Here is a 72,089-nt window from a genome sequence, read left to right as displayed (position 1 = left end):
CCAATGCCTACTTACTATTTTGGGGGAGTAATTGGACCCCTGATGTATTCATGAATGACTAGAATAAAAATTACATTTTCTTCTTTATCTCAGATCTAGAGGTAACCATGAGATGAAATGAAATTCTATTCAATGGAATGGAATCAAAGTATCTTAACTTTCTGGGACATAACTTTTTAGATAGAGGTATTTTCTTTGCTCCTTTGTATTTTATGGTTGTTGAAATACAGAGTTGATGACTGGAGCTCATTCAGCCATTTCAGTCCCTGAGGCAGAAGTCATAGTCTGAGTATGATTGAACAGCAAGAGAGAGGGGCTTAAGTCCCTGACAATTTTTTGAGTTTGAACAGGATGCCTACATCTTGATGTCTTTATATCAAAGTGAATGAATCTTTATCTTTTCTGGAAAGAGACAGAGAGAGAGGGAGGGGGGGAGAGAGAGAGAGAATATATTTTTATATATATTCTATATGTGTATATATTACATATATTACATATATTTAATATATGTTATGTATGTTATATATGTAATATATGTATGCAATATATATGTTATATACATTTTTATATATGTTATAGATATATATATTCTAGTGCTTCTGTTTACATTACATTAAATAGAATTTAATCTTATGGCTAACTCTAGCTCTGAGATAAAGTAGAAAACGTAGTTTTTATTGTAGTCATTTGTGAATACATCAGGGGTGCAATTTCCTAAAAAGAATAGTAACTATGCATTGGAGGAATATGAGTAGACTCCAACATAAGAAGCCATTGGGTGGTGTTGAGCACAGGCGTGACACAGACTGATTTAGATTATGAAAGGATCCCTTGGACTGCTGTGTGAAGAATGGAGGAGTCCAGAGTCGAAGCAGGGAGACCAGCTAGAAGTCTATGATAGTAATCTAAATTCTATCAAGGTCATCTTAGTAATGGCTTAATAGATATGTAGTTATAAGATATATAAGTTATAAGGTTTACTTTGGAACTGGCCAGATATCAGTTACTGACCCTACTTCCTCAGGTTTTTATTTCATTGATTATTCACTTAATATTTACTTCAAAAAACACAGTCAATAAAAAATGTAGAAATATTTTTCTGTACCCCTACTCTAACGAGATACTCATTGAAAGACAGATTCATTCACTTCCACATATATATACGTGTGTGTGTGCGCGCGTGCGCACGCGCGTTTGTATACATATATATTTCATTGCTGCCTAATTCTAACTTTTCCCAAAATTGAGAGGGAAATTTAAAATCTTCTTCATGGCTTGTATGTTCCTATATGACTCAGTCCTTGGCTTTCTCTGTTATTTCCTAACATTCATCCTCATTCATTCTAGTACAGCTATGCTAAACTTCTTGCTGCTCCTTAGAGCACACCACACCATAAAGTTGTCCTTTCTGCCCTTCAGGCTCCTGTACTCTTTCCCCAGATACTCACATAACTTTAATCTGATCTCCACTTGGATCTTTTCCAGAAATGCCTTCTAATCACCATATATTAAATAAAAGCACAAGTTAGTCTTTCTTTGTCTGCTACTTCTTTTGTAGTACTTACTAATCTCAGCTTATATATTATATATTTTATTTGTCTTTTACTTTATCAGTCTTCTCTGTTAGAAGGTAAGTTCCATGAGGGTAGGCACTTCAATTTGTTTACCATGCTATTTCCTAGACCAATAACTGTTCCAGGTACAGTTGTCCAATATATATTTATTGGTTGTGTAAATGCATAAATAATTGATTATACATTAACTTACCCACAAAATATTCTTATACTATACTTATACTATCATAAAGGGATATATCCTATGTATTATACCCAGGACATCCAGGATACAGTTAGGCTGGTAAACTGATGAGACACTGATCATCATTTGGATGGTCAGTTTATTAAAGGACCCCTGAAGAATCTTCAGAGAGTTATTTGGTGAATTCTTATGTTGTTCTGTGAGTTTTACATACAGAAAACAGGAAGAAATTTGCTGATATTAGACCCTAAGTTCAGTTTTTTAAAACCGGAAAAAAGTAGAAAATAAATGCAGTGACTGTTACACCACAACCTGACCTGGACAATTTTTGACTCAACATGATACTATCTAACATTATATAATTCAAAATTCTGAAAATATACTGATTTCACAATACTGGGATTGTTTGGATATGTGTGTTATGGATGGGAGTAGAAGTTTCCCTCATGAATATTTCCACAGTCAATTATACTGGATAAATTGTCAATCCTGGGGAAGAAATTTCCTCAAGAGCCTCAAGAGGTGCACCACAGCTGAGAAGTATGAACATCTTCCATTTTTTCTAAATGTTTTGGACATTTGGCGTAGATTCAGTGAGACATGGGTTCTCACATTGGTGGAGGCAACCTAGATGTAAACAGGAAGAAGTGGGGCTGATAAAAACTCTGCAGTATAGGGCTGCAACTATGTAATAATTGTGAATTCTTTTCTATGCTCTATTTTCTTCTAGCGTGGTCAAGCCTTCAGTAAAATCTTGATAAATATTCTCTATGTCATGAAGAATTAAGGAAAAGGGACTTTTCTACATATTAGGATAAAGCAGTCAGAGAGAAAGTAGCGTCTCTTTCCAAAATTCAGAGAGGTGGTCTCTGGGTATGGATGTGCCCAAAATAGTGGCAATTAACCCAGGTGATATAGCTGAGACAGCAGTGCCATAGAATAATAACAAAATTGGAGGGGCAAATCAGAAGGACCTGACACAAGAGCCAGAACTCTGAAAAAAATTTAGAAATTGTTAAGCTTGAGAATTTGAGAAAGTGTTCATTTCTGCACTAAAGCGTGTGAGAGGTCATTCCATTTTAAAGAAGGCTACTTCGGTAAGATCTCCTTTATATGTTCTTTTCTATTTATATACCAGAGAGCATTCATTTAAAATAAAAACATTTTATTTTAGTATAATTTTTCACATTATACTGAAAATTGTTGCTTATCTTTTTACCCAGGACTAGCCCATACATTCTTTAAAGACAGGAGCTGCCTCATTTATCCATGTATTCCCAGTAACTAGCACACTCCTAAGCAAAGTGAACCCTCCATAAATATTTGTGGAAGGCAGAAACAAATCTTTTAAATAGCATTTACAGTCATTCCCATGATTTGAATGAAATAACATATACAAAATATGTGTCTTAATAATGCTAATTGAATTTTGAGTTGTGCCAAGGGCCTTGTACAAACAAAAACTAAAACAAACAAACAAAAAAAATCAGCAAGGAATATTTTAGAATACCTTTATTACAAAAACACTTGTGCATTGTTATAGAATAAGAGGTTAAATGATATGAAAATAATGCTCTACATCATTGAAATTCAATCATTTTCTTCTTCACATTTTTACAATTCTTACCCTGTCTTTCAAAATTACAAAATGAGAATTTAGAATAGAAAAAAGCCTAGAGAAGAAACATGAGAATAAAAAGGTATTTTTCTCTCAATCCAACTGTGACCTAATTCTAAGAAAACATACTAGCTCTAAATTATGATCTCTCTAAATATTAACTTCCTTCCTCAAGTGTAAGTTCTTGGGTTTCTTTCGTTTTTTTTGTTTGCTTGTTTGTTTTTCGAGATGGAGTCTCTCTTTGTCAACCAGGCTGGAGTGCTCACTGCAACCTCCGCCTCCAGGGCTCAAGCGATTCTCCTGGCTCAAGCTTCCTGAGTAGCTGGGATTACAGGCACATGCCTCTGTGCCCAGCTAATTTTTGTATTTTTAGTAGAGATGTGGTTTCACCATGTTGCCCAGGCTGGTCTTGAACTCCTGACCTCAGATGATCCACCCACCTTGGCCTCCCAAAGTGCTGGGATTACAGGTGTGAGCCACCACACCAGGCCAGTTCTTGGTATTTCTAAGGCTAAAGCAAATGAACATGGTGGCTGATGCCCGATCCCTCACTAATACTGGTTAGCAACAGTTCTGGCAGATATAATGTACCAATTGCTACCACATTCTATTGTGTGTAGTGTAAAAGGAAAATTGGTAAAAAAACAAACATCTAAGTTCTTATTTATGATCTTAGCTGTTCAAAGGTTATGAAAGGAAAACATTTTGCCACAGTTCTCAGGAATTTGCAAAAATTCAACTGTGTTATATAGTTCATTTGTTTGGCATCCTTCTTTCTTAAGTCAGCCAAATGCAAGGACATTCAGCTCCTGTCTTCTTTTAACAGCAATCATTTGGACGGATAAGCTTCCAGCCTAAGCTCAATCTTATGGATACTGATAGCTTTTCTGAAACATATTATTACATTAATTGGAGGCCATTTATTCTGTATACACAGGGATACACAGACATAAACATTTAGTACTTTGGCAAATTGATATGATTAAAGCAGAAAAGTAAGAATGACAGATGAATTTCATGTTTTAGAGTCAGATTAATAGCCAAAAATGAAATAATGCCTGTTCCCATTATATAAGGGAACATCATTGTCTTTTATACAACCGATTTTAATGAACAAGTTTTGGGATCTGAGCTCGAACTGTACTTCACCGGGAATTATTAAGCTCAGAATAACAGAAAATAGTAAGGCACTACTTAATAAGTGTAAGAACAGAAATTGATGTTTCATTGCTGAGGATTAATTTTCTTAACTGTGGTTTCCTCTGTATAAATAGATTTATAGTTTCTGTCATCTCTGTGTACTTTCATAACATTAAAAAACACACTTTGAAAGAGTGATGCCCACAAGATGGAAGAATAGGAAGTCCGAGAGTTTATTTCCCCCAGAGAAATAGCAAACAATAATATATGCACCAAAATACCATTATGAGAAGTCTAGAGTGTAGGTAAAGAGTTGCAGCACACCACATGAGCACAAAACCAAGAACAGACACACTGAAATGGATATGAATAATTTCACTTTATCCACATCAGCCTTTCCCCCAAACTGGCATAGCTCAGCACAGAGAGAGATCGTCCGGACCCATGACTTCTACAAAGGGGGAGGTGAGGGTGAACCATAAGCCTAGCTTCCCAGCTTTTCAATATGCTCCACAAGAGGCTAGTTTCAGTGTTACCTTCTATAAAGTGCTGAAGGAACCAGCATAGCTCAGATTACTGGAACAGCCTGGAACAAAGAAAAATGGGTGGGCATCCTCCTACAGCTAGCACAGATCTGCAAGATTGGAAACAGTACAGAATTGAGACTTCTCCCTCAGGAAAGAAGATGAGTGGAACATGACTCCAATGTCCCATGACTCCAATGTCCCTGGCCTTTCAGCACACTATTCAAGGAGTCAGTGCCTGTCTTGACTTACAATGAGCACTAAAGGAACTGACATAGTCTAACACCAGCAGGAGCAAGAAACTATGGGCTTTAAAAATAAAAAGACTGGATGCCTGGGCAGCTAGGAACACAGGCCTGGAATCCCTAGCCAGGCTGGTCAGGAAATTTTTTCTATCAAAGCCAGTCTATGGAGAATTGCCAGAAGTGTTAGTTGTTTCTTCAAATATGTAGACATCAATACAAAGCTACAAAAAAAAAAAAAAATAGGAAAAGATCAGGAAATCATGCATAATCAAATAAAGAAAACAAATCTCTAGTAATGGATCCTAAAGAAAAGGAGATATAAAAACTATCTGACAAAGAATTCAAGATAGTCATCTTCAAGAGGCTCAGGAGTTGCAAGAGAACACAGACAACTAAACAAATTATGAAAAATAATACATAAGCAAAATAAGAATATAAACAAAGAAATAGAAATATTTTTTAAAAAAGAATCAAACAAAAATTCTGGAACTGAAGAATATAACTGAACTAAAATATTCAATGTAAGTGTTCAGGAGCATACTTAATCAAGCAGAAGAAAGAATTTGTGAACTCAAATATAAGAAAAGAACAGACTTGAACAATGCTACAGGCCAAATGAACCTAACAGATGTGTAATAAACATTCCACTCACTAGTGGCAGAATATACATTCTTCTCAAGTCAACAGGAAATATTCTACAGGATATGTCACACATTAGGTCACAAAACAAGTTTTAATAAACTTAAGAAGGTTGAAATTAAACCAAGTATCTTTTCTGAGCACCATGAAATCAAACTACAAAATATAAATGGCAATAAAATAAATGGGACACACACAAAAAAATGAAGTTATCTAATACTCATGAGTTGGAAGAATTAATAGTGTTAACTTGTCCATACTACCCAAAGTGTTCAACAGATTCAATGCAATCCCCATCAAAATTCCAACTGAATTAATTATATTTCTTTACTGAAGTTAAAACAGAAATATAGATCAATGGAACAGAATAGAGAGCCCAGAAATAAAATCATGCATATACCACTAACTAGTCTTCAAAAAGGGTGCCAAGAATACACAATGGGGTAAAACAGTCTCTTCCACAAATAGTGTTAGGAAAACTAGATACTTACATGCAGAAGAATAAAAATGGACTCTCGTCTTACACCACATATAAAAATCACCTCAAAATAAAGACTTATATGTAAGACCCCAGACTGTAAAACTCTTAGTACACACAGGGGGAAAGCTTCTGGATGTTGGTCTTGACAATGATTTCCTATATATGACAAAAGCCCAGGAAATAACAACAAAAATGAACAAGTGAAACTCCTTTAGACTAAATAGCTTCTGTATAGCAAAGGAACCAATCAACAGAGTGAAAAGACAGCCTATAGAATGGGTTAAAATATTTGCAAACCACATATCCATAATGGGTTAATCTCCAAATGTATAAGGAACTTCTACAACTCATTATCAAAAAATAATTTTTAATGGGCAAAGGATTTGAATAGACATTTCTCCAAAGGTGACATACAAATGGCCAACAGATAAATAAAAAAGCATTCAAATTGGCTCAGTGGCTCACGTCTATAATCCAACAATTTGCAAAGCTGAGGTGAGAGGGTCACTTGAGCCCAGGAGTTTGAGACCAATCTGGACAACATAGTGACACCTTATCTCTACAAAACACTTAAAAATTAGCCAAGCATGGTGGTACATGCCTGTAGTCCAAGTTACCCAGGAGGCTGAGGGAGGAGGATCACTCGAGTCCAGGAGATTGAGGCTGCAGCAAGCTGAGTTTGCACCACTATACTTCAGCTGGGTGGCACAGTGAGACCCTGTCTCAAAAAAAAAAAAAAAAAAAAATTCAACATCACTAGTCATCAGGGAAATGTCAATCACCTCACACCCTTAGGATGATTCTTAAAAAACAAGTGCTGTTGAGGATGTGGAAAAGTTGGACCTCTTATACACTGTTGATGGGAATAGTTGATGCAGCCACTATGGAATGCAATATGGAGGTTCCTCACAAAAGTAAAAATAGAACAACTATATGATCCAGCAGTCCCCCTTCTGGGTATATATCCAATAGAATTGAAATGAGGAACTCAAAGGAATTTCTGCATTCTCATGTTCACTGCAGCATTATTAGCAACAGCCAAGATTTCAAAACAATCTAAATCTCCCTCAATAGATGAATGAATAAAGAAAATGTGATGTATACATACAATGAAATATTATTTAGCTCTTAAAAAACTTCTACCATATGTAAGAACATGGATAAACCTGAAGGATATTGTGCTAAGTGAGATAGCCAGAACAAATGCCGTATGATGCCACTTATCTGAGGTATCTAACGTAAGTCAATCTCATAGAAAGAAAATGGTGGTGGCTAGGAGCTGGGGGAAGGGGAAATGGGAGGTTGTTTACCAAAGGGTATAAAGTTTCAGTTATGTAAGACAAATAAAGTGAGACTCTGTCTCTACAAAATATTGTAAAAATTAGCCAGATGTGGTGGCATGCAGCTGTGGTCCAAACTACTCAGGAGGCTGAAGTGGGAGGCTTGCTTGAGCCCAGGAGACTGAACCTACAGCAAAATGTGTTCACTCCACTGTACTCCAGCCTGGGCAACAGAGCAAGACCCTGTCTCAAAAAAAAAAAAAAAAAAAAAAAAAAAAAAAAAGAATAAATCCTAAAAATCTGGTGTACAACATTGTGCCTATACTTGAAAATACTATATCATGCACTTTAAAATTTGTTAATAAGGTAAATCTCAAGTTCAGCATTTCTGCCACAATTAAAAATAACTGAAAATTAAAAACAAACTTTGGTTTCTCTTTAGATAAACACACTTATGTTTATGTTTTAAATTATCATATTTTATATTTAGGCTAAAGGTTTTTGTTTGCCCCAATTCAGGAGACTTCAGAACATAAAGCAGAATTAGAGTATCATTTGATAATTGTTTTCAGAATCTCAAAAGTTTTAGAAGCATAACATTTTTTCACTCCACAGAATTTTAATGCTTTCAGCACTACCTGCCTCAGCAAAGCACACAGGCCGGCTCAAGGTACTATCAGACAGGTGTCCCTCTCACTCATAAACATGTGCTGCTGAATGCTATCTCCTGCCACAAACTGTCTCCTGCCACTGCAAATCATTGCGAACCTTGATTAAACATTATTATCTCATGCACCACTTTTTAGCTACTATAATGGCTCCAGAAATCCTATTCACAGAAAGAAATACATGAGTAAATGTAGTTATCATAGGGAGGTGACATGAATATGAATATTTACTCTGGTGTTTTGTGTGTACAGATATATTTTAGTAAGTGTGAAAGGTTTTGATTCAAACTTGAAAATGTACTTATTTCCAAAATAAAATAACCTTTTTTTTCCCCCACTATAAAGCGGCTATTGTAGCTATGGCTAGATACAATGAGAGATTTAATACATATAATTTCTTTCTCTTCTGTAGCTACAGTAACACAAAACAAAGATTCTTCTCAAATGATCTTTATCAAGTTTATACATAAATGTTGTCAATCATTCAATGATGAAAGAACATTTTAAAACCTGTATTGTATTTAAACAGAAATAAGAAATAGATGGGTTTTGTTGTTGTTGTTGTTGCTGTTGTTATTGTTTTTTGCAAGGACTATCTGGTAAGACATTATAATCTGAGCACATGGACTTGTAACTGACTCTGTACTTTGCTTTTATGCCAATAGTTTCACCTGATAGTTTAGGTTGATTTTCTACCTAAACCAATAATAAAGAAGTAAAAAAAAAAATCCATATTCTTTTCTAACACTAATCATTTAATGCTTAGACTAATGAATTGATTCAAACATTTTAAAATATTCTGGTTTGAAAAAAATTAGATTCATAGAAAGTTGCAAAGATATTACAGAGAGGTCTCATCTTCACCTAATTCAGTTTCTCCCCATGCTTATATCTTAATTATAGTACAATATCAAAAGAAGGAAATTGACATTGTTATAATGTATATGTATTAGTTCTACGTCTTTTATCATATATGCAGATTCACACAACCACCAAGATACAAAACTAACCCATTCCCACAAAGATCTCCCTATTATTACCTCTTTATAGTCACATCTACTCCCACTTCCCTGCCCCCCAGCATTCCTAACCCATGGTAACCACTAATTTGTTTTACATCTCAGTAATTTTGTCCTTTCAAGGACATCATATCAATGGACTCAGATCTTTTGAAATGGGCTTTTTTTTTTCACTTAGCATAACATCCTTGAAATCCATCCAAATTGTTGCATGTATCAACAATTCATTCCTCTTTATTACGGAGCAGTATTCCATGATATGGATGTACCAGAGTTTGTTTAAATATCCTCCTACTTTAAGACATTTTGTTTACTTATAGCTTTAAGCTTTTATAACTAAAGCCGTTATGAACAATCATGTACAATTCTTTGTGTGGACATAAGTTTTCATTCCTCTGAGATAAATTCCCAGGAATTAGATTCATTGGCCACATAAGTATATGTTTATTTCTTTAAGAAACTGCTGAGGCCAGGCGCGGTGGCTCATGCCTGTAATCTCAGTACTTTGGGAGGCCGAGGCAGGTGGATCACCTGAGATCAGGAGTTCGAGACCAGCCTGGCCAACATGGTGAAATCCATCTCTACTAAAAATGCAAAAATTAGTCGGGCATGGTGGCAGGCGCCTGTAATCCCTGCTACTCGGGAGGCTGAAGTAGAAGAATCGCTTGAACCAGGGAGGCGGAGGTTGCGGTGAGCCAAGATCGTGCCCCTGTACTTCAGCCTGGGTGACAAGGCAAGACTCTGCCTCAAAAATAAATTAAGAAAAAAGAAGAAAAGAAAAAGAAACTGCTGCACTACTTTTCAGTGTGTCTGTACATTTTCACAAAAAATGTATGAGAGAGAAAATTTCTGTGTATGCTTACCAACATTTGATATTGTCAGGATTTTTATGCTATTTTAAGCTATTGTCATATATATGTAGTGATACTCATTGTGGTCTTCATTTGCAGTTTTTAATCGCTAGTGATGAACATCTTTGCATGTGCTTATTTGCCATCTATATATCCTCTTTGGCCTGTTCATGTCTTTTGCTCATTTTCTAGCTAGAATTTTTGTTTTGTTGTTATTGTTGGGTTTTGAGAGTTCTTTAAATATTCTAAATGAATCATCTTTAAGATATAGGGTTCCCAAATATTTTCTCCCAGTGTGTAGATTGTCTTTTCATCCTCTTAACAAGGTCCTTCAGAGTAAAAGTTTTAAATTTTGATGAAGTGTAATTTATCAATTTTATTTTTATGGTTCTTTTGATGTCAAGCACTCTTTATCAAGCTCTAGATCTTAAAGATTTTCTTTTATTTTTCTTCTGAAAGATTTATAGGATTTTTTATCCTATCACTTTTTAAATTATAATTTTAAAAACCACAAAACTTGCCATGGTTAAGACGAACTATTTTTAAGTGTACTGTTTAGTAATGTTAAGTATATTTGCATTGTTGTGAAACAGATCTCCAGAACATTATCTTGCAGAACTTAAACTCTATACCCATTAACCAATTACTCTTCTTCCCTCCCCTGTCCCCTGGTAACCATTATTCTACTTTATATTTCTATAAATTTGATGACTTTAGATACCTCATATAAGTGGAACCATACAGATTTTTTTTTTTTTTTTGTGATTGGCTTATTTCACCAAGCACAGTGTCCTTCAGTTCATCCATATTGTAGCATGTGACAGGATTCCCTCCACTTTAAGACTGAATAATGTTCCATTGTATGAATATACCACATTTCGCTTATCCACTCATCTGTCAATGACATTTGGACATTTGCATTGCTTCCACTTCTTGGCTTTGTGAGAAGTGCTTCTATAAACATGGGTGGTACAGGTTTGTAGTATGCTTTATAATTAAATCTAAAATCCAGTTTGAGATGATTTTTGGCTAATGTGTGAGATTTAAGGTGAGGTCATCTTTCTGGATATGCAATTTTTCCAGCAACATTTGTTGAAAAGACTCCTTGGCAATACTTGCGTGGAACTATTTCTGGTTTGTTTTTCTATTACATTGTACTGTTTTTCTATTCTTCAGCTAGTACCACACAGTGTTGATTAAGGTACTTATATAATAACATTAAAATAAGATGAAGTGGTTACTCCAACTTCATTTCTATTTTTCAAAAATTGTTTCAGCTCTTCTATTTCCTTTTCCTTTTCTAATAAACTTTAAAATAACTTTACTTTTTCTTTAAAAAATCTTGCTAAGATTTTTATTATTGTGCAAAATACGTATATTACCTTGGAGACAAATGACATTTTTACTCTGTTGAGTGGTCCAATACATGAACACTGGATGTCTATTTCTTTAAACCTTCTTTCTTTCATCACTGTTTTGTAGTTTACATCATAGTAGTCCTGTACATATTCTGTTAGATTTCTAAGTAATTCAGTTTTTTAAAAACATTATACATAGTATTGTATTCTTAATTTTAGTTTCTACAGGGCTATTGCTTTCATGTAGGAATACAATTAATTTTACATGTTTTACTTGGAATTTTTGGCATCGCTGAACTCATCAGTTCTAGGAGTATTTTAACAGATCCCTTATTTTTTACGTAGACCATTGTGTCATCTGCAAGTAGGAACAGCTTTATATTTTCCTTTCTAATTTATGTCTTTTATTTCCTTTTCTTACCTTATTGAGCTTCCTAGAACTTCCTGTAAAATGTTGACTAGCAGTGGGACTGGGAGACACCATTGCATTGTTCTCATCTTAAGAGGAAAGCATTCTACTTTCACCACTAAGATGTTAGCAATAAGATTTTTGTAAATTTTCTTCATCAAGTTGAGGGTGTTTCTTTTCCTTATTTTCTGGGCTTTTATCATAAATGAGTGTCAAATTTTGTCAAACGCTTATTTTGCCTCAATTGATATGACAATGTGATTTATCTCCTTTACATTGGTAATATGGTGAATTACAATGATTGTTCTGAAATATTGGACCAATTTTACATCTCTAGGATGAACTCCAAATGGGCTTTATGTATAACTCTGTTTATATATTGCTGAATGCTATTTTCTAATAATTCATAAAAGATTTTTGCTCTATATTCATGAGAGATATTGGTTTCTAGTTTTCTTCATTTTGTACTATCTTTTATTTGGGTGTAAAAGTAATATTGGTTTCATAAAATGATTTGGAAAATGCTCCCCCCTTTCATTTTCCAAAAGAAATTGTGCAGATCTTGTGTTATTTCATTTTTAAATGTTTAATGGTATTCTCCTGTGAACCGATCCGGACTTAGCTATTTCTTTTTCAGTAGTTTTTAAATGATGAATTTAATTTCCTTAATAGTTGTAGAGCTATGCAATTATCTTTTGCATACTGAATAATCCTTGGTAGTTTATGTGGTAGTTGTAGAGTCCATTTCATCTAAATTGTCAAATTTATGTGTGTAGAGTTGTTCATACCATTTCTTTATTACCTTTTGATATCTATAGGGTCTATAATTATATTGCCTGTTTCATTTCTGGTATTGGTAATTTGTCTCTCTTTCTCTCTCTTTTTGCTCTGTCAGTTTTGTTGGAGCTTTGTCAATTTTACCATTTTTCCAAAGAACCATCTTTTTGTTTCATTGATTTTCCCTGTTGTTTATGTATTTAATTTCATTGACTTCTGCTCTTACATTCATAATTATCTTCCTTTAGCTTGCTTTGGATTTTTGTTCTTCATTTTCTAGTTTCTTGGTGTGGGAGCTTAGGTAGATTTGAGGCTCTTTCTCTTTTTTAACATAAGAATTTAACACTATAGATGTCACCATTGCTTTAGCTGCATGCCCAAATTTTTGATGTGTTAAATTTTCATTTTTTTTCTGTCTCATTTACTTTTAAAAATTCCCCTAAGACTTCCTCCTTGACTCAAGAGTTATTTACAGGGGTGTCTTTTAACACCCAGGTGTGGATATATTTCTGTCATCTCTATTACCAATGTCTAGTTTGATTCCATTTTTGTCAGAAAACATACTCTATGATTTCAATTATTTTATATTTTTTGTATTAGTTTTAAAGTCCAGGATACAGTCTATCTTGGTAAATGTTCTATATGTATGTGTGTATTCTGCTGTTTTTAATATTCTAAACACATAAATCAGATGATGATCATTGATGGTGTTATTTTATATATACTTGCTGTGTTCCTGTCTAGTCGTTCTAACAGTTGTTGGAAGAGGCTTGTTGATGTCTCCAAACATAATTGTAAATTTGTCTATTTATTATTTCAGTTCTATCAGTTTTTGCTGATGGTCTACCACATATCTTGCAATTCTATTGTTTAGTTTATATTTTCTTGGTGGGTTGATTCTTTTATTATTATGTAACGTCCCTTTTTGTTCCTGGTAATTTTCTTTGCTCTAACATCCATTTTATCAGGTATCAATATATCACTCTTGCTTGCTTTTGATTAATGTTTATATGGCAAATACATTTGCATCCTTTTACATTCAACCTACCTATATTGTTCTATTTGAATTGAGTTTCTTGTAGGCAGCATATAGTGAGGTTCTTTTTCATCCACTCTACCAATCTCTGTCTTATTGGTATAAGAAGCCTATTTAGATTTATGATAATTATTAATTTATTAGAACCTAAGTCCACCATTATTTTTATTTTCCATTTCTTCTGTTTTTCCTTACTGATTTTCCTTTCATTCCTGTGAGTTACTAGAACTTTTTTAGAATTCCATTTTGATGTATCCCTAGTAATTTCATTATGTTTCTTTTATAGCTTTATTAGTGGTTGTTCTAGGTATTATACAACTGAATGTGTAACTTTAAATATAAGTTGTCACAATTTGATATTGAAATTTTACCAATTTGAATGAAGTTTAAAAACCTTACCTACTTTTACATCCCTTTATCTTGCTCCTTTGTAAGCATCTTCAGTATATCCTTTACATTTACATTACATTGAGAACCAGATCAGTGTTGTATTTTTGCTTTAATAGTTAAAAATTATAGAGAAAAATCAAGAAGGGAAGAATCAAGAAGGGAAGAATGTCTATTATATTTGATGCTTCTACTCCCTCAAGAAAGTGTTATTTTTCCCTTCCTGATGTTCCCCAAATCCTTCTTTTATGATTCCCTACCTCTTTGAAGAACTTTCTTTAACCATTCTTTTAAGATAGGTCTGCCAGTTTCTTAGTTGTTTTCATTAAGGATATCCTGACTTCTATTTCATTATTCAGAGATTCTTTCATCAGATATAGAACTTTGGACTGCCTACTCTACTTTTCTAGGAGCATTTGGAAAACGTGACACTTCATTTGTCTTCCATAGTTTCTGATGTGAAATGCACTGTCATTCATTTGGTCTTCCCCAGTAGGTGAGGTGTTGTTTCTTTATCTCTGCTTTTAAGGTTCTCTGTCTTTAGCTTCTGTAATTTTGATTATGATGTGTTTTGACCTGGATTTCATTCAGTTTATTCTGTTTGGGGTTTGCTCAGTTTCTTGAATGTGTAGGTTAATGGCATTTGTTAAAGTTGGGGAAATTTTCAATCGTTATTACTTTGAATATCTTTTCAGCCCAACATTTTATCCTCTCCTTCTGCAATACCAATAATACAAATATCATTTGTTACAAGTCTCACAGGGCCTAAGGTTCTGGGCACTTTGCATTTTTTTTTTTCCAGCCTATATTACCTCTATTATTCAGAGTGGATAATCTTTATTTTCTTCATCTCTTATATCATCTATTTATTTTCTGTCGCTTTCTATTTGCTGAGGTTATTTTTCATTTGTTCCTAGTTGCTCATGCAGCATTTTGATGATGGCTGCTTTAAATAATTGTTAGATAATTCTAACATTTGATTCATTTTGGTTTTGGCATCTATTGGTTTTTTCTTAATCGAGTTGAGAATTGCATGACTCTTGGTATGTTTTTTATTGAAACCTAATATTTTAGATATTATGGGATTCAGATCTTATCTAAATCGGTTTAGTAGACCTCCTCTGACACCACATTACTGGGGAAAGAGATACTCATTTCACCTTATTACTGTCAGGTAGAGTTAGAAATCTAAGTTCCTCATTCTGCCTCCGTTAAAAATTCAGGGTAAGAGGGGTACCTGGTTCCTCCACATCTAGAGTGGGAGTTCAGGCTTCTTACTAGGAATGAAAGGGTTTCCTTATTACCAGTTCAAGTGACAGTCTTGGCTCCCAGCTCCCTAGTTGGGGAGCCTTTGCTGCTGGAGGAGGAGGTGGGGCCACAGTAGCTGTGTTGGCTAAAGTCAGAATCTTTTACTGTTTGTTTTATAAGACCTAATGTTGTTAGCTGTACTTACCAGGAGGAATGGGGGAAAGCATACCTACTCAATCTTTCCAGAAGTTGATCTCCCAATAATTGTTTTTTAATGCAGTCACCAAAAAAATACAATTACTCATTTCCTTTAAACTGGTCTCACATGCTTTAGAACACAAACAATTATTTACCAGTCATTAATCATTTTAGCATATAATTATTTCAAATAAGAGTCAAATAAAATACATAGTGAAATACTGTATATTCCCCCTAATATTTTTTCATGTTTTTAATGTTAGAAACATTAAAATGCCTTAATTGGAATGTTGATGTTCTTTTGTAATAGTCGACATTTTCATAGAATATAAATTGTGAAATATTTTGCAAGCATTTGTGCTGAATCAACCTAAACTAACATGGTAAAAAAAAAAAAAAAAAAATTTACCCAGAACAATGGGAGCCTGGCAATATGGTCAAATAGGAACAGCTTTGGTCTGCAGCTCCCAATGAGATCGATGCAGAAGGTGGGTGATTTCTGCATTTCCAACTGAGTTACACAGTTCACTTCATTGGGACTGGTTGGACTGTGGGTGTAGCCCAAGGAGGGCGAGGTGGAGCAGGGTGTGGCATGACCTCACCTGGGAAGTGCAAGGTGTTGAGGAACTCCCTGTTGGCCAAGGGAAGCCACTTGGGACTGTACCGTGCACTCTGGCCCAGATACTGCGCTATTCCCACAGTCTTTGCAACCTGCAGACCAGGAGATTCCCTCCAGTGCCTACACCACCAGGGCCCCTGGGTTTCCAGCACAAAACTAGGTGGTCATTTGGGCAGACACTGAGCTAGTCGCAGGAACCTGGAAAGCCAGAGACAGAACTGTTCACTCCCCTGGAAAGGGGGCTGAAGCCAGGGAGCCAAGTGCTGTGGCTCGGCGAGTCCCACTCCCACGGAGCCCAGCAAGCTAAGATACACTGGCTTGAAGTCTCGCGGCCAGCACAACACTACAATCTGAGCTCAACCTGGGACACTCGAGCTTGGTGGGTGGAGGGGCATCTGCCATTGCTGAGGTTTGAATAGGCAGTTTTCCCCTCACCAGTGTAAACAAAGCCACCAGGATGTTCAAACTGGGTGAAGCCCACCACAGCTAAGCACGGCCTCTGAGACCAGACTGCCTCCTCTAGATTCCCTCTCTGAAAAAAAGGCAGCAGCCCCAGTCAGTGACTTATAGATAAAACCCCCACCTCCCTGGGACAGAGCAACTCTGGGAAGTGGCGGTTGTAGGTGCAGCTTCAGCTGACTTAAATGTCCCTGCCTGGTAGCTCTGAAGAGAGCAGCAGATCTACCAACACAGTGTTCAACCTCTGATAAGGGACAGACTGCCTCCTCAAGTGGATCCCTGACCCCTGTGTATCCTGAATGAGAGAAATTTCCCAGTAGGGCCGACAGACACCTCATACAGGAGAGCTCTGGCTAGCATCTGGTGGGTGACCCTCTGGGAAAAAGCTTCCAGAGGAAGGAACAGTTAGCAATCTTTGCTGTTCTGCAGCCTCCACCGGTGATACCCAGGCAAACAGGGTCTGGATTGGACCTTGAGCAGATTCAGCAGACCTGCAAAAGAGAGGCCTGACTGTTAGAAGGAAAACTAAGAAACAGAAAGGAATAGTATTAACATCAACAAAAGGGACGTCCACTCAGAAGACACCATCCGACTTCAAAGACTAAAGGTAGATAAATCCGGGAAGCAAAAAAAGACTGAAAATTCCAAAAATCTTAATGCCTCTTCTCCTCCAAAAGATCACAACTCCTCACCAGCAAAAGAACAAAACTGGATGAAGAATGAGTTTGACAAATTAACAGAAGTAGGTTTCAGAAGGTGAGTGATAACAAACTCCTCTAAGCTAAAGGAGCATGTTCTAACCCAATGCAAGGAAGCTAAGAACGTTGAAAAAAGGTTAGATGAATTGTTAACTAAAATAAACAGTTTAGAGAAGAACATAAATGACCTGAAAGAGATGAGAAACACAGCATGAGAACTTCGTGGAGCATACACAAGTATCAATAGCTGAATCGATCAAGTGGAAGAAAGGATACCAGAGATTGAAGATCAATTAAATGAAATAAAGTGAGAAGAGAAGATTAAACATGGTAAAAAGAAACGAACGAAGCCTCCATGAAATATGGGACTATGTGAAAAGACCAAATCTACGTTTGATTGTTGTACCTGAAAGTGATGGGGAGAATGAAACCAAGCTGGAAAACACTCTACGGGATATTATCCAGGAGAACTTCCCCAACTTAGCAAGACGGGTCAACATTAAAATTCAGGAAATACAGAAACCACCACAAAGATAATCCTCAAGAAGAGCAACCCCAAGACCCATAATCATCAGATTTACCAAGGTTGAAATGAAGGAAAAACTATTAAGGCCAGCAGAGAGAAAGGTTGGGTTACCCACAAAGGGAAGTCCATCACAGTAACAGCAGATCTCTCATCAGAAACCCCACAAGCCAGAAGAGAGTGAGGGCCAATATTCAACATTATTAAAGAAAAGAATTTTCAAATCAGAATTTCATATCCAGCCAAACTAAGCTTCGTAAGTGAAGGAGAAATAAAATCCTTTACAGACAAGCAAATGCTGACAGATTTTGTCACCACCAGGCCTGCTTTACAAGAGCTCCTGAAGGAAGCACTAAACATGGAAAGGAACAACTGACACGAGCCACTGGAAAAATATACCAAATTGTAAAGACCACCAATGCTATGAAGAAACTGCATCAACTAACAGGCAAAATAACCAGCTAGCATCATAATGGCAGGATCAAATTCACACATAACAATATTAATCTTAAATGTAAATGGGCTAAATGCCCCAATTAAAAGACACAGACTGGCAAAGTGGATAAAGAGTCAAGACCCATTTAGTATGCTGTATTCAGGAGAATCATCTCACATGCAGAGACACACATAAGCTCAAAATAAAGGGATGGAGGAATCTTTACCAAACAAATGGAAAGAAAAAAAAAAAAAAAGAAAAGCAGGGGTTGCAATCCTAGTCTCTGATAAAACAGACTTTAAACCAACAAAGATCAAAAGAGACAAAGAAGGCCATTACATAATGGCAAAGGGTTCAATGCAACAAGAAAAGCTAACTATCCTAAATATATATGCACCCAATACAGGGGTACTCAGATTCATAAAGCAAGTTCTTAGAGACCTACAAAGAGACTTAGACTCCCAAACAATAATAGTAGGAAACTTTAACACCCCATGAGAACAAAGATATAACATACCAGAATCCCTGGGACACATTTAAAGCAGTGTGTAGAGAGAGATTTATAGCACTAAATGCCCATAAGAGAAGGCAGGAAAGATCTAAAATCAACACCCTAACACCACAATGAAAAGAACTAGAGAACCAAGAGCAAACAAAATCAAAAGCTAGCAGAAGACAGAGTAGAACTGAAGGAGACAGAGACACAAAAAACCATTAAAAAAAAAAATCAATGAATCCAGCAGCTGTTTTTTTGAAAATATCAAATAGATGCAATAAAAAATAATAAAGGGGATACCACCACCAATCCCAAAGAAATACAAGCTACCATCAGAGAATACTACACACACCTCTATGCAAATAAAGTAGAAAATCTAGAAGAAATGGATAAATTCCTGGACACATACACCCTGCCAAGACTAAACCAAGAAGAAGTTGAATCCCTGAATAGACCAATAACAAGTTCTGAAATTAAGGCATCAATTAATAGCCTACAAACCAAAAAAAAGCCCAGGACCAGACAGATTCACAGCCAAATTCTACCAGAGGTACAAAGAGGAACTGGTACCATTCCTTCAGAAACTATTTCCAAACAACAGAAAAAGAGGGAACCCTCCCTAACTCATTTTATGAGGCCAGCATAATCCTGATACCAAAATCTGGCAGAGACACACAAAAAAGAAAATTTCAGGCCAATATTGCCAATGAAGATCTATGCAAAAATCCTTGATAAAATACTGACAAACCGAATCCAGCAGCACATCAAAAAGCTTATCCACCATGATCAAGTCGGCTTCATCCCTGAGATGCAAGGATAGTTCAACATCACAAATCAATAAACACAGTCCATCACATAAACAGAATCAATGAAAACAACCACATGATTATCTTAATAGATGCAGAAAAGGTCTTCAACAAAATTGTACTATAAAGACACATGCACACGTATGTTTACTGTGCCACTGTTCAGAATAACAAAGACTTGGAACCAACCCAAATGCCCATCAATGACAGACAGGATGAAGAAAATGTGGCACATATACACCATAGAATATTATGCAGCCATAAAAATGGATGAGTTTATATCCTTTGCAGGGACATGGATGACACTGGAAACCATTCTCAGCAAACTATCATAAGAACAGAAAACCAAACACTGCATGTTCTCACTCATAAGTGGGAATTGAACAATGACAACATATGGACACAGGGAGGGGAACATCACACACTGGGTCCTGTTGCAGGGTGGAAGCTAGGGGATGGATAGCAGTAGGAGAAATACCTAATGTAGATGATGGGTTGATGGGTACAGCAAACCACCAGGGCATGTGTATACTTATGTAACAAACCTGCATGTTCTGCACATGTACCCCAGAACTTAAAATACAATGAAAAAATTTATCCAGAACAACAAGAAAATTTGTTCTCTGCATCATTTTGACTTAAAATATCTATTTTGGGGGCACGCCCAAGATGGCCAAATAGGAACAGCTCCAGCCTCCAGCTCCCAGTGTGAGTGACACAGAAGATGGGTGATTTCTGCATTTTCAACTAGGTACTGGGTTCATCTCACTGGGGTGTGTCTTGTCGGACAGTTGGCGCTGGTCTGAGGGTGCAGCCCAACCAGCGAGAGGTGAAGCAGGGTGAGGCATCGCCACACCTGGGAAGCACAAGGGGGAAGGGAATTCCTTTTCCTAGCCAAAGGAAAGTGAGACACACAACACCTGGAAAATCGGGTAACTCCCACCCTAATACTGCGCTTTACCAAGGGTCGTAGCAAACGGCACACCAGGAGATTATATCCCATACCTGGCCCAGAGGGTCCCACACCCACTGAGCCTCCCTCATTGCTAGCACGGCAGTCTGAGATCTAACTGCAAGGCGGCAGTGAGGCGGGTGTGGGCGGGGGGGGGGGGGGTGCCTGCAATTGCTGAGGCTTAAGTAGGTAAACAAAGCCTCCAGGAAGCTCGAATTGGGTGGAGCCCACCACAGCTCAAGGAGGATGGCCTGCCTCTGTAGACTTCTCCTCTGGGGACAGGGCATAGCTAAACAGAAAGCAGCAGAAACCTCAGTAGAGGTAAATGTCCCTGTCTGACAGCTTTGAAAAGAGCAATGGATCTCCCAGCACGAAGGTTGAGATCTGAGAACGGACAGACTGTCTGCTCAAGTGGGTCCCTGTCCCCTGAGTAGCCTAACTGGGAAACATGCCCGACTAGGTGCAGACCGACACCTCACACATCACACGGTAGACACCCCTGAGACGAAGCTTCCAGAGCAAGAATCAGAGAGCAATACTCGCTGTTCAGCAACATTCTATCTTCTGCAGTCTCCGCTGCTGATACCCAGGCAAACAGTCTGGAGTGGACCTCAATCAAACTCCAACAGACCTACTGCTGAGGGTCCTGAATGTTAGAAGGAAAACTAACAAACAGAAAGGACACCCACACCAAAACCCCATCAGTATATCACCATCATCAAAGACCAAAGGCAGATAAAACCACAAAGATGGGGGAAAAGCAGTGCAGAAAAGCTGGAAATTCAAAAAATCAGAGCGCATCTCCCGCTCCAAATGAACGCGGCTCATTGACAGCAACGGGACAAAGCTGGATGGACAATGACTTCGACGAGTCAAGAGAAGAAGGCTTCAGTTGATCAAACTTCTCAGAGCTAAAGGAGGAACTACATAACCAGCGCAAAGAAACTAAAAACCTTGAAAAAAGATTTGATGAATGGCTAACCAGAATAAACAACATAGAGAATTCCTCAAAAGAACTGATAGAGATGAAAACCATAACATGAGAACTACGTGACAAATGCACAAGCTTCAGTAACCGACTCGATCAACTGGAAGAAAGAGTATCAGCGATTGAAGATCAAATGAATGAAATGAAGTGAGAAAAGAAGTGTGGAGAAAAAAGAGTAAAAAGAAAAACAAAGCCTCCAAGAAGTATGGGATTCTGTGAAAAGACAAAATCTATGTCTGATTGGAGTGCCTAAAAGTGACAGGGAAAATGGAACAAGTTGGAAAACACTCTGCAGGATATCATCCAGGAGAACTTCCCCGCCTAGTAGGGCAGGCCAACATTCAAATTCAGGAAATACAGAGAATGCCACAACGATACTCCTCGAGAAGAGCAACTCCAAGACACATAATTGTCAGATTCACCAAAGTTGAAATGAAGGAAACAATGTTAAGGGCAACCAGAGAGAAAGGTCGGGTTACACACAAAGGGAAGCCCATCAGACTAACAGCAGATCTCTTGGCAGAAACTCTCCAAGCCAGAAGAGAGTGGGGGCCAATATTCAACATTCTAAAAGAAAAGAATTTTCAACCCAGAATTTCATATCCAGCCAAACTAAGTTTCATAAGTGAAGGAGAAGTAAAATCCTTTACAGACAAGTAAATGCTGAGAGATTTTGTCACTACCAGGCCTGCCCTACAAGAGATGCTGAAGGAAGCACTAACCATGGAAAGGAATAGCAGGTATCAGCCATTGTAAAAACATGTCAAAATGTAAAGTCCATCAATGCTAGGAAGAAACTGCATCAAGTAGCGAGCAAAATAACCAGCTAATATCATAATGACAGGATCAAGTTCACACATAACAATATTAACCTTAAATGTAAATGGACTAAATGCTCCAATTAAAAGACACAAAATGGCAAAGTGGATAAAGATTCAAGACCCATCAGTTTGCTGGATTCAGGAGACTCATCTCACTTGCAGAGACACACATAGGCTCACAATAAAGGGATGGAGGAAGATCTACCAAGCAAATGGAGAACAAAAAAAAATGCAGGTGTTGCAATCCTAGTCTCTGATAAAACAGACTTTAAACCATCAAAGATCAAAAGACAAAGAAGGCCAACATAATGGTAAAGGGATCAATTCATCAGAAGAGCTAACTATCCTAAATATATATGCACCCATACAGGTGTACCCAGATTCATAAAGCAAGTCCTTAGAGACTTACAAAGAGACTCAGACTCCCAAACAATAATAATGGGAGACTTTAACGCCCCACTGTCAACATTAGACAGATCAACGAGACAGAAAGTTAACAAAGATATCCAGGAATTGAACTCAACTCTGCACCAAGCAGACCTAATAGACATCTACAGAACTCTCCACCCCAAATCAACAGACTATACATTCTTCTCAGCACCACATCGCACTTATTCCAAAATTGACCACATAATTGGAAGTAAAGGACTCCTCAGCAAATGTACAAGAACAGATATTATAACAAACTGTCTCTCAGAACACAGTGCAATCAAACTAGAACTCAGGACTAAGACACTCAATCAAAACCGCTCAACTACATGGAAACTGAACAACCTGCTCCTGAATGACTACTGGGTACATAACGAAATGAAGGCAGAAATAAAGATGTTCTTTGAAACCAATAAGAACAAAGACACACCACACCAGAATCTCTGGGACACATTTAAAGCAGTGTGTAGAGGGAAATTTATAGCACTAAATGCCCACAAGAGAAAGCTGGATACCCTAACAGCACAATTAAAAGAACTAGAGAAGCAAGAGAAAACACATTCAAAAGCTAGCAGAAGGCAAGAAACAACTAAGATCAGAGCAGAACTGAAGGAGATAGAGACACAAAAAACCCTCCAAAAAATCAACGAATCCAGGAGCTGGTTTTTTGAAAAGATCAACAAAATTGATAGACCGCTAGCAAGACTAAAAAAGAAGAAAAGAGAGAAGAATCAAATAGAAGCAATAAAAAATGATAAAAGGGATATCACCACCGACCCCACAGAAATACAAACTACCTGCCATCACAGAATACTATAAAAACCTCTACGCAAATAACCTAGAAAACCTAGAAGAAATGGATAATTCCCTGGACACTTACACTCTCCCAAGACTAAACCAGGAAGAAGCGGAATTCCTGAATAGACCAATAGCAGGCTCTGAAATTGAGGCAATAATTAATAGCTTACCAACCAAAAAAAGTCCAGGACCAGACATATTCACATCCGAATTCTACCAGAGGTACAAGGAGGAGTTGGTATCATTCCTTCTGAAACTATTCCAATCAATAGAAAAAGTGGGAATCCTCCCTAACGCACTTTACGAGGCCAACATCATCCTGATACCAAAGCCTGACAGAGAAACAACAAAAAAAGAGAATGTTAGACCATATCCCTGATGAACATCAATGCAAAAATCCTCAATAAAATACCGGCAAACCGAATCCAACAGTGCATCAAAAAGGTTATCCACCATGATCAAGTGGGCTTCATCCCTGGGATGCAAGGCAGATCAACATATGCAAATCAATAAACGTAATCCAGCATATAAACAGAAACAAAGACAAAAACCACATGATTAACTCAATAGATGCAGAAAAGGCCTTTGACAAAACTCAACAGCCCTTCATGCTAAAAACTCTCAATAAATTCCGTATTGATGGAACATATCTCAAAATAATAAGAGCTATTTATGACAAACCCACAGCCAATATCACACTGAATGGGCAGAAACTGGAAGCATTCCCTTTGAAAACTGGCACAAGACAGGGATGCCCTCTCTCACCACTCCTATTCAACATAGTGTTGGAAGTTCTGGCTAGGGCAATCAGGCAAGAGAAAGAAATCAAGGGTATTCAGTTAGGAAAAGAAGAAGTCAAATTGTCCCTCTTTGCAGATGACATGATTGTATATTTACAAATCCCCATCATCTCAGCCCAAAATCTCCTTAAGCTGATAAGCAACTTCAGCAAAGTCTCAGGATACAAAATCAATGTGCAAAAATCACAAGCATTCTTATACACCAATAACAGACAAACAGTGAGTCCAATCATGAATGAACTTCCATTCACAATTGCTTCAAAGAGAATAAAGTACCTAAAATCCAACTTACAAGGGATGTGAAGGACCTCTTCAAGGAGAGCTACAAACCACTGCTCAGTGAAATAAAAGAGGACGCAAAAAAATGGAAGAACATACCATGCTCATGGATAGGAAGAATCAATATTGTGAAAATGGCCATACTGCCCAAGGTATTTATTATAGAGTCATTGCCATCCCCATTAGCTACCAATGACTTTCTTCACAGAATCGGAAAAAACTGCTTTAAAGTTCATATGGAACCAAAGAAGAGCCCACATTGCCAAGACAATCCTAAGCCAAAAGAACAAAGCTGGAGGCATCACTCTACCTGACTTCAAACTATACCACAAGGCTACAGTAACCAAAACAGCATGGTACTGGTACTAAAACAGAGATATAGACCAATGGAACAGAACAGAGCCCTCAGAAATAATACCACACATCTACAGCCATATGACCTTTGACCAACCTGACAAAAACAAGAAATGGGGAAAGGATTTCCTATTTAATAAATGGTGCTGGGAAAATTGGCTAGCCATAAGTAGAAAGCTGAAACTGGATCCTTTCCTTACTCCTTATATGAAAATTAATTCAAGATGGATTAGAGACTTAAATGTTAGACCTAAGACCGTAAAAGCACTAGAAGAAAACTTAGGCAATACCATTCAGGACATAGGCATGGGCAAGAACTTCATGTCTAAAACATCAAAAGCAATGGCAACAAAAGCCAACATTGATAAATGGGATCTAATTAAACTAAAGAGTTTCTGCATAGCAAAAGAAACTACCATCAGAGTGAACAGGCAACCTACAGAATGGGAGAAAATTTTTGCAATCTACTCATCTGACAAAGGGCTAATATCCAGAACCTATAAAGAACTCAATCAAATTTACAAGAAAAAAACAAACAACCCCATCAAAAAGTGGGCAAAGGATATGAATAGACACTTCTCAAAAGAAGACATTCATACAGCCAACAGACACATGAAAAAATGCTCATCATCACTGGCCATCAGAGAAATGCAAATCAAAACCACAATGAGATACCATCTCACACCAGTTAGAATAGCAATCATTACAAAATCAGGAAACAACAGGTGCTGGAGAGGATGTGGAGAAATAGGAACACTTTTACACTGTTGGTGGGATTGTAAAGTAGTTCAACCATTGTGGAAAACAGTGTGGCGATTCCTCAAGGATCTAGAACTAGAAATACCATTTGACCCAGCCATCCCATTACTAGGGATATACCCAAAGGATTATAAGTCATGCTGCTATAAAGACACCTGCACACGTATGTTTATTGCGACACTATTCACAATAGCAAAGACTTGGAATCAACCCAAATGCCCCTCAGTGACAGACTGGATTAAGAAAATGTGGCACATATACACCATGGAATACTATGCAGCCATAAAAAAGGATGAGTTTGTGTCCTTTGTAGGGACATGGATACAGCTGGAAACCATCATTCTCAGCAAACTATTGCAAGAACAGAAAACCAAATACTGCATGTTCTCACTTATAGGTGGGAACTGAACAATGAGATCACTTGGACAAAGGAAGGGGAACATCACACACTGGGTCCTATTGTGGGTAGGTGGAGGGGGGAAGGATAGCATTAGGTGATATACCTAATGTAAATGACGAGTTAATGGGTACAGCACCCCAACATGGCACATGTATACATATGTAACAAAGCTGCACGTTGTGCACATGTAGCCTAGAACTTAAGTTATAATAATAAATAAATAAATAAATAAATAAATAAATTACAGTGAAACATTTAAAAAGTTATTTTCTTTATAGTAATAAAAACTATTTCTTATATGCAAAAAAACTATATCTATTTTTATGAAGTTCATTACTGCCTTTTAAACTGTTCAAATATATTTTGGGATACTTTGAAAATTCCTTTCTGAAAGACTTCTGACTTCTAGTTTGATGTGTTAAACTAGAATCCCAGCTCTAGGTGCACTTTTTCACTGTGCTTGAGAAGGACATATTGTTCAACATGATTTAAATTACTTGTGAGTATACACAAAGAAAAAAAAAAAACTAATGTTTTCTGTTTAGTGCCTTTATATTCTCTTTTAAACTATTAAAAAATAAAAAGTATGACAATGTTTTCCAATACTTAAATTTTTAATTCACAAAGTATCATTTTATTCAATTTAATTGCATATTAGATGTATCTTTTGAGTTACATGAAATAGAAAATGTTTTTTAAACATTCCTATATAGACATTTTGTGCTATTTACACAGTACAGAAAGCCCTCGATGAGAATTTAGGCACATATGCTTACAAAGGAAAACATTATAATTATTAGAAAGTATGACAAAATAAATCCATGATCCTTGATTTAAATAAAACTAAAGATTATGATCATATTTCTTTCTTTAAAGGTACAAAGACAGTTAATAAAATGCTAAAGTTATAAACATTACGTGCTATGATTTTGCAGCATTAAATAGTATTACAGTTACATATGTAATAAATCTAACATTGTGCTACATTATTTTCTAAATTAAAAATTAAATAGCAAAATCAGTTTTTACAAACAAAGTTTTTAAATGTAATAAGCCAACACATAAAAATAATAAACATAGTGTTGCAGGTTAATCATGTGACTAAAAGTAATTTTGACAATGTTATTCATGAATTATTTTCACTGACTTCATAAACAAATTTTATTGTAAAAGCACAATCACGCATTGATGATTCACTGAGAATCACACAGACATTATTATGATACATGAATCAGAAGATATGCAAGTCCAAAGAATTCTCCAGTACATTCCATAGGCCAGCAAAAACATGACTTTGACAGCTTCTCTTACAATTTGTGAATGATACTTTTGCATACCAATAAATCCCAACCTGTTAGATGCTTTTGGAGATTATAGAACTTTAAGCTTACTAAACTGTTTCATTATAGGCAGTTTATATAGTGAGACTCACCTGACATTTACTTAAAATGGCTATTTCCCTATGTTTACTAAAAATAGCTATTTCTCTGAAAGTTGATTTTTGTTTATCATTTACTTGTTGCAGATGCCACTGTTGTGTCTAGGGCAGACGATCCATAACATACTTAAATGCTCTCTGCAGGCTAAATGTGTGACCAGAGAGTATTTTCTGCCTGTTATCCTGGTGAAATCATAAAAAGCACCTTCTTTCACTTTCAGTGGTTGGATGATAAATTTTAAGGCCACCCTCCCAATTTATACGTAAAATTACAAAAAAAAAAGAAAAAAGAAAGAAAGAGTGCTAAGGCAAATAAATGTGTCCTGATTCCCCAGCACCACTATAGGGATATAAGAGTGGCAAAGCATGGGTTCCATAAAAATTTCATGGAATTTATGATATAACTGACCAGTTGAAAGGAATAAAATTGATATTAAAAAATACAGATTACAGATAATAGCCTTGTTTTCTAAGAAGCATGTAATTTGCAGGCCAAAGCTGTTCAACATGGCGGTTAATCCTAGGTTCTTCAGGAGGACTCCGTGAATGTGAATCTCAGCTCTAAACACTTAACAGACAGAGTGACTTTAGGCAGCTTACCTAATCTCTCTAAGCTAGAGTTTCCTCATTTATAAAAAAGTAGATATTAACTGTTTTTACAGCATAGGACCATTGTGTGGATTAAATGAACAAAACATGTCAAAGCATTTTGTACAGTGCCCATCATATGCCATGTACTAAATGTCAGTTATTATTATTCTTAGTGAAGCAGAATTCAATTGGTAAACAGGGCATGTAACTGACCTTCTGGATACAGTGCAGATACATTCCTAAGTATCATATGAAAGAAGGATCCATAATTCCATTTCCTTTTTCTCAATACTAGAGTAGGATAAATTCATGGTTAATTAATAAAAATCAAAATAGACATTACATAAATCTGTATAACTTAAGATTCTAAAATAATTGAGTCATACTTCTATTTTTCATTCATTTAATGAGTATTTATTCAGAATGTAGTACAAATAGGTCACTTTGCCTTTAATTAATACTGCGACACATACTTGATTTCCACCTATAGATGAACAATGCTAATGAGGAATAGGTCCCCAATTCCTTGCATAAATTTGTTCAATTAGACAAAACGAAAGAAACGCTTTCAGTGATCAAAACTAAACTATGAAACTGTGAAAATAATTATACGTTTTAGGATTAAATTTTAAATTGGATCTGAGATACTCTGAAGTATACTGGCAGGGGAAAGTGGAAGGAGGTTAGGGAGTGAACACAAACATCAACTCTCTACAGTACGATGTAAAGGAATACAATCGCTAAATTTCGGAGGGAACAGATACAGGGTCTTCCTCTGTCTCCCGGGCTGAAGTGCAGTGGCAATCACAGCTCAGTGCAGCCTCAAACTCCTGGGCTCAAGTAATCCTCCCGCCTCAGCTTAGTTGGAACTACAGGCAAGTACCATGCCTGGTTAATTTCTTTTTTATTTTTTGTAGAGACAGGGTCTTCTTACTCTGTTGCCCAGGCTAGTCTCAAGTTCCTATCCTCATGTGATCTATCCTCCTTGGCCTCCCAAAGTTCTGAGATTATAGGTGTGAGCCACCATCCCTGGCCTAAAATTCTTTATATTTAAAATCAATGCATTATTAGAATAAAGGATAAAAATAAGGTTTGCATTTGTACTGTCCATGAAACACGAAGAACAAGGGAAATTTAAGTAAGTTGAATGCAACATAATCTGTGTAATAGTTTAGGAATTAGACTCCTTTTGCTCAGAAGACACTAATTCATTATTAAAGAAAATATGACTGGACCTTTATACTATTCTATGTTTTTTTCAAAGTAAAAGAAGCAAATACTGAAGTTATAAAAGCTTGTTTTTCTTTATAATTTTTTTTCAATTATGATTTGTCACAATTTAGATTGTTTTTCTAAGAATAAGTAGAAATTTACAAAATTTAATTTTTATTTATACATTCATCCATTCAATACACATTTTAAGACATCTCTATTGCACCCTTGCACTGGTAGTTACAGGACAAAGAAAGAAAATAATCCAAGAGAGAGAACAACAAATGTGTATTTATAACACAGAGTAATAAACACAAATAAATGTGGAGTTATTTAAGCATGTAAGATGGTAATTGCTCTACTAGGTATGGGGGCTTCTCTAAGACACAAGATCAGATTAAAGTCTTGAAAGATAACCTGGGGTTAGTCAAGCAGGTGGAAGTGTGAAGAGCACTTTCTGAGCGGAATCTCCATGTGCCAAGTCTAGTTCAAGAGACTGGATAGAGATTAGCAATTTGGAGAATGCAATATTAAGAAATGGCAAAGGTGAGCCTACAGAGATTCCAAAGTTGCATAGTGAGGTTTGTGTTTGAGAAAGTGGACTCAGGCAGCCATGTAAAAGAGGGATTAATAGAAAAGGAGACTGAGGTAGCAAAATCAAGGCATTAGCTGTTGCAGCTGGTGAGGGCAGAGTTGGGAAGGCAATGGGGTGGATTCATGAACTATTAAAAAGGTCAAAGGAGCAGGGATTCATGACCTATAAGTGTTAATTAACACAGAAGAAGAAAATATCACAATGAGTTCTAGATCGGGGTCTGAGAAGCTAGATGTTGGGATAATAACAAAAAGACTGCAAAAGGAGATTTACACTTTGGCAAAAAAATGTGTATGAAAGTATCTGAGAATTTTATGCCATCATTAAATCTACTTATTATGCTGAAAATCCTTGTTAGCTGGAAAGACTAAGAGAATTACCCAAGGTGCCTAATATATAAACTTGAGTAGTTTTCCTACTTCAGCTTTTATGTGGCTTATTATTTGCAGTCAATTTACAGTTGGTCAGTATTAGTTAATCCATTTATCATCACTATAAGATTGGTTAATGGAAGCAGATTAAAATCCAACAGTGGTAATTTTCTAGAAGTCCTCTAGAAAGACTATAAAAAGCCAAACATCAACTTTAATTTTTGAGTACTTTTCCTATTTAAGGTTACTGAAATAAAGTATTTTTGCAAAAAAAAACAAAAAACAAAAAACAAAACAAACAAACAAAAAAACACAGTATTGCCAATTAAAAATTCAATTTACTCTTGAAATATTTCTGATTATTTTACCTTCAGGAAGCAATGCTTCTTGCTTGAAAATTGTATCAGCCTTGAAGGTTAGTGGTGGCAAAATGGAAGAATGCATACTGCAGATGGGCTACACATTTGTTGGCCTACACATTTGTTTCCTTGTGTTCTATATTCCCAGTCACAAATATACTGCTTTGAATTGTATTTAGTCAAACAGCAGATTTGACTAATATTTCCCCGAATTCAAATAGTTTAGATTAATTAAGCTGATTGGTTATCTACCATTATATAGATATCACCCAAATAATGTCAAAATAATAATTAATTAAATTAAAATAAATGCATGGACCTGAGACCAGAATAAAATGAAAACCAAGAATAAAATGAAGTTTGCCATTACTGGGATGTATTCAAGTTCAGCAAACTTACATGTGTAGTTAGGATGCTTTACAACAGAATATTGCATTTTGTTATACCAACAAAGAATTCACCAGCTTCCAAGTCACTACCTTATGTGTATTATTCATACTAGTAATAATGGTAAACATTAGTGATATAATTTTCACTACCAAAATTTTATTACATTTTTCTTAGCCAATATATGGAGTAAATTTTTATAAAGTATTTCTTTTCAAATCATTGAATTACTCCTCCCCAACCTTTAAATCCCCTAGTCGCCAAGAATCTTGGGTTCCACACCACCACTCTTCTGTTCTTAAAGTTGTTGCCCTGCGAGCAGTGCCAACACTGCACCCACCAGTTCCAAGGACACATCATGGTCATTTACCTTATCTAGCATCCTGTGGCATGATTTTAGTATTTCATTCAAGCACTGACAACTTTTCATGTCGATTCAGATTTTATAAGATTTGATTACAGTGAGTTTATAAAATATTTCAGTTATATACGCAATAGAAACAACGCATCCTATTTTTGAAGATAAGTCTAAGGCATTCACAGCAATAAAAAAGAAGTACTTTAGTACTTCTGGACTTCAGTCGAGGGAATTATTATTGTAAAGCACTAATAATACAAGTTTAGATATCTAACCAGCCATAGATACCAGGAAGCCAGGTGTTAAATCAAAGACACCAGGAAACCATGAGCCACAAAAGCATCAGTGTAGGAGTGTTTTAGGTATTACAACTATATGGACCTGTACTCTAAAACATAAACAATGGTATACCTTATGAAGTTCAAAACCCTAATTAAAGACTAATAAGCACTTTAGCCTGGTGGGGAGAGTAGTGGTTATGAGTGGAATAAAGACTGGAAAATTTGCTTTTGTAGTGACAGAGCTTTAGAGTAAGCACAGTTTTATTTATCTGCCTTAAGCCAATATTTCTGGATAAAAGGTATGTTTTTCTTGTGGAGATTGTAGAATAACTATCATTAGCAAAGGCAGAAAGTATTCAACTTAGTAAAGACATATTTTTTCACTATCCCAGAAAGATGACCTTTATATAAAAACTGTTACATATACTTCCATAGATACTAATAATAAGCATGATTTTGTAAAAAAATAACTTTCTAAGACAAATGGCAAAGGCTTTCTTTTTCATGAATTCTTTGGTTATAAACAGGTTTTGAGTGATTTTTATTCTATGAAGTATTAAGTGATTCTGCTGATATCTGTTCCGTGTGTACTCTGAAGACCAGAATATAATTAATTTTATTCTGGTCTACCACATTTATTCTGATTTACATTGCTTTTATGTAACATAATTACAGAATGAAAATATACCCTTAGATCTGAGATAGCATGTATTATTGATGAAGCTCCTCTCCTGCTGAGCATGCTGCATAAGCTTTTCATCCTTTTAAAACTAAAAACTCAGAGGTTCTTAACAGGAAGGATAAAGAAAGCTGAAATACGAACTCTGTATATCTTCCAATGATTCTCGACATGAGGTTTTGCATTCACTGGTCCAGAGATTCCTGAGTTAAATAAAGTATAATCAAATATAATTAGTGTGTTCTGGTTACTTTATAGTAACTTACTATCACTTTAGCAAAGCAAAAAATACTGGGAAGTGAGGGATCCAATCTACTGCCAAAACAAAGATCTCCTATTCTAATGTTGATGAACTAAAAATTTTGAATCTAATCAGCAAAGAAAGTTAGCATATTATATGCATAAGTTTACACCCCCAAATATATGGGAATAGATGAAACTAAAGTAACAGAAAATCCAGAAAATTTGAGAGGAAAACAAATACAGCTACATGAAAAACTGTAAAAGAAACTAGCCCATGGTGATAAAATAAAATATGTAGCCAGTGCAAAAGATTTACTTCTAGATTGGTTGCTATGTGTCCTCTGGTGGAAAAGGAAAGTATTTATTTTTGTACAACTATACTGTACATATTCCCCTATAATAGTGTAAATAAGCATATTTGAGCACATCATAAATGACCAGATCTTTTACGGAACTAAAAAAAAAGTAACTAATAGGTAGCCTATGTATATTGAATTTTACCTTTTATTTGGAATATCATTCAGAAGTAACTTACATTTTTTCTATGCCTGGGGACATTATTTTCTATACCATTGCTATCATCTGATTTCCTGTACAGAAAACAAAAAAGAAAATTACTAAATGTTTGTATTATATAAAATTAAGTAAGTACATCACTGATATGGCTATCAGGTTAAAATGTAAAATGTCAATACAGACAGAATTCTTTCTTCCTAAAAATATTTTACTTACAATGTTGAATTTATTTTTATGGCATTGCTTGAAGAGGAGCCGTAACCACAAATGATAGTGATAAAGGCTTGTTGATTTTGTGCACAGGGAGAATTGCTTCTGCCTAAGCATGAGTGAGGACTTGGGCATAAAGACCATAACTTATGTGTGGTTTTGGAAACATGCAAGGTAATAGCCAATTAGGAGGTCAGCCAACATGTGTGATATTGGTGCTATACATTTGTGTGCTTATTACACTGAATTAGAGGTTAAAAATGGTTCTTTTTCCACCCAAAGTTTATCACAGCAGGAGTACAAATGTGGGCCTCAGATTCTAAAGATTGACTAAAACTAAATAACCAGTATGCATAATGAATACATTGCCCTTCAAGGTCTTGGGGGCAGGCTTCAATTATCAAATCATAATGCATATCATAAGACAGTGTTACTTATAATTAACAGATAATATTTTCTAAAAAAAAGAAATCCCACCTGAGTGCTTCTTTTTCTTTTGTGTGTACTCTTCAGAAGCAGAATAATGGCCACTAAGAAAACACCTCAGCAACTATTGCAAGAAATGGTTTGAGGGGCACCAAAAAGCTCATTGTTCTGAATGAGTTCAAGTGCCCTTGATATTTGTATGCAATCTAAAGATAGTGAAATAACCTAAAGATAAGAAAAACTAAACACCTTCAGTGATCCTTATGGTGCTGTATAAGATGAGCAAAATGAAGTATATTAACCCAATTTTCAGAAAAAAAAAATTCATCTTTTACACTACAGATTGAATCCATTTTACATTGTTCAGAAGTGATGGTCCATTCCACACTGTTCTGGCACCATCCTTTCAGAGTGTGTTTTAAATCAGAATGCAACCTCCAAATGTGAGCTCAGAGGAATGGTTAGAGACAGTGGGAGGCAGAGCTCAGAGAATAAAGGAACCCGAGCAAGGTTCTGTCTTCAAATATGTCAATGACTGTCACGTTTGTTATATGATGCTAAGAACAAGAAAAAGGCCAACACATGGAAATAGGAAAGATTAAAAGTTCAAATCAACATAAATGTCGACGCTCTCCAGAAAGAGAAGGGATTCCTTTGGGAGAGATACAATTCCCTTCCAACTATAGGTGTCTATGATTCTAAGACAATGCTGCTTTTCTCTATCTGGTGTTATAGGATTTCTGATGTAGTTATTTTGTGCCCTTAACGTGGAAGCTCATATCATATTGGTTTATTTTACCAGCCTATGTGAACTGAGTGAACATGATTATTTGAATAATGTCTACAAACATCTAAATGACAACTGTCTACTCCACTCCTGCTATTTGTGCCTGTAACACTCTCTCCATAGAGCTCCTGTTGGCTGATAAACTCTAAGTGCCATTTTGTGTTGGTAATAGTTGCTCGGGCCTTCCACTTCTCAAGTTTCTTGCGGCAACTTTAATCTAGCCTCGTTTTCCTGGCCCCCAGCCCTTGGCTCTATTGTTCAGGCGTTAATCCCAGTGTTAGACACCTCTGTCACTGGCCTCCGTACTCAGTTCTCCGGCTTGGAGGAATTCGGAACTCCCATCTTTGCCAAACTAAATTACATCCGTGGTGATTTTATTTCCAGATCTCCTCATGCTTAACTCTAAACAAAGGCTGTGTAAGAGAACCTGTGGCACAATTTGTGTTCTCTGAATAACTAAGAGAATTCTAGGCCAGTGATTTTCAACAGACAGAAGATCAAAACCATTCGTAGATGTTTTCAAGAAATACAGATGCCGTAGCCCCAACCCAAGAGATTCTGATCCAGGAGATTCAGCAAGGTCTGAGCAACTGTATCTTTAAAGAGACTCTTAAGTGATCAAAAATAGCCAGGCTTGAGAACCATTGCTTTAAAAAAATAATATTAAATACTTCTGATGGTTACTGTACACCTTCTGTGCACCAAAACCTATGCTACGCATTTACACATATATAATATTCATTCCATCCAACAAGCTCATATGGTAAGTACTATTATTAAATCCATTTTGTAGAGAAGACAGCTGAAGTACAGAGAAGTGCAGGTAGTAAGTGATGAAGAAGAATTCTCACGGAGGCAGGCAGACTTGGAATGCCACTTTTCACCACCACATGGACATATACAGAAAATACTCCTCTGCTTTTTTTCCCCCAACTGCAAACATTTCATTCAATTTTATATTTCCCTATATTTTACTCAAGTGAAAATTAATCTGTAAAAAATAATACTTACAGCTGTTCAGTCTGCTCAAATTCTTTCCCCTCATCTGTGTAACAAAAGAAGAATTTGACTATGAAGTTGGTTTGTCATTTTTATGGAACATATATGCTCAATTAAACCTCCTTCCTATGTAAGAAAGTACTATGCTGTTTCTCCTGTTTGGAATGAAGGAGAGACATGCTACCTTAGACACCTATACCTCCTTCATCTGCACTACAGACCTTATCTGCATTTCTGATCAAACATAGTTTAGTGGCTTGGTATTTTCAAAAACATGACTGCTTAGTTTGTCATTACTTAAATCATTAAAATTTAGTACAAAATCAGGAAAGAAAACAGGATGTAAGGTCAATTTTCTCGAGGATTATTGCTTTATCAACCTGTAACCCATCAGGCACAGGCTGCAAAAATAGGAAATGACAGGACAGTCTCTCTTCAATGAGAACTCTGGAATGGTTAATAAAATATTTTTTTTAAATGATAATCTAAGTGAAAGAAAAACTGTTTCTTTGAGACTTTTTATATTAAAATCATAGATTTTTCTAATAATCCAGGGCCAGAATACATATCACCTAACTGGTACTTAGGTACCAGTAGCACCAAAAAAAGGCGGGGGGGTTAGGGGTGAGGTGGGGAAGAGAAAGAAAAAAGGCACTTTTATTTTCAGGAATTGAAACAGGAAGACCATTGATACATGTTTCTACCTCACTGTCACCATTGTTGTAAACCTAAATACTGCTCCAAATAAGAAAATGAAGATTTTCCCCAAAAATCCTAAAGTCATTGCAATGTATCAAATCATAATCCATATAAGTAAATGATACTTATAATTAACTGATAATACTTTCTAAAAAAAACAAAAAACAAAAAGTAATCCCACCTGAGTGCTTCTTTTTCTTTTGTGTGTACTTTTCACAAAGCAGAATGGCGGCCACTAAAAGAACCACTTCAGCTACTATTGCAAGAAATGGTTTGAGGGGCACCAAATAGCTCAGCACCACAAGCTCAATGTGTTCTTCACTCTCGCCTACTTGGAATAGTGCATGGCACCAGTAAGATCCCCCATCTTCCTCCAAAAGTTGTGTTATCTTCAGCTTTGTTTCATTAGCATATGTTCCATTGATCACATATTTATTCATTTGAACACCAACAGGAACCTAATATAAGGAGACATTAAAATCCATTCCTATCATAGTACATAAAAGATACATGATGTAGTTTCTGAGTGAAAGCTATAAGATAATGCCAACAATATTGCTTACTAGAGAAAAGCATATTAAAATGTATGAGAGGTTATCTATAACAGACTTAAGTCTTATCAGAGTTTGATCTCCCAGGGAACAAACAAAGAAAACATGTATACATTGCTATAAGGATTTAGCGGTGAATGTTTAAAACTACAAAGAAGCAAGTAGGTCATCATGGCTAAATATTATAGAAGAACTAAAAACAGAAAAATCCCAAACATCTGAGTCTCACATTCCTATCCTTGCCTAGTGCTTTAGTCAAAGTACTTTTTCCTTCACAAGCACAGGCACATATTTAAACAACTACCACCCTGAAAGCTACTATTTCTGATAATTCCTATAAAGGAAAATTGCTCACTCCGACAATGTGATTTCCCCAGGCTAGAAATGAAGATGAAACTTTCAGGCCTTTGGAGGTGATGTAGATAGAATGGAGGGGACCCCCTGTGAGCCTGGGATCCAAAGTGAACTGTACACCTTCTGCCTTTTCATATCCGAATTTCTTTCTCTCTCAGGTAAGCTGGCTTCTAAGAGTTGCTGGGTTTTCCACAGCCTCACAAGGTGACATACTAAGCTATTTCGGGCTGTTTTATTTAATCTATTTAAATTAAATTTTATTCCCAAGCCATTTGATGCTTTCCCTGCTCCATCACTCAACCGCACTGTTCAATAAGTGGTAATCTGCATACAAATATTCTCAGAGCTTATCAAAGGAAGAACTGTCTATGAATATATTATTTGTGCAAAAAAAATTACAGCAACCTGGCACCATGTGCACAGCACTGCCTGGGATGTTTGGTACAGATTGGTCAGAGCTAATCAATCAAAATACCATATTTTTAATAAGTACCCAGCTGATTCTGACGCACATGGTTGGTCTACATTTTGAAAAGGCATTTGTGCTCAAGTTTTGACCTGCCCCCTGTTCCCCACACTTTTCTCACACCCTAATATGACTCATGCTTAGAGTCAAATTAAGAGGATAATGACTAGTATAGCATTATAGACGGAAGCACCAGTACGTCTAAAATGACATTTTCAACATCGGATATAATTAGATGAAGGGTAATGTTTTTCACGTATTGTCGTACCACGTACAGATCAATAAATAAAGCTGTGTATTTCAAATACCACAGTTGACATTTGTTTTTACAAAATTACACTTTTTAAAAAAAATTACATATACACAATGATTGCCTTTCCTCATCATCCATCAGAAGACAAGCAGCAGTAGGAATGGCTTTAGTCTGCATCTACGGGATTTTGTTGGAGCTATTTCATTGAAAAACTGAACCTGTTAGCACAGAATAAGTCACACTCCCTTCTGAGTCATTTATCTGTCATCCTTCAATAGTCTATAATAACACCAATTTTGTCTAAGAAAGAATTTAATATTTCATTGTAACATCTACACTGTCTCACATGTTCCTTCTACAATTATAGCTTGCCTTTAACGGGACTTCAAATTGTAATGTTTATTAGTGCCAGGGCAAAGGAAGGGTGTCTCCTAAAGGACAATGTCCTACATTTTCCTGCCATTAGAGGCTATTTGGGGAGAAGAAAGGAAACCAGAAATTATTTACAAAATACTCATGTTTTTCTTAATATCAGCTCTCTGAATAGTGATTTCTCTTAGTAAAAAGGGAATTAAAAGTATTTGGCTTCTCTCAGGTATCTTGAAAAGGCCAATGACAATTACTGATAGAACTCAAGATGTAATATTAAGTTACAAAGTTTTCATAATTTTCTCAAATAGTGCCATTATTTTCCATTCTATCACAGATGTTTCAGGAGACAGAATCCCAAAAAGGTGGCTAGCGTTTTTTCTAGTTACTTTCACGGAATGATTTTTAAAAAGAATCTTTTCTAATGGAGTTATTTCTAAACTAGGCAACTATTCACAAAATGTAATTTCTTTTCAAAGAATGTAATTAAATTGTTAAACTTAAAAAACAAAGTACCAGCTAATGAAACGTTAAGAGTATCTTCATATGTATAATGTAAACATGCCAAAAACCATCAAATGAAAACTCCGTTTGTCACTGCTCTTTCTTTATGAACATAAGCTAAAGAACAATATAACAAAAGTATAAATCATCTTAGGAATGTTGAGTCTGTTACAATCTTGTTATTAAATAAATGTTTTTTGTTTTTGTTGTTTTCTTCAAATCAAGGAACCATCTTACCTTTATACTCCCATTAGTACTGTACCAGGTCCAATTTAAAGGAAAACAATTTTGACATTTACATGTCAAGACAGTAGAATCCCCTACGTAAGAGATCAATGGCTTGTTTTTCCCATGAAGTTCAGGGACTGAGAATAAAATAGAGAAATGTATGTTACTGAAAGAGTTTAGGTAAAGGAAATGCATTAAATGTGCAGATACTGTCACCTTTCATTTTTTCATTACATTATTTTACATACTTTCAGTTATATATAAATGAAACTAATTTATACTAGTTAGGGTGTAGTTAGCAGTAATAATAATAGTAGACAGATTCAATATAATTGTCTCCAATGTATAGAAATGGAAGGTCTTCTATTACTGAGCCTAACAACAAAAGTATTGTTCCTTTTTGGATAAGTTACATGTTTTGGATAAAAAAAGAGGCTTCACGTTTTCAAAGCCCTGTTCTTTCTTCCCACTTACTAAGCTACCTTAGAGTAATTATTTTCTTCAAAGTTTTAACCTCAGGTAGCCTTTGAGTGAGAAGATAAAATTTCCAGGATAGGAAATCTTTAGTTGATACTAATTTATTAAAAGCCAGCAAAGAGTTAGAGAAGGTGGGAACAAGGAACAAAGGAAAATTGACAAAAAGAGAACAGTGTAAAACAGAAAATAAGATTTAAAAATGATTTCATGTGATTTTGTAAAAAATATATATACACTAATATCCATTATGATAAATTTCCTAGTCAAGGAAGTTTGAAGTAGATTCCATTAGAAACAGAATACAAATGAGCACTGAATTTAGAAAAAAAATAAGTTTTAAGGATGTAAATAACTTGGTAAAGAATAGTAAAACGTAAGAGCATAAACAGTACAATGAAAAGCCTACATGGTGCAATCAGTTCCTTCTGATTGACCTAGAAGGATGCATTATAGAAGGTACACTTACATTGAAGATATAGACTCATCAACTAAGATTATTTTAATTTTTTTCTTTTACTTCTTCAAATTTTAGCAGGATTTTGCTTTTTTTGGTTTTGTATGTCTGTGTGTGTGCCATATGCGTGTGTCTGTGTGTTTACTTTTTTCATTTATATGTTTAGTTTGCCAGTAGGGAAAGAATGGATGAAATTATGTCAACTAAAGACCTGCAGATAAGCAGAGATTGGAGCTTTGCTAAAATAGGGATTCTTTGCTGAAGTCACAAGGTTCCCTATAACCTGAAAGGAAGAGCAGCCACACTTCTTGACTTCCACGTGAAGAGGCACAAGATGCATTAGTGCATTACAAGGGCAACGACCTCTACGGCCCTGTTAGGCTCACCTTAAAACAAATGCTGCTTTGGAGTGCAGGCTTTGTATTAGACACTAAAGAGTTAAGGACACAGTTTCCTCTTTCTCAGGTTGTTTATCTCCCAGATATCCTATTTCTCAATCTCCACGTTTCTTTCTGGCAATTGAGTCATGCTTTAGCAGGAAAATATGTGTTGAAATAGGTTCAAAATACCAAAATTTACCCACAGGCTAAAAATAAAATGTGGAAGAAAGGTAATTCTTGGGGAAAAAATCGGCAGAATATACACTGTTTTTCAGTATTCCTCGAAGAGCCACCTGCTTGGGAAGCATACTGGAATCTGCAAGGGGCTTTTCAAGAAAGTTGAGTATTCTATGAGATTTGATAAGGAACATATGATTATGTTATTAAACCATCCCAACTAAATATTAAGATCAGGCTGTAAATTGCAGGAAACTGACAATGACTGAGTGACAACATGGAAAAGCTGAAACCAAAATTCTGTTTTCTTGCCATCTCTTCAGTTTTCTTGATTAACCCCTAGACTAATGACTAAAATACCATAAACCATGCTTTTGTTCTGCTATATATGGCTAATAACAGCAGTGTGGATTTAAATTACAAAATACACTATGTTTAGGGAACATGACATTTGTTTGGACTATTCTGGGATTTGGGGCCATAGCTTATGTTTGGAAATATTTATTAATATAAGGACAGTGAGACAGTATTCGAATGTGCCCTGTTGACCTTTTAAGAGTTTGCATAAAGTAGGATGCATAAGAGTGCTGGGGTTGGAATAAACCAGGTTTGAAGGTGGTGAAATTGCTGATTCAGGCTAGTGTCTAGGAAGACGGGGTTTGGATATACCCAGTGAAAGTAACAGCTCTCTGGAGTTGTAAAATTGGAAACTATATTCATATATTCATGAACTAGAACAAACTGGCCTAAATGTCATATTGGTTCAAAGACTTTTAGGTATCACCAAATTAGGAAAAAAGATTACTTCATGTAGTAAAAAAATGCTAACTATACTTCAACATTGGGATCCAGAGCTGAAGTCCCAGCTGATTCTATTATGCTACCTTTTCATACTTTGAATGTTTAGATACTTCCAGGGAAAGACATATAGTTGAGCTATGACAGGCTTCACTGCATTTGGTACTATCAAAATCTCATCATGACTTCCAAAAAGTTCTTGTTCTTTACCAATTATATTTCTGCATACTTTCTACTAAGAGACTGTAACACTGATAAATATTATGGAAGCTTTCAACAACCACTCAGAATATTTGACCCACTACTGAGAAACACTATAGACCATCACTCATCTTTCTCTTTCTTGGGTGGCAAGTAATCAGCAACATATTAGCAGTCACAAACTCCCAGTGTACACTTTTGCTGTCTCCTCTGTCCTGGCATCAACAGTGAAACACAAAGTCAGCAGGTTTTTGTGCACTGAGCTAATCATAATCTTGAGGGACGTTTACAACCTTGTAGTAGTAAATCAACCAGCACCCATAAAGACAGCAGCAGGGTCTTTGCTGATGAATTGTTCTGAAGACTCAGGCTCATGCACTATAGGTGGCTCATGTAGTCAATGGCAGAAAAATTTATCTTTGGCTCAATTTAAAATAGAGAATAAAACAGGCTTTTCGTCTACATGCAGTTGTAAGGCTTCTAAGAAAAGATTATTCTTCTTAGGAAAAAACATTAAGTAAACCATATGGAGAAATAATAGGACATTTATAAAAATATATACCATTTTATAAGCCTTTCAGACCTATTAAATAACTATAATATGAATAATGTACAGATGTCTTTAAATACTACTCAAGTAAAATTATTTCTCTAAGCAATATTCAATTTAGATGAATTATAGAGAATTTTTATTTTACCAAGGAAGATTTGAAAGGACCCAATTTATTAATTTTATAAATATCTTCAAGATATAATACATACTTAAAAGTTACATTAATGTTAAATGGGCATTAAAATAAATTAGCTAACCTAAACTGCTTCAAGACAACTAGAAAACGAAAAAAAGTAAATATTCAGTGATTCTTTGCTTTCCTTAAAGCCTTGATTTAAATCCTAGGCCTTGGGTCAACGCTGCTGACACCAGCCAAAATCAGCTTAGTTATGTCAAAACAGTTGGAGGATCAAGAGACCTTCCGTGTGAATACTTGCAATTCAACGTATTGGTATGTTGGAAAGTAAAATGCTTGTTAATCTTCACATTAGACACAAGAATGATCAATTCCACATAATAATTTAAGTAACCATCAAAACTAATGAGAAAAATGTGTTATCTTCAATAATGAAAGCAGGTATGACTAGTATATATTTCCAGAGTACAATGTCTTAGAAAAAAAAAAGGAAAACAGTGTTTAAAGTTGAGTATCTTGGGAGCACATTAAGTCACAAGATTCTGTGAGCATTTCCTCAGAATTTGTAAGCCTTCTTTACATATTTATTAAAAACTCAATAAAACATGTTCACTGAAATTTTGTGTGTTCAACATTATTTTAGCTCATTGGGAAGAAAAAGAAAGAAAGCAAAAAGAAAGAGAAAGGGAGGAAAAAAGGAAGGAAGGAGGAAGGAAGGGAGGGAAGGAAATGAACCTAAAAGGTGGGAGGGAAGAAAGGACAGAAAAAGACAGGGAAAGGAAAAGAGAGATAAGGAAAGAGGAGGGGAAGGGAAGATGGGGCAGAGGAGGGAAAAATGAAACACAGAAGGAAAAGGAAACTGAAAGGAAATGTATATGGTGTTATCTAGTCCTTCACTAAGTTAAAGGCAAATGGAGGGGAAAAAGTTAAGAAAAGAATATACATGACTAAAATAATCAAAGAATGATACTAGTTTCTGCTTTTGGAGAGATCAAGATATATAAATACAATAATTTATTATATTCACCACATTGGAACAATTACAAAGCCATAAAATTAAAATGACTCTGTGAGTGGAGAAGGGACACAGTGAGGGACACAGGAATGAACCACTAGATCACGACAATGGTGAAGCATGCTATTATGCTATTGATGGAGCCTTCAGAATAGCATCCACATTCTGTCACAGCAGACAGTCGGGCTTTAGGAGTTTTAGGAAAAGTTACAACAATTTTCATGTTTCCTGGGAAATTAGTGCAAAGCAGAGTCCAAGGTAGTTAATATGGCAACAGATTGCATTTCCCAAATACCAGCACGATACTATGGTTCATTAATCACCACAAAATACTGGGTTTTTCATAATGATAATTATATAACTCAAACAATCAGTCTTTATTATGAGATTGAGACCTTCTTGAGTTTTGGTTTAATAATGGTAACAATAAAATATTTTAATTTGTTTGTTTCCAAGGAAGAGAAATGATATTCTGGGGCTTGTATATATCTGTAAACATCCTTACTTGCTGAGATAAAAAGTAGGCAACCCTTTATGCATCTCCGTATTATTTTTCAAGTTTTATGGATCCTAAAATCCCATGTCAAGGGCACCCAAGATGGCCAAATAGGAACAGCTCCAGCCTCCAGCTCCCATTGTGAGCAACACAGAAGATGGGTGATTTCTGCATTTTCAACTGAGGTACCGGGTTCATCTCACTGGGGCATGTCCAACAGTCGGTGCTGATTAGTGGATGCAGCCCAACCAGGAAGAGCTGAAGCAGGGCGAGGAATTGCCTCACCTGGGAAGTGCAAGGGGGAAGGAAATTCCTTTTCCTAGCCAAGGGACACTGAGACACACAACACCTGGAAAATCGGGTAACTCCCACCCTACTACTGCGCTTTACCAGGGGTCTTAGCAAACGGCACACCAGGAGATTATAATCCACACCTGGCCCGGAGGGTTCCCATGCCCACGTAGCATCCCTCATTGCTAGCACAGCAGTCTGAGATCTAACTGCAAGGCGGCAGTAAGGCTGGGGGAAGGGCGCCCGCCATTGCTGAGGCTTAAGCAGGTAAACAAAGCCGCCTGGAAGCATGAACTGGGAGGAGCCCACCACAGCTCAAGGAGGCCTGCCTGCCTCTATAGACTCCAACTCTGGGGAGAGGGCATAGGTAAACAGAAAGCAGCAGAAAGCTCTGCAGATGTAATGTCCCTGTCTGACAACTTTGAAGAGAGCAGTGGTTCTCCCAGCACGGAGGTTGAGATCTGAGAACAGACAGACTGCCTGCTCAAGTGGGTCCCTGACCCCTGAGCAGCGTAACTGGGAGACATCCCTCACTAGGTGAAGACCAACATCTCACACTTCACACAGCTGAGTACACCTCTGAGACAAAGTTTCCAGAGGAAGAATCAGATAGCAACACTTGCTGTTCAGCAATATTCTATCTTGTGCAGGCTCTGCTGCTGATACCCAGGCAAACAGGGTCTGGAGTCGACCTCAAGCAAACTCCAACAGACCTGCAGCTGAGGGTCCTAACTGTTAGAAGAAAAACTAACAAACAGAAAGGACACCCACACCAAAACCATCAGTACGACACCATCATCAGAGATCAAAGGCAGATAAAACCACAAAGATAGGGAAAAAACAGTGCAGAAAAGCTGGAAATTAAAAAATTCAGAGTGCATCTCCCCCTTCAAAGGAATGCAGCTCATCCCCAGCGATGGAACAAAGCTGGATGGAGAATGACTTTGATGAGTTGAGAGAAGAAGGCTTCAGTCGATCAAACTTCTCAGAGTTAAAGGAGGAACTATGTACCCAGGCCAAAGAAACTAAAAACCTTGAAAAAAGAATTGAAGAATGGATAACTAGAATAACCAATGCAGAGAAGTACATAAACGAACTGATAGAGATGAAAACCATGACATGAGAACTACGTGACAAATGCACAAGCTTCAGTAACCGACTCGATCAACTGGAAGAAACAGTATCAGCGATTGAAGATCAAATGAATGAAATGAAGCGAGAAGACAAGTTTGGAGAAAAAAGAGTAAAAAGAAATGAACAAAGCCTCCAAGAAGTATGGGATTATGTGAAAAGACAAAATCTACCTCTGATTCGTGTGCCTGAAAGTGACAGAGAGAATGGAACCAAGTTGGAAAACACTCTGCAGGATATAATCCAGGAGAACTTCCCCAACCTAGCAAGGCAGGCCAACATTCAAATTCAGGAAATACAGAGAACACCACAAAGATACTCCTCGAGAAGAGCAACTCCAAGACACATAACTGTCAGATTCACCAAAGTTGAAATGAGGGAAAAAATGTTAAGGGCAGCCAGAGGGAAAGGTCGGGTTACACACAAAGGAAAGCCCATCAGACTAACAGCAGATCTGTCGGCAGAAATTCTCCAAGCTAGAAGAGAGTGGGGGCCAATATTCAACATTCTTAAAGAAAAGAATTTTCAACCCAGAATTTCATATTCAGCCACACTAAGCTTCATAAGTGAAGGAGAAATAAAATCCTTTATAGACAAGCAAATGCTGAGAGATTTTGTCACCGCCAGGCTTGCTCTAAAAGAGATGCTGAAGGAAGCACTAAACATGGAAAGGAACAACCAGTACCAGCCATTGGAAAAACCATGCCAAAATGTAAAGACCATCGAGGCTACGAAGAAACTTCATCAACTAACGAGCAAAATAACCAGCTAATATGATAATGACAGGATCAAGTTCACACGTACCAATATTAGCCTCAAATGTAAATGGACTAAATGGTCCAATTAAAAGACACAGACTGGCAAATTGGATAAAGAGCCAAGATCCATCAGTTTGCTATATTCAGGATACCCATCTCACATCCAGAGACATATATAGGCTCAAAATAAAGGGATGGAGGAAGATCTTCCAAGCACATGGAAAACAAAAAAAGTAGGGGTTGCAATCCTAGTCTCGATAAAACAGGCTTTAAACCAACAAAGATCAAAAGAGACAAAGAAGACCATTACATAATGGTAAAGGGATCAATTCAACAAGAAGAGCTAACTATCCTAACTATATATGCACCCAATACAGGAGCACCCAGATTCATAGCAAGTCCTTAGAGACTTACAAAGAGACCTAGACTCCCATACAATAATAATGGGAGATTTCAACACCCCACTGTCAACATTAGACAGATCAACGAGACAGAAAGTTAACAGGGATATCCAGGAATTGAACACAACCCTGCACCAAGCAGACCTAATAGACATCTACCCACTCTCCACCAAAAACCAACAAAATATACATTCCACTCAGCACCACATCGCACTTATTCCAAAATAGACCACACAGTTGGAAGTAAAGCACTCCTCAGCAAATGTGAAAGAACAGAAATTACAACAAACTGTCTCTCAGACCACAGTGCAATCAAACTAGAACTCAGGACTAAGACACTCAATCAAAACTGCTCAATTACATGGAAACTGAACAACCTGCTCCTGAATGACTACTGGGTACATAACGAAATGAAGGCAGAAATAAAGATGTTCTTTGAAACCAATGAGAAAAAAGATACACCACACAAGAATCTCTGGGACACATTTAAAGCAGAGTGTACAGGGAAACTTATAGCACTAAATGCCCACAAGGGAAAGCACGAAAGATCTATCATTGACACCCTAACAGCACAATTAAAAGAACTAGAGAAGGAAAAGCAAACATTCAAAAGCAAGCAGAAGGCAAGAAATAACTAAGATCAGAGCAGAACTGAATGAGATAGAGACACAAAAAAATCAATGAATCCAGGAGTTGGTTTTTTGAAAAGATCAATAAAATTGATAGACTGCTAGCAAGATTAATAAAGAAGAAAAGAGAGAAGAATCAAATAGACGCAATAAAAAATGATAAACGGGATATCACCACTGACCCCACAGAAATACAAACTACCATCAAAGAATACTATAAACGCTTCTAGGCAAATAAACTAGAAAATCTAGAAGAAATGGATAAATTCCTGGACACTTACACTCTCCCAAGACTAAACCAGGAAGAGGTTGAATCCCTGAATAGACCAATAGTAGGCTCTGAAATTGAGGCAATAATTAATAGCCTACCAACCAAAAAGAGTATAGGACCAGATGGATTCACAGCTGAATTCTACCAGAGGTACAATGAGGAGCTGGTACCATTCCTTCTGAAACTATTGCAATCAATAGAAAAAGTGGGAATCCTCCTAACTCATTTTATGAGGCCAACATCATCCCGATACCAAAGCCTGGCAGAGACACAACAAAAAAAGAGAATTTTAGACCAATATCCCTGATGATCATCGATGCAAAAATCCTCAATAAAATACTGACAAACCGAATCCAGCAGCACATCAAAAAGCTTATCCACCATGATCAAGTGGGCTTCATCCCTGGGATGCAAGGCAGATCAACATACGCAAATAAATAAATGTAATCCAGCATATAAACAGAACCAAAGACAAAAACCACATGATTATCTCAATAGATGCAGAAAGGGCCTTTGACAAAACTCAACAGCCCTTCTTGCTAAAAACGCTCAATAAATTCGGTATTGATGGAACGTATCTCAAAATAATAAGAGCTATTTATGACAAATTCACAGCCAATATCATATTGAATGGGCAAAAACTGGAAGTATTCCCTTTGAAAACTGGCACAAGACAGGGATGCCCTCTCTCACCACTCCTATTCAACACAGTGTTGGAAGTTCTGGCTAGGGCAATCAGGTAAGAGAAAGAAATCAAGGGCATTCAATTAAGAAAAGAATAAGTCAAATTGTCCCTGTTTGCAGATGACATGATTGTATATTTAGAAAACCCCATCATCTCAGCCCAAAATCTCCTGAAGCTGATAAGCAACTTCAGCAAAGTCTCAGGACACAAAATCAATGTGCAAAAATCACAAGCATCTTATACACCAATAAGAGTCAAACAGAGAGCCAAATCATGAATGAACTTCCATTCACAATTGCTTCAAAGAGAATAAAATACCTAGGAATCCAACTTCCAAGGGATGTGAAGGACCTCTTCAAGCAGAACTACAAACCACTGCTCAGTGAAATAAAAGAGGACACGAACAAATGCAAGAACATACCATGATCATGGATAGGAAGAATCAATATTGTGAAAATGGCCATATTGCCCAAGATAATTTATAGATTCAATGCCATCCCCATCAAGCTACCAATGACTTTCTTCACAGAATTGGAAACAAATGCTTTCAAGTTCATATGGGACCAAAAAAGAGCCCGCATTGCCAAGACAATCCTAAGCTAAAAGATCAAAGCTGGAGGCATCACGCTACCTAACTTCAAACTATACTACAAGGCTACAGTAACCAAAACAGCATGGTACTGGTACTAAAACAGAGATATAGACCAATGGAACAGAACAGAGCACTCAGAAATAATACCACACATTTACAGCCATCTGATCTTTGACAAACCTGACAAAAACAAGAAATGGGGAAAGGATTCCCTATTTAATAAATGGTGCTGGGAAAATTGACTAGCCATAAGTAGAAAGCTGAAACTGGATCCTTTCCTTACTCCTTATACGAAAATTAATTCAAGATGGATTAGAGACTTAAATATTAGACCTAAAACCATAAAAACCCTATAAGAAAACCTAGGTAATACCATTCAGGACATAGGCACGAGCAAGGACTTCATGTCTAAAACACCAAAAGCAATGGCAACAAAAGCCAACACTGACAAATGGGATCTAATTAAAGTAAAGAGCTTCTGCACAGCAAAAGAAACTACCATCAGAGTGAACAGACAACCTACAGAATGGGAGAAAATTTTTGCAATCTGCTCATCTGACTAAGGGCTAATAACCAGAACTTACAAAGAACTCAATCAAATTTACAAGAAAAAAACAAACAACCCCATCAAAAAGTGAGCAAAGTATTTGAACAGACACTTCTCAAAAGAAGACATTTATACAGCCAACAGACACATGAAAAAATGCTCATCATCACTCACCATCAGAGAAATGCAAATCAAAACCACAATTTCAAATCAAAAACATCATTCTCAGCAAATATCGCAAGAACAGAAAACCAAACACCACATGTTCTCACTCATAGGTGGGAACTGAACAATGACAACACTTTGCCACAGGAAGGGGAGCATCACACACAGGGGCCTATTCTGGGGTAGGGGGAGGGGAGAGGGATAGCATTAGGAGATATACCTAATGTAAATGACGAGTTAATGGGTGCAGCACACCAAGACGGCATGTGTATACATATGTAACAAACCTGCACGTTGTGCACATGTACCCTAGAACTTAAAGTATAATAATAATAAAAAAAAATCCCATGTCATGGAGCTATGGATATAGAACATCCACCCACGCTCTCAGAGGCTGATACCACAATAACTTAGAAATGTGGAGGACTATTATAAAAACTATGAATTTAGAGGTGTAAATAAAGAAATTCATGTGACTCTCATAATTCACTCATAAAGTGGTAGGCTATCCTTTTGAACTAAAACCTGTGCTTTAAGCTGAGGAACAGAAGCAGAAAGGAAATTGACTTGGGGATACAAGACCATTTTCAAGGTTACCTCTTGTGACTCTGGAAAGCATATGACTTACTTTCAGCTACATTATGTTTATTATTGTAAAAATAATTTTAAAATTACAGGATTGAGAAATCTAAGAACATAGTGCTGAAGTTATTAACTATTCCTCAAGCTATTAATACTGACCTTTGAAATTAAATGTTCCCCTTTGTTCCTTTTCCTCTCGAAAGAAACAAGAATAACTTCCCATTTGTTTGCTATTAATGATGGTGAACCTAAAGATAATTGAAGTTATTAACATAGGCTTAGTTCTCAAAACCTTCTTAATGAAAATGAAAAGACTTAGCCATTGATCAAAATTTTAAAATAGAAATAATTCTGTAAATATGCAAATTAGAATATTAGCATAACATTCAAGTGGCTGCAGAGGGAAGAATGCTCAGTCAGCAAAAATATTTAGAATTAAGCTACTTTTGGCAAGCAAGGTAGGTTAAAATTTGTATACTCACCTGTATTGGGTATACAAGGTGCTTCCTGTTGCACTGACAAGATAATTATCCTCAAGTTGTTCACTGTCTTTTTTCCAAGTCACATTTACTGCATTCAAATCCCCAGATGTCGTGAACTGGCATGTGAGATTTACATTAGAAGGCCTTTCTAAAGTGATATTTTTTTCTACTGGCATACTAGAATGTTCTATTAGCACAAAAGAGGACAAAATGTGAAAGTTATATTCAGAGGAATCTAATATATAAAACCTTTTAAATTATTAACTGAAGTGTTTCATTGACAATTTCATTCATTTGAAGAATTATTCCTCTATCAACATAGTTGGTTCCCTTTCTTATTCCCTTTTATATGCACACCTCAAGAAATGTTTTGATCCAACATTAACACAATTAAAAAAAACCTAAAGCTGTGATAGTTATCTCCTTAAACTCTGTAATAAGCAGAATATAGGGTAGAGAGTACTCAATAACGTGTGCTGTATGCTCTGACAGTGTAAAAACAGCACAACTGTAAATACAACACACTCATGGGTGAGAATGGAATGCCTGTTTCAATAATTTTGAGTAATCATGTTGTTGGCAGTTATTACGAGAATGTTTTTTGTATAACATGGATTTGAGTGATATATTATATTCTAACCATTCCTAGTCTTCTTAAGAACCCGTAGGGACTGGATATAGACATAGGTACAGGACAAAGAATTTAAATAAGCATCCTGTAGTTCTGAATTTGAACTGAATTTCAGTATCAGTATGAATTCATGAGATGTTTATCTTTTTTTTGATTTTCAAAATAGATATCTTATTTATTTTGGATTGATCGATTGATTATCATAAGAACACTTAACATTAGACCTTCCCTCTTAGCAAATTTTTAAAACTTGTACCTAAAAAGTAGTCTGAAAGGTTCTCAATTTCTCTTCCCATCTATAGGTGGGAAGAGAAGGAGCTAACCCTTAGAGAAGCTTTAGGGAAGTTGAAGTGTTTATCTTAAAAGGAAAACAATACACACACACACCACACACACACACACCACACACACACACACACACACACACACACACACTGAAGGGGTCCAGAATATGCCAGGATAGCATACAAATTATTTTGAGCAGAAGGCATTTGAGTTCCTAAAATAGCTACTCTGACTAAAAGCAGAGCCTTTCAAAGCAACTCCAAAAAACCTCTATTGTCATAAATCCCCTCCCTAGGAGCAATAGGGACAAGGGACTCTTATCACTGAAGATGAGAAGTCTTCACACCACACCTAAACAGACACTGTCACAAAACTATCATATCTTCCACCTGTTATCTAAAGGGCTCATTTATCTTTCCTAAAACTCATTTGTTTTTCCATAAACGGCCTTTCTCCTCCTCTTCTTACCCTACTAAGATGGTATATAAGCCCCTACTTTTAACTGCCCCTTTGAGCTACATGTTTTTCTAACTTTTGTCCACATGTGATTAAGTATGTTTTTTGTTCTGCTAATCTATCTTTTGTCAGTTTAATTCACTGAGCCTGAAATTATATAGAAAAAGTTTCTCCTTGACAGTTTGGCAAGGAATATGGAATGGTTAGGACTCCCCATCCTTCCACTCCAACCCCATTTCCAAAGCCTGAGATTTCAGGACCTCTGACCCAGCAGGTAAGTACGAGCTCTTTTTTTTTTCACCAGTATCCAATCTGGGATACTGGTTAAAATAAAATAAAATAAAATAAGGGGTACACTAGAACAAGAGCGGTAAGAGCCTCTACTTGTCTTTTCTTTCTTCAGTTTAACCCTCAGGTTCCCAACCACTAACTCTCCGATAATACACACACACACATACACACACACACACACACACACACACACACTCTTACGGAAAACATAAAAAAGCTTACTTTAATTTTGAACAGTGGCAAATAAAGAAAAAATGTTCAGGCCGGGCTCGGTGGCTCAAGCCTGTAATCCCAGCACTTTGGGAGGCCGAGACGGGCAGATCACGAGGTCAGGAGATAGAGACCATCCTGGCTAACCCGGTGAAACCCCGGTGAAACCCCGTCTCTACTAAAAAATACAAAAAAACTAGCCGGGCGATGTGGCGGGCGCCTGTAGTCTCAGCTACTCGGGAGGCTGAGGCAGGAGAATGGCGTAAATCCGGGAGGCGGAGCTTGCAGTGAGCTGAGATCCGGCCACTGCACTCCAGCCTGGGCGACAGAGCGAGACTCCGTCTCAAAAAAAAAAAAAAGAAAGAAAAAAAAAAATTCAGCATGTACCTTGTTTGTCCTACACTAACTGTATCACTGGCTAACCAAACAGTAGAGAAAGTCAATGTTCTCTTTATAGAAAAATTCTAGCAAATGAATAAAAAAGAAATCATACAAATATACCATAATGATGATGCAATCCCTAGTGAATCATGGATCTAGGCATTTTGCATCAACTGGGGCAATAATTTCAAAAACAGAATTATGTCTCTCTTGAGGAAGAATACCCCACTACCTAGGATATGGTCTTGTCAGAAAAAGTGCTGAGGAGGTTCTTCAAACTGGTTAAGTCTCTGGATTCAATTCCCAGTTTACAGGAAATATGGATTATGGAAGAACACATTAACCTACATTTCATGAAAGTAATCAACAAAATCCAGATTCTGCGAAAATTCTACAAAATAAATTATCTGTTTTTTTTCTTTTTCTGTCTTTTTTGTTTGTTTGCTTGAGATGGAGTTTCGTTCTTGTTGCCCAGGCTGGAGTGCAATGGTGCTGTCTCGGCTCACTGCAAGCTCCACCTCCCGGATTCAAGAGATTCTCCTGCCTCAGCCTCCCAAGTAGCTGGGATTACAGGCACCCGCCACCAAGCCTGGCTAACTTTTTTGTATTTTTAGTAGAGATGGGGTTTCACCATGTTGGTCATGCTAGTCTTGAACTCCTGACCTCACGTGATCTGCCTGCCTCAGCTTCCCAAAGTGCTAAGATCACAGGCATGAGCCACCGCACCCAGCCTGGTTTTTTCAACACATAAATTTTAAAAGGGAGAGAGATGTCTTTGTATTGGACGTCAGGTGCTATGTTTCGGGCACCTGAAGATTATAAGATACTCAAAAAATTCCATTAAAAGAAAAGCAAAACTGAACTGTAATATTTAGGGATGCATACCTGGGTAATAAAACAATATAGAAAAACAAGAAAGTAACTACATAAAAATCAGAATAGTGGTAATTACTCTTAAGGGGAAGAGAAAGAGTTGTGTTTGGAAGACGGTAGTGCATCATACAAACAAATTTCTCAAGCTCTTCTCATTCTCAACAATGGTATAGTATGATTAAATGGACTATGCAGAGCCAAATGTAGAAAGAAAAATAATACAACTCAAATAAAATGGTCAGGTGCAGTGGTTCACGCCTGTAATCCCAGTAATTTCGGAGGCTGAGGTGTGTGGGATTGCTTGAGCACAGGCGTTCTAGACCAGCCTGGGCAACATGGTGACAACTCATCTCTGGAAAAAAAAAAAAAAAAAAATTGAAAAAATTAGCCAGGCTTCATAGTGCATGTCTTTGGTCCCATCTAGTCGTAGGCAGAGGTGGGAGGATATTTTCAGCCCAAGAGTTGAGGCTGCAGTGAGCTAAGGTGGCACCACTGCACTCCAGGCAGGATGATAAAGCAGGGACCTGTCTCACCGAAAAAAAAAAAAAAAAAAAATTCTATCACTTTTAATTACATTTGAAACTTTACGAAATGCTTCCATAAGCAAAGACCAGGTACAAGGTTTGCAGATAGTGAAGTATAGCTCGTGCGAAGCACTTTGTGAGCACATGCTTGAAATAACTGCTTGTATGACTGCAAACTGCTGAATTGAATTTAATGCTCAAAAAGAAAAATAACATTTGATGTCTCTAGAATACATATATTGCCAGAGATTACCTTATTCCTTGCAGTTCCCCTTACTGTGCTCTATTTCACTATCCTAGTATATTTTAAACATTTTGCTAGCCACACCAAATTATTCCAACTACCTTTCAATTGTTGGTGCCCATCAGGATTTTGCTCTCTGGTCTCTTTACTTCTCAGTTTGGCACTCCTTTGTTGGATTCAACTATTAACCGTAATGCTCTTTACTTGCAAAATTAGAACCTCCACTGAAGTCTTTTTTTTTATTTTATAGCTCCAGCTGTCTATGGAGCATCTAAATCTGGATATCCCATGGGAAGTTCAAACTCCAAATATCCAAGAGAGATCCATTAATATTCCCTTGTGCTGACCTATAACACTGAATCACATGCAGTAGTATTTAGTTGATTCTACCGTTAAAATATCAAACAAATTTGTCCAGTTTTATCCAACCCTCCTATTATTGGCCTTCATTATCTTTCACCAAGACAAGGCAAATTACCTAATTTCTCTTGGCCAGCTTCTCTTGCTCCAGCCAAAATTGTCCTTTGGTTGGAGCAATTTGAGCAAAACTCAAATTGTTTAACTGCCTTGATTCTATACCTCGCATTTGCAAATCAAAGTATTTTTGTATTGGACATCCATTTCCTTATTTGTAAGGCAGGATAATACATATTTCATGAGATTGTAGAAAGTTCTATCAAAAGAAATGCAACAGTAATATAATATAGCAATTAATAAATGCCCATTTACTTCTTCTCACCATTATCTCACTGGGGAATATTATAAAAACTATCATATATGGTGCTAAGGGTTATATGTTGATTAAATCATTTAATCTTCACAACAGCTTTATGAGGTAAGTATCACTGTTACCATTCCAACTTTAGAAATGAGGCAAACAGAGGCTGCCTGTCTTGTCTAAGATCACACATCAAGACAAAGGCAACACTGAATCTTAGATTTAGGTATGCCTGAGTCCAGATTGTGATAACCAACAGACTATACCAACTCTCAAACATATTAAATTCTCATTACAATGGAATTAACTTCATTACCTTCAAACTGTTGAACCAAGATTTTAAATAAAAGAAAATATTAATAGAAGATTAAAGAAATGTACAGTGTAGCTATATATCAGTGTGAATGTGATGATAAATGAACAGTGCAATCAAAATATTTTTAAAATACACATTTTCAACTAAACACAGTTTTATATAACTTAAAATGCAATGCAGCTTTTCTTATTGGTAGGCCATCCTCCAAGCCCTAATCCTTGTCTCACTGTTCCCTATAATACTTTGCAGGTGCTTCTGCAGTTTGTTGTGCTTCTGCAGTTTGTTTTCCTTCCTGTCAAGAAATCACAGCATCAAAAATATGCAAAAAGCTCTACCTTTTTACATATTTCATGGTTAGCCAACAAACTAATATGAGCTCAGTCGACAATGTTTCAACTTCCTTAATACTGCACAACTGCAATGCATTTTTGCCGCTTTAGAGTGCTGCAAAAACATCTATGACATCTGCATTTCTAAAACCATAGCAATTTGTTTCTGAAACATATTTTTAAGACTGTTCTTAAAACCATATAGTAATTTATACCTGTCTAAAAAATTTCTTATTTTCATAGATAACATTTGCAGTCTTCAGAGAAATGACATTTAGATTTTCTTGGGTCTATTCAGGACCCAATCTTTTAAACCATTTCACTACAAATAAAAGTCTGCTTTGTTATTTATTAAGAAAAAGAAAATATGGAAGAAGCCAATTAAAATTTATTGCATAGGATAGTGTTTCCAAACATGCTTTAAAGACAGAAACTCTTACTAAAAACAATTAAGTGAACTGTGATATATACAACAGATTAGATGGGACAACTCTGATAGAAGCCAAGATAGAAAACACAGAGCCCCATCAGCCTGACTTTTCTTTATTCATAATGAGATAGGAGGTGGAATGTGACTCTGGACCAGACTGAAGACTGACAGAAACAAGGAAGAGACATCGAAAGCTCCTCTCCACAAGACACACCCACCAGCACCATGACAGTTTCCCATGGCCATGGCTACACCCAGAAGTTACCATCCCTTTCCATGGCAATGACCCAGAAGTTACCTCCTGTTTTCTAGAAATTTCTGAATAGCCTGCCCCTGAATTTGCACATAATTAAAAGTGGTATAATCATGGCTGCAGAACTGCCCCTGAGCTGCTATTCACGACACACTGCCCAGGGTGTACCCCTGCTCTGAAGGAGAAGTCACAGAGCTGTAACACCCCTGCCTCAATAAAGCCGCTTTTTTCTACCATCAGCTCACTCTTTAATTCTTTCCTGAGCCAACCTTCTCCGGCTAAACCCCAATGTTGGGATTCACCTGCCCTGTAACAATTTCACCATAAAAGTCAATAAGGCATCATGATGCAACCCAAAATGTCTATTAAACATCCAGAATCCTTACAGAAACAGAAGGCCACACTAACATGAGGCCAACACCCCTATATAAAAATGATACAATGGGGCCGGGCGCGGTGGCTCAAGCCTGTAATCCCAGCACTTTGGGAGGCTGAGGCGGGTGGATCACGAGGTCAGGAGATCGAGACCATCCTGGCTAACCCGCTGAAACCCCGTCTCTACTAAAAAATACAAAAAACTAGCCAGGCGAGGTGGCGGGCGCCTGTAGTCCCAGCTACTCGGGAGGCAGAGGCAGGAGAATGGCGTAAACCCGGGAGGCGGAGCTTGCAGTGAGCTGAGATCCAGCCACTGCACTCCAGCCTGGGCGACAGAGCAAGACTCCGTCTCCAAAAAAAAAAAAAAAAAAAAAAAAGATACAATGGATCTTATTTTTATCATTAATGTTGTGCGTCTTAAACATATGGAGTTAACTTATAATTCCTCTGAATAAGAATAAAATTCTCAAAGTTTATATCCAAAATTTATAAAACATAATACCATTCCCTTGATTCTTATAATTTCACCACTCTCCCAAATTAAGTCTCATATTGATTGAAGAATCATGACAGTTTATTAAGTAATCCTATCAACAAGTTATTTACATGCCATCTGATTAGTGCCATACCAATGTGATACAACCTAAAACACGTGTGCTTCCTGAATCCCATAAACTTAAAATGTGAAATCACCAATGTGCACAGAGAAGCCTGAAATTACATAAACCCAACTTGAGTAAAATGTAGTACACATATACTTTGATACACTTTTTTATATCTATATAAAATCTCCAAGTACTCCCTGGAGACTCCCTCAAGACCTGTGAACTATGTGGCTGGCGTTTATGAGCTGAGCCTATTTTCAAACTTTTAGATTTTTCTTTTTACACAGATATCCTCAAAAGAAAGAGAAACACCAGAAAATGAAGCCAGGTTTTCCAAAATAATTCATCAAAGATTTAAAATTATCTAAGAGGAGATGCTAGTTGAATTTTACTAAACAAAGCTTCTATTAGTCACTGTTTTCCTCCACTTCAATTAGTAACAGAAATTAAGGCATGTAATGGTTATTTCTCTACTTTCTAAACTGATTTAATGTCATTTCAAAGAAAAGCAAAAACAATTCTACTTGAATTCCAGAATTGCATGTCTCTTGTTTCAACAATGTAGTACTTAATTTGAGACAATAACAATGGGTAATAATCCAATAATTAAATATATTTTTCTACAACATAGAGAACAACACTGCAACTATTGTTTACATCAGTTACAGGAAAACTATAGTAAATGGTTACATTGTTCTAGTAACCAAATACATTTGTTGCCACTGTTTCCAAATAATTAACAGGAAGTTAATCCAACACTATAGTGGGGGCTATTGATCATATTTTTGGACAACCAGAATCCGAACACCCTTCCTATCAGTTGAAAGTTCGGTGACAGGCAAAGTACTCACTCACTGCGGAAACCTAGGAACAGGTATTTCTTCTCTCTGCCCAGCTGAGCACTAGGGTTTGGCCACTTTAATTATAACCTCCTACTCAGGGTTTTAAAGTTAGAGGGAGGGAGTTAAGGACCTAGGCAGAATTGAGAAATTAATCACAATAGCAATGGCAAGTGTCTAGCAGTGATTGTGCCTCATTATTCCTTCAATCATTCATTTAACACTTATTTACTGAACACCTACCACGTGCTTTTCATGTATCCACTCGTTCAACAATTTTACTAAAAATATATTACGTGCCTTTATTCTAGGCCCTAGTATCAAGAGTCCAGTACCAGCAGAAATATATCAAGCAGACTCTTCCAGTAATCCTTGCTGTCTGTCATCCTGAGGTCCCCGGCATTGCCAGAACTTGATTTCCAGTTTTCTCATCAATTCTGCTAGCCAAAATCCTTTATTCAATAAATTATTTCCTGCTTAACTGGCTATAGACTGTTTCTGGGCTTGAGATCATTAACCTAATCCATATATACCTATCAAGATTTATACTAGATACTTCATTTATGCACTCCTTCCATTTGATTAAAATTTCATAGCACTGATGTCACTTGATAGCTCACAAATATCTAGAACATATAATATTTGGTCTCCAGAATAAATTCTACAAAGTGGTAATCATAGTACCAGTTCAGTACATCTGAAAGGCAATACCTGAGGTTACATAGGGGACAAGATCCAGGCTGAGGTAGCAGTCCAGGACTCAGAACAGTCAGTCCTTGGCCCTGTATGCTCCCCTCCATGTCCAGTCCTGCCCTTTTGTTCTTGGAGCTATAAATCACACTTTAGTATTTTTTCCATCTCTTCTACATTTACAAATCAAAATCATCTCAAGCCATAACAACTTGCCTCCGATCTTTACTTCTAATTTCTGCCTTCTCTACCCTGATAAAAAGCTTTCATTTATTTTGAAACATTTTTCACATATCCACTTCAATATAATGGAAGAAAGGAACAGCAAATGACAACGTCATATCATTTGATTCCCTGGTACAAGAACCATTTAAATTTTGAAATGGATTATTCTAACGGATTTCAAAATTATTTTAGTAGCAAAATTATTTCAGAAATAAATCAGAGGAAAACTTAAGCAGAACCCCCCCCCCACCACCACCACACACACACACAGATAACTGTATAAAACTGACAAAAAAATGTTGCTACAATTAGTGAAGACTGGAGAAGGTATGGAAAGCATTCAAGATTGGCTTCTTCATCCCTTCATCTTCTTTACCCATCATGGTTACATCTCAAGGAACAAAGGATTTAAAAGTGACACATGCACATGTATATTCATTGCAGCACTATTCACAATAGCAAAGAAGTAGAATTAACCCAAATGCCCATCAATGACAGACTGGATAAAGAAAATGTGGATTTAAAAGTGACACATGCACACATATGTTCATTGCAGCACTATTCACAATAGCAAAGACGTAGAATTAACCCAAATGCCCATCAATGATTGACTGGATAAAGAAAATGTGGTGCATATACACCACGGAATACTATGCAGCCATAAAAAAGGAACAAAATCATGTCCTTTGCAGGGCATGGATGAAGCTGGAAGCCATTATCCTCAGCAAACTAACACAGGAACAGAAAATCAACCACCACATGTTCTCACTTATAAGTGGGAGCTGAACCATAAGAACACATGGACACAGGGAGGGGAACAACACACACTAGGGCCTGTCGAGGGAGGGCAGGGGGTGCAGAGCATTAGGGAAAAGAGCTAATGCATGCTGAGCTTACTGCCTAAGTGATGGATTGATAGGTGCAGCAAACTACCATGGCACACATTTACCTACATAACAAACCTGCACATCCTCCACATGTACCCCAGAATCTAAAAAATAAAATACAATAAAAGTAACTGGATTTCAGCAAAGGAGAGGTAAACACAAGCCTCAGTACACACCAGATCAAGATAAGGGGTCATAAATACCTAATGTAAACTGAAAGCATGGCCCGCTACCTTGGTAATGAATTTGTCCAAACTGCAAGTGTTTACACCCTGACGCCAGTCCTTGAGATTAAGTCTTATAACAATGGTTTATGTTTCATGGTATCAACTTCTACGGTGCTTCCAAACCATGCAGACACTCAGAGAGTCAGTACATACATTTTGTACACACCCCAAGTGACTGTCTCAGGTCACATGCCTCCTTTGCAGAAAGGGCTCCTCTAACCTTACAACACTGCTAACAACAGACTCTCTCTGTCACACTTCCTTTATATACTTCCTAGCATTTGGCACCATCTGGTTTCACCTTTCATATTAATTTGTTTACTTACTTATTCATTGCCTCTCCCACTGAAACATATACTGTATGACATGGGGGGAGGAGGGCAGAAAGGGAAGTCTGTCATGTTCACCACTGTAAAGCAGGCTTTCAATAAATTTTTGTTGAAGTGGTTGTAGCTCCTGGAATATCGTATTTAAAAAACCAATCACTTCTTTAGACAGATAACGCACCTTGCCTTAGACTGAAGGTTCAAGCATATTAAAATTCTGCCCCATGATTTATATGAGGAATTCTAGGCAGAAAGTACTTTAGAGGATATGCAAGAAATGCATAAGAAGTTCTTGTCTCACACAGTTGGCTCATCCATTGGCCAAAACAAATTTGTTTAGTACTTTTATATGCTATATGTGATACAGAGGTGATTTAAAAAATTATTAATCTAGCAGGGGACATATAAGTCAAGCATAAATAACTACAATTAAGTTTAACTGCAACAGATACTCTAAATCAAATGAGATCTAAATCACAGATGGCAATACAACAGTATAAAACATTAATTTTCCCCAAAATAAATCTACAGAGTCAGTGGAGAATCAGCCAAATTCCAAAAGTACTTTTTACGGAACCCAATTTAGAGAAGTGCATGTGAAAGAATGAAAATCCAAGAAAGAAAATCTGGTTTTTTAAAAGAAGAGACATAAAAAGATATAATGTTTTAAAAAATAATACTAACATGTTAATGATGTGATAAAATACCAATAAATCAATGAAATAAAACAGGCAAAACTTTTCAAACTGCAAGTCAAAATCCATTAGTGGATCAGGAAATCAATTTCATAGTTATCACCAGATTTGTTTTTTAATGGATTGGAGTAAAAGAGAAATTATCAGAGCATAACAAACCTATTAGGTGTAAGTGTTATTTGATGAATATTTTGTTTCATATGTGTGTGAAAATGCAGTTGGTGCATTAGGTTACAAAGTAAAATGTACTTCTTACTTTAGGAAGCACTTTAATCACTTTGTAAAAAGAACAGAGTTTGGGAACTGAAATATGATTAGAGTGCTATTTCAAAGCTATCAGGAAAAAGAGAACTATTCAGTTAAAAGCATTGAGACGCTGGCTAACAGTACAAAATAATAACCACAAAATTAGTTCCTTCTGACATACAAAACATAAAACTGTATTATAAATGGGTTAAAAAGTGAAAAGTGGAAAAGTATGCAAATAATAGCAGGAAACACATAATGAAACTTCTTCACAATTAAAAAACACCACATAAAACTTTAAAGACAAGTGGGAAAAAATATTTGCAACTTCTATAAAAAGTAAAAATTCAGTAACCAAAATTTACGCCTACCTCATTGTTTTGAATCATTTAAATCAATTCAACATAAAATATAAGCCTACTATGTGGGTCGGGGGAAGGGGCCAACTGTCAAGATGTTTTGAAGGGCAATCTGGAAGTATATGATAAAATAAAGATATACATAATTTCTCACTGAGCAATTCTACTTTGTGATAGTTATCATAGAGAAAACATTCACAATTATGCCCAGAGAGATATATGTAGGGTGTCCCTTAATATATGGTTTTTAGCAAAAATATATTAGCCAACTAGGGTCCATTAGGAAAAAAACTTGTAAGTAAGCTGGTGTATTTATACTGTGCATACAAGTTAAAAAAAAAAAAGCTATATTCATATGCAATATGACTAGATCTCCAAAAACTAATGTTGAATGACAAAAATCAATTTTCAGAACAATATATATGGACTAATACCACTAAAACTAAAGAATACAAACAATACTACATAGTTTTTATAGATGCACACATACACACACACCCACACTCAGCATGGGAAAGAAACACATTGAACAGAGTTTACCATTGGAAAAGAGGAGAGAGAACAGAGATAGAAATGGCGGTAATTCAATTAAACTTGAACCTCATCAGTCAAGTTTTTTATTTCACCTCCTAAAGTTCTATTTGGACATTTTTCAAACCTGCTTTATCTTTTTAAAAAACAGTATAATATTCATTCTCATGTTTTTAATATTTCTTTTATTTCTCTACCTAGTATTTCTATAATCTGAAGCTCTAGAATGTCTAATCCTACCTCTCCTTAGCTCTGTTAGGGACTGTGTGTTTGTTTTATATATTTTTGTTTTGTAATATGTTGAGACATGTAACAGTAGGGATTATGTCACCAGGATGGACAACACATTCCTCCACAGAAGTTTTTAATTGCTTCCCTGTGGAAGTACTACCTGGCAGGGTCATTTTTGTGTTATTTCTCAGCTGGGAGGCTCCTGTACAGTATAATGCAAGTAATGTAAATTTGCAATTTAAACTGTGTTGAGGACACGCCCGTGTCTTTAAATAATAAGGGAAATCTTTGGGGGTTTGGAGGTTTCTTGTTTTAAAATTATTTTTATCCATATTATTTTTAGTTAGCAGATAACACTGGAAATCTTTTGGTTTAAATGCCTGACAAAACTTTAAAAGAAAGAAGTCAACTTGTCATCTTGTGCTGTTTGCTGATTTTCTTCCCTAAATCAAACCTTTCCCTACATTTACAGCCTAGGAATGATAGCTTTCTGCAGGTTTTCAGGTCCAGCTTTCCTCCTTGCATGAACTCAAGGCCTTGTTTTTTATATTTTTGTAGCTCTTAAAACTCAAGTATCTTGGCAACAAACACAGGAAACCTAACACAATATTCAGTTAACGGGCTTCATGCCCTGATCACCAATTTTGATCAGTAGAAACTTCTTTACTTCTGTGTAGATAGCCATATATTTAAAAGAATGTTTAGGTGTGGCAGGAGGGTTTTCAGATTCTCTAATTTACTCTAATGCTGAAAATAATGTTTTAATATTTTCAAAACGGAACTCATTTTTACTTACACAACTAAAAATTAACAAAAATACAGTAAATACATATCAGAGAAGCAGGAACATATGTGCTTCTCTGCTATGTGCTTTATTGAAGATGGGCTCTTGGCTCCATTCTTAAAGAGAGGAAGGATTTGAACATCAGTAGGAGGGAAGGAAGAGACAGGTCCCACTTATAGAGTGTGAGGTCCTGTGCCTGTGATTCAGCACCATCATCTAACTTTATGGTGAGATTCTTTACTAAATGTTAATCACAATATTATTAAATCAAGTGTATTCCCACAATAAAGGGATGGGAAACATGTGCAGGGCTCTCATTTTTAACGTGTAGAACAGTGGGGGTAATTTTCAAATGGGGAAAATTTTGTCCCCCAGGGAATGTTTGGCAGTGTCTGGAGACATATCCAGCTGTCATAACTTAGCAGGTACTACTCACATCTAGTGGGCAATGGCTAGGAATGCTGTTAAACAGCCTACAATCCTGCAAACAACCTCCAACAACCAAGAATCATCCAGCCCCAAACATCAATACCTCTGTTAATAAAAACCAAAACCAAAACAAACAAGCACCTGATATAGAACAAAAGTTGATCACAGCCACTGCCACTTGTGTTGCTATGGGTAGATCCCTCTTCCATCTTTGCTTTCTCTGACTCTCTACGAATGTTAGGTCTCAATTTTTTTCTCTGTACATCAACAGTCTACATATCAGGTTTGATGAGTGCCTTTGAAAAATATTATAACATTTGCAGCACTGGAGTCATGCTAGGATCCTTTCTGCAATGAAGTATTTTCACTTATTTTCTTCTTCTCAATCTTATCAATCACCTGCCCCTAGAATCTGGGTGGTCCTAACCTAGACCTCTTGCTGGCCTAGATTTAGACTATGTGGTTGTCTTTCCTTATCTTGACTAATCTTCCCGAATCTTACATTGTGCCTTAATTTGCACATCTGCACCTCTAATGTCTGCTTATATTACCTCCTTGGCTCACAAGGACTTTGTGGGACAGCTGCTCACATCTCAACATGTAAATAAAATGTGCCACTGGGTCATCACAGGCGAGCTGATTCCAACGTTAACAAGTTGGTCAAGGTAACTGGCAGCTGTTTATTTTTATTTCAATGTCTTCCGTTAAATTATAACACATGGATTGAGAAACTAAACACTAACATGCAGAGAGGAAAAAAGCAAAAATAAAAATATATGGTGGTAATACAAACAATATAATGAATTCCAAATACTATGGACATTCAAAAATTAAGTACAGTGATATAAAAATAGTCCATTATGAAAAGCTCTGTTTTAAAACCCCTAAGAGCACAAAAAAATACTTTTAGTTTCAGTCAATTACTTTCACAAATTTAAGATTAAGCAAGTGCAATTTCTTTTTTTCTGGGGGGCAAGGGAGATGGACTCTTGTTCTGTCACCCAGGCTGGAGTGCAGTGGCGCAATCTCAGCTCACTGCAACCTCCGCCTCCCAGGTTCAAGTGATTCTCCTGCCTCAGCCTCCTAGGTAGAAGGGAATACAGGTGCCTGCCACCACACTTGGCTAATTTTTGTATTTTTGGTAGAGACAGGGTTTCGCTATGTTGGCCAGGCTGGTCTCGAACTCCTGACCTCTGGTGATCGCCTGCCTGGGCCTCCCAAAGTGCTGGAATTGCAGGCAGCAAATGCAACTTATGAAGCAATAGCTTTATTACTAAATAAACCTAGAAATAGCAATAAATCTAGAAAATAGCTTTATTTTCGTAGTTTACTACATCATTTCAAAACTAATGTCATTCTTCTTAAAATAAATATAATTGATTTAATAATGCTGTTAAAAGAAACAAGTAACTGGGCATTAAGAAAAGCTGCAAAGCATAATGGTTAACAGCACAGACTGGGCACGAAGCTGCCTGCATTTAAAACTGTAAGCTCCAGCTCAGGAACTGTGATCCTGGTCAGTTCACTTCATCTCTTTGTGCCTCTCTTTCCTCACCTGCAAATTACAAATAATAACAGTACCCAACTCATTGAGCTGTTATAAGAATTAAGTTATTTAGAAATACAAACATGGTACATAGTCAACATCATGAGTTTGTTAAGTAAATAATTAGCAATATTTTAAAAATATTAAAATAAGTAAACAACTAAGCTTTTATGAATCAAAGGCCATGTTTTCATTCTCCCAGACACAAGAATTCATATGTTTTCCAGTCTCAAGAATCTTTGGATAAGTATATATGTAAAGAGCCAGACCAAAGTCCAAAATTTACAATTAACATATTGTATTTGAATCTCTCTACAAGAAACATTTTATCCTAACAGAGAGGTTAACTTCAACAATGGCCAGAGAGAAAAAGAAAATAATAAGTAACAACATAGAAATGTCGTAACTATTGTTTATAGACAAACACGAATAATAAAATCAATATTGATACATATCTAACAACATTATGAAAATATGAAAACACTCCATTTACAAATAGTAAGTTAAAAATCTTAACAACAGTATGAAGAAAGTCTATAGTTGATAAGGTGAAATTTGATAATCAGGAATTGGAGTTACCTTGTCATATTCAACTAAATTAGACCAGAGACCTGGTAATAAAGAAAAAAAAAACACACACTTGGGACACAAAGCACCTGCCTGGGACTAATACTGCAAGCCAGCTGCTGAAATGACCTGGTATAACTTTAAAACCAGTTTTACCTAGCAGCTTCTGAAACAAACCACCATGACTCTAAGACTAATTTACCGACCTCCATCACTCACCAGTCAGAGCTTGTAAGCTCCCAAAAACTTTGTTACTGCTAATAATGAGTTTTCTTCCAAAACAATATATAACATTTCTCTCTAATAAAACCTCTAAGCTTCTCTTTGTTTTTCAGTCATACTGAAGACCATTCTACTCTCTGTGTATGCCCTGAACTCCAATTCTGTTCTACCAAACAGAACATTTTGTTTAGAGATTCATCTCGATATTTTTATTTTACATTGACACTAAAAATTATAAATGTATCTTCAAATTTAAATTCCATAGTTCAGTAAAGATAGCTTCTAAAACCAAACTTTTTGATGGCAAGGCAACTAGAGCAACAACCTACATGGAAATGTAACCGTTCAGTGCCCGACTCTGAGATCTAATGTTTCTAAATTAACGTCAAATCTTTTCTTTTGTCAAAAACAAATCCAAACTTAAATGAAGACATTATTTTTATTATTATTATTATTTGACAGAGTCTCACTCTGTTCCCCAGGCTGGAGTGCAGTGGCTCAACTTCAGCTCACTGAAAACTCCAACTCCTGGGTTCAAGCGATTCTCCTGCCTCAGCCACCCAAGCAGCTGGGACTACAGGCATCCGCTACCATGCCCAGCTAATTTTTGTATTTTCAGTAGTGACAAGGTTTTGCCATGTTGGCCAGGCTGGTCTTGAACTCCTGACATCAAGTGAACCACCCGCCCTGGCCTCTCAAAGTGCTGGGATTACAGATGTGAGCCACCATGCCCAGACTGAAGACATTATTTTATAAAAGACTATTGCAATAGAGAAAAAGCTCCAAACTTAAGATCTGCAAGCCTCCCAAAAGTAAACAGAAAAAGGTTATTTTTTAATATGGGATAAGCAACGAAGCAAGAACTTTTTAGGGAAATTGGGCAAATGAAAGAGTGTACACAGACAGTATGACCGGGCTGCAGTCAGCCAATTCTCAAGATGTTCTTTATTTTAATGCTTGCTCGGACTTAGGGCAAGCCACATTTCACGGGTCTGTAAGGAAGAAAAAGGACAGACTAAAGTTTAATCAAGCCAAGACAGAGGTAAGTAATGGATAATGGCAAACAATTAGTCTCTTTATAACAGTGGGAATACGGCTTTAAATAGCACTATTTAGAATAAAAGAATAGGAGTTAAACCCTCCAAACAGGTTAAGTAAGTAAATAACCAGCCTGGTAACAATTAAAAAGTCCATTTTTTTGTTCCTGCCCTGAGCATTGACCGTTTTGTTTCCAGGCCACAGCTGTACTGGTTGAGTAAGGGGTGCCCTGCTGCCGACATTGCCAGCCTGGTTAAAGAATGTGCAAACTACTTTCTCACATGAGTCTCTTAAAGAAACATTTCATCATAACAGAGGCAACCAACAACTAGAATGTGAAAAAAGTAAAAGAACATAGGAAAATTATAATAATTATTTTTTACAATAATGAACTCCATACATTGGAAACAAACAAAACTCCATACATTTGGGAACAAACAAAAGCTGTACAAAGTTACAAAAATGCTCCCTCAAAAAGCTCAATGCAAACATTCCATTCCTATCAGATTTGGAAACAGACAGGTACGCACACACACACTTTCTATTCATATTAAACAGAAATAGAGAAACAGTTCATAAGACTAGAGGATAGTTAAAAACTAGATGTGTATTTGGAAAAACCTAACTATTGATTTAATAGCTAGGTTTGTGATGTTTTAAATTCTAATTATACAATTTTAATATTGTTCCTAAACCAGATTAATCACTCTTAGGAATTTAAAAGACTGAGATTACTTTGGAAACATGGAATCCAAAACTGTGAAAGAAAAAGCAGAGAAAGCAGGGCTAGGTTTAATTTTGGAGTTCCTTTCTTGCTTCTCCTTAGCACAGTGACTCGTTTGATATCATCTTTACTTTCTCTGGCTAAAGGTCTTCCAATAGATACACAAATTCTCTTCTTGACCTACAGTGATGTAATGGATGTACCAGCAGGAATTAATGAAAACATAAGAGTATCCGCAAATCAAAATTGATTCTCCCTTTTCTCAGGTATCCATTTTCTGGGGAGCCATTCTTAGCCCTAGCATGTCTGGAATATTTTCCTCCTTTGTGCGCCCCCAGTAAAACATCCTCACCACATGAGATTCCCAGCACACTACTGGTATGTTTTTCCCACCAGGCCAGGAACAGGGATTACCACTTCACAAAGCAAAAAGCAGCAGCTTTGTTTAAGAAAAATTGCTTAAACCCTTATTTTGGAATTGCCTTATTTGAAACATGATACATTTACCAGTCAGTGATATGTTATGACTCTCCCAGGAAAAGTTATTTGCCATCATTTCTTCTCCGAGAGGTAGACTTGTAAAAGGCAAATCTATAAGAGAAAGAACACGTGATTACACACTCTTACCAAAAGTAAATTATTATCTAAAAACTACTTTGCAACAGCTAAAATACTGTTGAGAACTATTAATGAAAAACCGTGTTTTCAGAAAGCTCAAAGTCTTATATACTTCAAAGACCTTTAGAGATATATTAGACTATTAAATGTGAAAAAAATTTCTGATTTTTTTTTCTTTTTTAACCTAAAAATCCCTACTGACTTACATCAGATGGCTTTTTTTAAAAAAATAACGCCTTCCATTTTTATTACACTATTATAGTTTCTTTACAAAACATAAATAAACTGAAGATAACAAAGAATTATATGAGAGAGCCAGAAAATGGAAAGACATGAAGAGGCAGAGAGAGAAGATGAAAGAAGAGTGACAGGCAGACCTTAATAGAGGGAATTAAAAAAAAAAAAATGGGCATCAAGGAACAGAGAAGATAAAATGGCTGACAGGCCACTTTGGGTTGCTATTTGTTTTCCAGCTACGGTTACCAAGAGGCATGCTCTCTATCACCTGACTTTCAGTTTCCTCTGCCTCTGTCACTTCTCTCTCCTTTTGAATTTTCATTAAAGAAACAAGGTTTCTATTTCCACCTCTCTCACTCTCCTTGAAGCTACTTTATTTATTTTATTTTATTTTTATTTTTTATTTATTTTTGAGACACAGTCTCACTCTGTCGCCCAGGCTGGAGTGCAGTGGCGTGGTCTCAGATCTCTGAAACCTCCGCCTCCACAGTTTAAGCGATTCTCCTACCTCAGCCTCCTGAGTAGCTGGGACTATAGGCGCCCGCCACCATGCCCAACTAATTTTTGTATTTTTAGTAGAGACAGGGTTTCACCATGTTGGCCAGGATGGTCTCAATCTCTTAACCTCATGATCTGCCTGCCTCGGCTTCCCAAAGCACTGGGATTACAGACATAAGCCACCGCTCCCAGCTGACAACATGGCCTACTATTCCTTTTATTTTACAGTACCAGACCTTACCTTCCAGGAAACCACTCAAATATATCAAACAAGTCAGAGAAGGTGGAAAAAAGGCTTATTATTATAAATTTGGCAGCATTATTTAAATTAAATCCCATTCAATTTAAATGAAACCTGAGCCATTTTTATTGCACTTTTTAAAAATAATCTGTTCAGAAAGTTATTTCTAGTACAATATTAGATTTCCAGTTCTTTCATTTTCTTATATGTATGAAAAATATAATCAAAGTTGGTGATCCCTTTCGTTACGTTAGCTTTAGAACACGGCTTTTACAATACTGCCTAATAAAATAACGTACCTGGCAGAACCTAACTCTCCAACAGGCTGTGTTCCTAAGGTTTAATCACCTCTAAAACAGCTTCCGAAGTTTAATGCACTTCCTAAACCACCATAGCACATATATACCTATGTAACAAACCTGTACATTCTGCACATGTATCTCGGAACTTATAATACTTTCAAAAAAGAAGAAAAAAAGTCCTTAAATAACGTATTAAATCAGACTACAATGATTACATAGGAAAATATGTACGGAGTTTCTCACTGGGCTATCAAGTATACAAGACCTTTCCTCCAGTCACATCTAGTATTCATTCATTCATTCATTCATTCACTTATTTATTCATTCATATTCATACCCATATTCTCCCATTCTCCCTCTCCCCCCATTACCCTCCCTCTGTCTTTTCCCCCTTCTCTCTCTTTCTCTTCCCTCCCACCGTCCCCAACTCTCTCTCAGACACACACACACACACACACACACAAACACACACACACACACTGCTTAAAAGAAAGGCTCCCATAAATGTTATTTTCCTAATGAAAATTCCTTGTTTCCATTCTTGGGGCTAGCATACTTAGAAGTTATATTAAAGACAAAATATTTCAGGAAGATCAAGGCAGATGATATTCACTTACGGACAGGAAGCCAGGTGGGGGTAGATGAGAAGGAAACAGCTATTCTACTATATCATCTGTTCTGTGAAGCCTGCAAAACGTAAGCTTTGGTATCTTTGCTTTCCTCCCCAGGGATACCCCAACTACAGAGCAGAATACAATCTTAAGGGTTCTTACTATACTCTTTATCCCTGTAACAAGCCCATAACCTTTTTGAGATTTCCAGCATCATTTATTATTATTGTTCACAGTATCAGTAACAATAAGAGTGACATACACTAAAGAAAAAATGTGTTCTGTCATTCTTATTCCTATTCCACTTAAGTAAGTGAAGATACACAATATCTGATGCACACTTGGTACTGATGGGGAATATGAAGCTGGGCAAACTTGGTCCCTAAAGGGCTATATGGATCATAATAGCAGGGGTTTAGGCCCACAATTTGAGATTGAGAGTCATTAAAATTTCACAGCAGCACCCATTAATGCATAGTATAGACTATAATTAGTCAGTATATTTTATACAAATTGGGACATGGGCTAGAGTGTGAAGCCTGAGCCTGGTGGTGGAAGGAGGGTGAAGATAATTTCAGGGAGATGAGCTCCAATGCTGGGGCTATTCTCCCTTACTGATCACTAGGACTTGTCATGGATAGGCTCAACAGGGACCTGTGTTAGAACAAGGAGAGAAAATGAGTCTAAGTTTGGCTTTGGCAGAATCTAAGCTGATGACAGTTGAAGGAATCGGAAAGGAAGGAAACACCAAGTTTCCGGAGGTAGGGAAGTCTGGGTATTTCCAGAATATACAAGCTGTTGAGGCCATTTCCAATTGCAGGCTCACATATTAAAAATGCAATCAGACATCCATAAACCAAACAACACCAGCACCTTAACTTCATATTCCCTTTAAAGCATTAATCTTGATCAAGCTTCAGGTTCCACTGAAAACGCCCCAAGTGCAAAAGAACATATATTACTGCTGTGTGGTTTTTGCCTTGGGAAAAGTCCCTTAAAGAGGCAATATACAGAAATGCTTTAAGTGGAAAAGCAGGACAGCCTACAGAAGGTATTAGGATAGTAAAAGAAGTTCTTTGTTTAGGCAAGATATTTTTTAACCAAGAAAGTGAGAATGTAAACCTTATTGCTTTTAGTTGGAGGACAGCTGGCAGGAGGCTGATTCAGCGAACACTGGCGTTTAAAGGAAATTGGCAGGAGACTCAGGCAGATGTGGTTTGAATACTTCCCTAAAAGGATTAGGCTGAGTCACAAAAAGAAGTATAAAATGGAGAGGAAGGAATTTGGGGTCTTAATTCAAATTCTGTCACTGACTTGTTACTTAGGGTTTCCAAACGCAGTATGCCCAGCTCAGTGCTTTGAAAATATGTCTCCACTGTAAACCTCACCTGATAGGGGAAAAAAATGAGGATCAGAAAAGTTGTATAAATATGAGTGATGATGCCAAGATCATAACATGTATTTCTCAGTTATCAAACTCACCCTTTCTTAATCATTGCTGGAAAACTTCCATATAGCATTCTTTTATAGGTAGAGACAAAAATATCAACATGAAAGAGTAACATCAAATAGTTGCTCAAGAAGTCAAAAGACTTTTTTCTCCCTTTGCAGGGCAGATGAGGCATGAGACTACTGCATCAAAGAATTGAGTAACATCTTAATTTTCACCTGTTATAATTTTCTGTGAAATAGCAAAATGGTCTCTACTTAGTTTTTCACATATTATATTTTAAAATATGTGTTGC

The 72,089-nt window shown here is 36.6% G+C and overlaps 1 protein-coding gene across 2 annotated transcripts; it reads right to left on the bottom strand.

Annotated features, from left to right (window-relative positions):
* Positions 1-26,848: 26,848 nt before the first annotated feature.
* Positions 26,849-68,485, bottom strand: LOC101008852 (embigin). Of its 2 annotated transcripts, XM_031662089.1 has the most exons (9): positions 68,345-68,485; positions 50,351-50,537; positions 50,028-50,116; positions 39,139-39,266; positions 36,586-36,862; positions 35,718-35,751; positions 33,303-33,357; positions 32,669-32,727; positions 26,849-28,573 (listed from the first exon to the last, which is right to left on the bottom strand). In XM_031662089.1, exons 1-8 carry the CDS (start codon positions 68,391-68,393, stop codon positions 32,710-32,712), a joined length of 837 nt encoding a protein of 278 aa, XP_031517949.1. In that variant the 5' UTR covers positions 68,394-68,485; the 3' UTR covers positions 26,849-28,573; positions 32,669-32,709. The 2 variants fall into 2 exon arrangements, with proteins under 2 accessions (XP_031517949.1, XP_031517948.1); XM_031662088.1 differs by having other exon boundaries at positions 26,849-32,727; positions 68,345-68,482.
* Between the last annotated feature and the right edge of the window lie 3,604 nt (positions 68,486-72,089).

Source organism: Papio anubis, unplaced genomic scaffold (genome assembly GCF_008728515.1).
Source record: "Papio anubis isolate 15944 unplaced genomic scaffold, Panubis1.0 scaffold386, whole genome shotgun sequence".
In the NCBI taxonomy this organism is placed as follows: domain Eukaryota; kingdom Metazoa; phylum Chordata; class Mammalia; order Primates; family Cercopithecidae; genus Papio; species Papio anubis.
The sequence above is the reverse complement of the archived record's forward strand: the minus strand, read 5'-3'. Positions and strand labels throughout refer to the sequence as shown.

Bases quoted from the DNA above. Each gene is read 5' to 3' on its own strand.
- LOC101008852 (XM_031662089.1), bottom strand. From the start codon at position 68,393: ATGATGGCAAATAACTTTTCCTGGGAGAGTCATAACATATCACTGACT. The intron at 39,267-50,027 runs GTCAGTATTAAT...TTTTATTCTCAG, and splicing joins GGGAACATTTAATTTCAAAG to TCCCTGAACTTCATGGGAAA. The intron at 36,863-39,138 runs GTAAGATGGTTC...TCCTTATATTAG, and splicing joins GTACTAATGGGAGTATAAAG to GTTCCTGTTGGTGTTCAAAT.